At 38.6% G+C, this 51,613-nt stretch overlaps 1 long non-coding RNA gene across 3 annotated transcripts; it reads right to left on the bottom strand.

Annotated features, from left to right (window-relative positions):
• Positions 1-10,295: 10,295 nt before the first annotated feature.
• LOC135303275 (uncharacterized) lies at positions 10,296-48,994 on the bottom strand. 3 transcript variants are annotated; one of them, XR_010364724.1, is made up of 4 exons: positions 48,830-48,994; positions 25,396-25,512; positions 24,604-24,764; positions 10,296-10,640 (listed from the first exon to the last, which is right to left on the bottom strand). It is a non-coding gene; the product is annotated as an uncharacterized LOC135303275 (long non-coding RNA). The 3 variants fall into 3 exon arrangements; XR_010364725.1 differs by lacking the exon at positions 10,296-10,640 and adding an exon at positions 14,909-15,215; XR_010364723.1 differs by lacking the exon at positions 10,296-10,640 and adding an exon at positions 21,711-23,122.
• Between the last annotated feature and the right edge of the window lie 2,619 nt (positions 48,995-51,613).

Below are 51,613 nucleotides of genomic sequence, written 5' to 3'. Positions count from 1 at the left end.
TACATTTTACATACAGCTGTTGCACATTGTTTAGTTGTGTGGTACCCTTGTCCTTAGGCTCAAGCCTGGGAACAGCGATGATGGAAATGCCAGTACTGCCTCAATATGTCACTTCACATTGGTCTCCTGAGACGAGAAGGCCACTTATTTCCAGAAAGGCACAATAATTTGTGTCAGCTCGTTAAGCCGGCACACTGCTGATTCAGGCACTGAACTCTAACAAAGCACTTTGTCCCAGCTCTGTAATGGCCTGTCCCTTGCATTGCCTTGGGGATAACTGGGATAAGTTCCTGGAGGGAAAGGTCAAAGAACTCAGGAAAGATTGTTATTGTCAATCTGAATTAAAACTGATGCTGGAAATATAATATTTGAGTAGTGTGTTGAATAACGGGAAGGGAAAAATATCTTGGAGAGTATGTGTAAGTGTTAAACTCCAGACAGAATAGAGCTGCTGCCTGTGTATAAAGTCTCTGGAAAGGAAGGAAGGATTTAATAGATTAGGAGTGGGACTTGGTCATGGCTTTATTAGTTCATTTCCAAGACTGAAGGAGGAAATCTTTATCAAAAATACCATAAGGAGAAAATCCTAAGTGACCAATGCAAGACAGGCCAAATAATTGTGCAAGAGGCAGGAGGTAGAACGAGATTATTCAAGGAGGTCAAACAGGACAAGGTTTTGAAGGATTTTTCTTTGGTTTTGGGCAACGGTTGATATTAAGCTGTTCCTGACAGAACTATTTAGATGTTTGGGAGGGTGGATCCTGGAGTGCACTTCTTTATGGAACAAAGACTGGGTGCAGTGTTTTGTTTGTACTTTGTATCTGCTTGAGTTGATTTAATCTGGATATTTTTGGAATCCAGCTAGGGGAGTGTCAGAAGTGAGAGAGCGTGCTCATTCCTTCTGAGCTGAAACAGCAGTTCAAGAAATGTGGACAAGGCTGCTCAATTTTGCAGAGGTGTCATTTTGCTGGGGGGACAGGGCAAGGAGGGCAGGGGGACATCTGCTTTACAGTGAAATTCCTTTTGGTCTCTTGATATTAAGTGAGCTAATTTTTTTCAGAGGAATTCTGCAGCACCAGTTTATGTGCTTAATTGGATGAAGGACTTTAATATAGCTCTAATTTTTATAACCTCTGTCCCATGCATGCTTCACCTGCCTCTTCACTCACCTTTCCTTTGTGCTTTAAATAGTTACAAATATTGCTAGATAACCTGAAAATGCTCTCACCATTCAGTCTTCCTATTAACTGGCAAATGAGAAAACTCTTTCATTTTCTATGTGCTGTATTTTGCTGACTGCTTGCTTTGATTTGGTAGTTTAAAAACAGCTACGTAAAACCCTATTTTCATTTGCCTAGGATATAACTATTGAGTCACATTTCTATTTTCCTATATCAAACAAAAAGCTGAGGGAGTAAAAAAGCATTTCATTTTGGGGAAGTTGTTCAAAAAATAGGCTCTTTGGAGGATACTAAATTTTTTTTGCAGAATCTTGCAAAAAATTAGTTGAAACTGAATAACCATTCAGGCAAAGAGGTAGACCTATTGCTCAAATTTTCAAAACAAATCAGGATTTATTTTATTTTTGAGGTATGTGGTCCCCTACTTCTGCTTTCTGTGACAACAACCATCACTGTGATTTCACATACACCTGAAAAATGCCAAGCCTGATTTTTCTGGGACCAGAAAATACAAAACATCACCAGAAAACGTGAGTTTGATAAAATTTTCCAACTTCTTGACAGAGATACACATGAAGGTTGGGAAATCTGAACCAATACATCCTCAAAATCACGCATTTGAGATTTTATAGTTAATTGTTCTAAAAACACACATGAAAGCTAGTGGCAGTTATCTCCCTCTGTCTCAAAATATTGATAAATTTTATGTTTACCATATGAAAGTTTGGATATATTCCTAAACTGGATTTTTATCTTGGTCTCCACAACCAGAAAGAATTGTTTTCAGTAGACCTTGATTGCCACAGCAGCTTCATTAAATCTTCTTCAGATTATTTCTGACAGCAATATTGGATACTGGAAGAGCTTCCAAGTGCTGTAAATTTTCTTCGAGTGAATGCAACTGGAATCCCTGAGGAAATACAGTGCTGTTTAAATCTCTTTTTGATTCTTACTCCAGTCTCTTTCTCTCCCTACTTCTCAACATAAGAATCAACTCAGATGTTTCCCACACATTTTACATTTAAAAACTATTAGTGACATTTCTTATAGAGTGTTTAATTTAGATGCTGTTTTATACAGCAACTTCTGGCTTGGCAAGGGGGAGATGACATTGTGAACTTGCAGAAAGTATCAAGTCAGTGAAGGGGTGTCTGCTAATATAATTTCTAGGCATTTGCATAACTTAGCTGCATTAAATAGGTTCATTTAATACATGTGTTCAACACTTTGTTTCTGAACTAACCAAATTCATATCTCTTTGCTCTTCATTTTACTCTGTTCTTTATTTTTAGTAGTGTACATCTATATGAGCCTTCAAGTAGCCTTCAATTGTTGCAACAGTTTAGGGAGAGCTTCTAATAAGTTTGTACTAGCTTTTAATCTCTGAATTCAGGCATGAAGTGGACTTAAGAGCAAATACTGAAAATGGATGTATGCCTGGTGAATACTGCCCTTAGCAAAGTGATAAGGAGGCCTTCCTGGTTCCAGCACCAGCTCCCACTAAAACAAGCCTCTTTTCACCCACGTGTCTTGCGGAAGGGAACACTCCACAAAAGCTGTAGGAGGTGATGCTAATGCATGCCTAATGCCATAATCCAAAAAAAATGCCAACAAGACAGTGTTGTGTGCACTGTATATATTAAGTATATATTAACCATGGTTTTCTGCCCAGTAATTGCAGTGACTGAAGAAACCAGCAAAGACAAAGAGGGTTTTATGATAGGTTCTCTGGTTCGCGAACTGTTCTGGCATATATTCACTTAAATATATGTATGTAGTTACAGTTATAGATTTTTTTTCTTTTCTTTCTCCCTCCCATTTTCATTTGAGGCGACTGATTTATAAACTTTTCTTATAGACAGAGAATAGTATCCTTTAAACTCTGGTGTATTTGTTTATATATGCTGTGAGATAATTGTCAGGTGATCTCACGTAGCACATTTTGATCTGTCTGTAAATCAGTGTACATTAGCATGTTCTTAAGGTTGAGCAGGACTTTGCTTGGCGCATCTGCTCCTTACTCCACAGAACTGTAATCACAGTTTCAAGTAACAGTCTAATAGATGTAATGCTGCAGAAGACTACAAAGACTTTTCACTAGGGCCATTCTCTAAATGTCTCTCTAGCTGGGGTTGAGTTATTTAGTAATGAGATTAAAACCATCATAAAGCCTTGGAGTGGGAAACACTTTATGTTCAGATACTGGATATAACATAACTTTCTTCATGTTGGAATAGGCAGAATAATGGAGATAAGCAGTGTTACTCTGTTGAAAGGTAGCAAGTATCTGACAAAATTTCTCTTCTGTCTCATTTTGAAAAATCTTGTGTTTAAGGAAGCCTGCCAGTGACAGACAATATGTGCAGCTCAGTTCTGTCACTTATGGGTTTGTTAAAGTGGTTAAGGTATCAACAGTCTGTTTTTGGCTACAAAATTAGACTACAAATCCAGATCACAGGCCAAACCAATGTATCTGGGCAGAGTCCTCTAAAACTGTGTTTGAATACGGCTGAATATTCTAGAAAGGGCTGGAATTATTATTAGCAGGAACATATGCCACTAATGCTGGTAGCATGTAAAATCTACTTTCTAAATCATGTGTGGCTATGTAAAATAAAATATGCTCATGTCCCTCTGCTACATTCTTCATTTTTCCAGAGTGAAATCAGACAGATGAATACATTTAATTAAGGCATCAGAGAAAGGACTAGTTGGCTTTGCTAGTACAAATTAGTTTGAAAGCAAAGAACTTCTATTATTCTCTTAGCTTGTTAAGATAGACAGATTGATTTTATGATTTCCTTGAGACATAGAACTAACATAGTTTTTAAGAGGGAACTGGAATACAGAGTGTGTAATAGTTGCATATCCAAGAGGTAACAAAAATATTCTGTTAGAGTAAGGAGAAAAGATCTTCTTAAAGTGGGTGTATTTGTGGAGGCTGAGGAAAAATATGCACCATATCTGAGCAGAATTGCAGAGTTTCTTTCTCCATGGGCTAAATAAGATCCAGTTATTTAGAGTTCCTCAGGGTTGCTCATATATTTGTGAAGCTAGAAGTATTTTGTATGAAACTCTTTTTTGTGTGAAACATTGCTCTTCACATGCCCTCAGCTTTGTCAGATTTGAGATGGGGAAGACACAGTGTAATTGAAATTCAGATAAATTGGATGTGTGCCTCTGACTTTAGGCCTCATTCTCAACACATTGCTCAGAAGTGGAGGAATTAAAGTGAGATTTTTTTCTCCCTGATTTTTTTCTAGAGATTAGTATTGTTCAAATATTGGTGGAATTACACAGTCCCCAGAGATTTTAAAAGAATCAAACAAAGCTTTGTGCTTATCCTCCATCTACATTCTAAGATTAAACTGGATTTTAAACATACTGAGACATCCAGAATCTCCTGGGTTCTCAGCTGATGCTTGTAGCAAGGCAGCCTTCATGACAGGAGGCGGGGAGGTACAGCATGGGAGCCCAGAAAAAGTGCTCCGTAGTCTGAGATGGAACAAATAAGTATTTGCTGCAGAGGGGCTGTGCTGCCTTACTGAGGATTTTGTGCATTAAAAAACTCTTCTTTAAGACAAATATACTCCATCAGATTTCAGGTCCTGTTTTTCTTCAGGTCAAATAAGAACTACAAAACTAACTTTTTTCCATATCCTTTTGCTGCCAAGCTCGCCTAGCACTCTCGAGTAACAAAAGCATCCAAACTTGAGCCAGATGAAATAGCTACAAATCAAGATTGTGCTCTGCAATATGGAAAACAACATCAAGATTTTGATTGTTTTATTTATTTATGTATTTATGCAAATTATGAGAAACATTTGGGTTGCACAGCTTTATCATTAGAATAATGCTACTTAGTCATGCAGGCATGTCGTTTTACTGTGACTGTGGGAGCTCCTTTTTTAATGTAAGCCTATTAAGAGCTCAAGGAACTTTTCAGGGTATCATAGGAAGGCAGAATACTCATTGGATTCAAGAACTAGAAAATTCCCCAGGAACCTTTCTAATCATGCTTTCTTGAACCACTCTTTCCAGGCCCAGGCATGTAACCTCAAGGTTCAGGGAAATATCCCACCAACTTTATAGCCCTTTCATCAAATAAAAAAGTGTGATGAACACCAGTGCCACACTTAGACTTAATTTTTGTCTCTCACTGAAAATATGTGAAATTTTTTTCTCTCCTTGATTTGATACAAAGTTAGATGCATTACCCAAGAGACAGTACCCTGCCCCAAAATATCTTATAGTTGCTGGCTGAGTCTGTCTCTAGTTTGATTTGACAAGATGCAACAAGTCAAGGATACTTCATTCTATTACAGCTGATCCAAGACTTGTTTTGAAGATCCTGTTGCTTATCGGTCCCTATTTCAGTATTTTATGGCAAGTGAAAGAACGTCTACAGAGGGTGTTGAGATCCCAACTGAATACCCAGAAAGTTAGTACTTAGAGTACACTGGTAAGCCAGCCTCACATATTTAATTGAGGCTGGGCAGGCTTGTACTTATGCCTCCTGTGTGGAGAAGGAAAATGTTCTATTTCAGTACAAACGCTAAGGTGGGGCGCTTTATTTCTCTGCTGCCTGTGAGGGGAAGTTGTGCGCTAAGAATGTCAAAACTTGCAGAGAAGTGTGACACATTGCACACTCCTACCAGGACTTAGCAGCAAGATGAGATCAATTTGTGACATGCTATGTGGCCACTATCAAAAAGAAAGAAAATGAGGGACGTGGGGACATGCAGGGCCAGTGAAAAAGAAAACTGTAGTGGTACCTAACATAAAAGCTTTGCCATTTGCAACCATAGTCCTGTGTACCTTTCCTCCATTCTCTTCTTTCTAAGCATATCTAAAAGGGGAATTTTGTGTTGGTTTCTAAATTATAAGACCCTCTCTGTACTGTAAACTCTTGCTAGCATGGTGTTCTGCTATCTAAAACTGGCCATATGGTATGTAAAGCAGAGCTGTGTTAGCAACAAAACCCTAATACTTTGCTTTTTATTTGGAAAAAAAAGAGTAGACACAAGTTCCCATTGCATCTCCATCACTTGAAGTATGGTAGGAGTTCTGGAGCTATAAAAAAGGCTGGTTTTGCAATAAACTTGGTTATGAAGGCTGCACTTTAATTTGAGATTTTTGTGGTTGTAACAAAGGGACAGATACTTCAATATTACACTTAGGCTGAGTTATTTTATTGAATAAAAAGAAGCTTATTCCTAAATGGTTGTTTATATGATTGTCCAGAATGTACTAAATGAAAAGTCTGGAAATGCAGCTTGGCTCTCTCCTGAGTTTTCCCCATAATGAAATTACCTCAATTGCTCTGCATTAAAGTGCTCAGCAAAATCTGATGTCCTGTTTCTGGACAGCTCCAAGACAAATACTGTAATAAATAAGATTAATTGTAAAGATGGAGAATTAATGAAAGCTGGACTTTTTACAAGTGACAGAACAAGGAGAAATGGCCATCAACTAAAAGGAGGTGGCTTTAGATCAGATATTAGAAAGAATTTCTTCACTAAGAAATGGTGAGACACTGGAACAGGTTGCCTAAATACCTTGTGGATGCCCCAGCCTTGGACCTCTTGAAGGTTGAATGGTTAGAGAAAGATGTCTCTGCACTTGACAGTGGGTTTGGAACTGGGTGATCTTTAAGGTCTGATCCAACTGAAGCCATTCAATGATTCTACGAAAATAAAAGAGCAAAACAAGATATCTGGGCTCCTGACTCCCTGACTCCTAATCAGAATTTCATACTCCTTTCCCAGTTACATCAATGTTTCAGGTGTGATGGTGTTTCTGCGCATTTTGGCAAGATATCCATCTTTTAAGTCAAAAGTAAATTAATTAAAAAAAAAAAAAAGAGGAAAGTCCATGGTCACTGTAAACTTTCATTTTGGTTTCCCAGATAATTTCTCTGCAAGTATTCTTAATGAGAGCTGCTGTGGCATGGAGCACAATTACTATTACGACAAAAGTGTGTATTCTGCTATAGGAGCAGGAATACAGTTGTGTGTATGCAACCTGATTTGAGATTTCATCTAGTTATGATTCAGTTGTGGCACTTAATTACTGCATCCTTGGGTCTTCTGTAATAGATGTGTTTTTTTAACCTCCAACCTCCAAGTCTCCCAGCTGCTAGACCAAGAATTCTTTTATAATTGAAAAGCTATTTGGGAATACTCCAATCTTTTTTTGAAGTGAAAACCACAGCACAGCATACTAAGAAAGCAATTTATTCGAAGTCAGAGGGGCAGGTCGCTCTGTTTCAGATTGTCAGTGTGTTTTCAGTAGGTTTGGGTCTTTTTGATTAGGACTGGGGCAGGAGGGGAGTTGATTGGACTTTGTTGAATAGACTCCAGGTTGCGAGCTATTTCCTCTGAAATACTCTTCACACAGCAGTTGATTTGCAGCATGTAAGGTACATGATAACTTCTCATACAGAATCCATATAACCTAAACATCAAGATAAATCAAAAAGTGATGTGCATTGTGATCCACTCTATTTTGTCTCTTCTAAAAGTCAAGAAAACACTGAAAAACAGTTTAGATGCCCTTGGGATATGAATTCACTACTCTTGTCTAGAAGTATTATCAAACCTGTAGCTTTGGGAAAGACACTCTAGAATACAAACAGGTTTTATCTTCCTTTCACCTCTTAGACTTCTGTACAAGAATCCATAAAATTAAATACTCTTATTCAAGTTAAAATTGAATAGCTTTCCTTTTTTAAACAATAAAATCCATATAAGTACAATTTAACCCGTACAAATGGTTCCAAAACTAATTAGAAAGAAACCCATTCCTTACCGGGGGAAATTCCAAATTTAATTTATAAAATAAATTGTGTCAAATGCATTAGAGCTACAATATGCCTGATAGACACTTTAAATAGAATATAGTGATGTGCATATTTAATGAGAATAAGGAAAAACAGAAATCTTGCTAAGCTTGCTTAGTGGTTTACGTGCTAACAGGTAATGGTTGGGTCTATTTTACTGGAGTTGTCTGGATATTGTCACCTGATGCACTGCCTATTGCAAGTGGCTAGGAATCATAGACTTCCGTGATGGAGGCACTAGATAAAAGGAAAACAACCCCCCCAGAACATGTTTTCTGGGGAGTCAAAGGCAAATGGAGTAGTTGAACCACAAATGTCTAAATGGGTCATTTTTTTTCAAGCCAGGAAGAGAAATGTGTCAGGTGGAGGATGCCCAGGAACTATACACCAAGCAGCTTAATCACCACCAGGACTCACTGTGCCTGTCTAGTGGAAAACACACAGTGGCACACAATTTAGTTATCTCCAGAGTGACAGCTGGACAGGGGTGGTGAAGATCTCAGCTGTGGGTTTATGTCTTTAAAGTGATACTTAAATACTTGGGTCCCTCTGTGAACCTAGCTGATAGCACATTATAGACTTTGGAAATGTTCACATTGCAGCCTTGATAGTTCAGCATTTGACATAATTTTTCTTTCTAACTGAGCTAGTTTTATACGCCAGGGAAGCAGAGAAATAGATAATGTGTGGTGACCGCTTTTTTCCCCCTTAAATTAACTCCTCTGTTATCCCCTTATTTATAAAAAATTGAACAAAAGCCTGGTGTAATCTGTTTTTATAAGCTATGATAGTCATTATGTGATTTTTACGTTTAGTTTGCCTAGTTTTCTATTTATACAGTGAAAAGAGAGATTAAGTAGTGTCACTAGAACTTCCAACTGGGCTCTGGAATTACAGCTGTCCAGCTGGCTCTGACTCATTTCAACAAATAAAAGTGCTAAAATCTGAAGTCTAATAAGATATGCTCCTGCTGCATGTAAGACAGAGGGGGTTGCCCATCTTGCATTTTTTTAATATACTTTTAACCTGCAGCTTCTCTTCAGAGAAACAAATTTTCCTAGCTAGCAGAAATATAGTTTATCTGAACAGATAAAAGACTGCAGCCTTGTAAAATGGTGAGACATTCAAGAGTAATAATGGGTCTTTATGTTCTGCAGTTCCAGGAATTCTAAATTCAGCTAGAAAATAATTAGATTATTCAACACCTGGAAGGATATTAGAAGTGTAGATTAAAAAATATATATACCTGTAGGTACTCAATTATGGGATATTTCTGATGAATTGTTACAATAATGATGATTTATGGGGTTCACACACTTTAAAGGAGGTAAAATACAGGTATTTTTTCCTTATTATTTTACATTTCAAAACAGAGAAAAAATCAGTTTGCTATTTTTGGCTCTAGAACAAAAGCTAAAATTTGTCCTCCTGCCTGTCTATCTATATTTCCTTTCCTTTCACTAAGGGAATGAGAGCCAAAGTCTGCCTTGAACCAAACTGATTTCCAGGTAAATTTTTTAATGGAAATGGCATGAAAGAAAAATGGACCCTTTGTTAAACATTTCCTCAGGACTGTTCTGAAGTTGTTCATAGGTATAGTATCCAAATGTAGTCTGAATGTTTTTGATGTTGGAGAAAGTTTGAGCTCAGTGTTAGAGCTGCATTTGAAATGCATTTTAGCTCACTGATGCATGGACCTCACTTGTGGAGATTTTGGTCTGAGGTAGTTTCCAGCTTACAAATTGATTTTCTAAGACTGTTTGTGGCTTACTCTAGCAATACCAAAGTTGGCTCACAAACTTGCACCAAAAACATAAAACCTTATGGCTTATTGTGAGGACCTATTCTGAAATGCAAGCCATATTGCTTTCAGCTGAGTTTTGCTTTCAGATTTGGATTTGTTAGTAACAAAGACTAGAATGTGAAATACAGGCAGAGTACATTGAGGGAACTGCTCCTAGTGTGAGGATAGCAGTTCAAAAACAAAGCAAGACCAGCACAAGGGACAGGGTGGGGAAATGCCTTCTAAGTATGAAGATTAGTCTGTAAAAAAAGAACAATAAACTGCAAATAAGTAATATGCAAAACATGATTCAATTTGTATTTGACAAATTATATTAGACCTACATAAATATAGACATTCAATTGTATTATTAAAATTTTCTATCCTCTACAGATTTTTGCCACCAAGAAGAAAGCCCCAAAATCTAGAAAAATAACATAATTAAGCAAGTAAATGCAATTTTAATGTATTTCCAACTGCAAATCAGTTTGAGGAATATGAAACAAAGTAGAGTGGCTCATTTTTCTGTGGAAGAATCAGCCCATGAGATAATACCACACTAATCAGACAAAGCGACAGTGTCTTCTGTGCTGACAAGGGACAGACAGAGCCAGACGAATTTGCAGCTGCCAGAATGAAGCTATATCATTGCATCTGAGGCTTGTAACATCGATCCTCATGCGGTGTTCTGTGCTGACTCCATTTCACATATGAAATCATCATGGCTGCTTCAGAAGACTAATTACCTTTTGGGTTTCTTTCCTATCTTTTTCCATGGCTCTGGTTTTGGTTTTGAGTTTTTTCCCCAAGGTATCTGCTCTGACTTGAGCAGCTCCTTATGTGGAAAGAAAAGGAGGGAGTTTATTATGAACTATGGATATTGATACAGTCATAGAAAACTCTATTATAGGAACACATTAGTCCTAGTAATAACTTCTCCTGATTTAGTCACTATGCTGTTGCAATTATGATAATCAAGTCAGCAATTTAAACGCTGTGGATTACTAATAAGTAACAGTAAAGGTTATAATTAATCAACTTATTTTCTTCCGGTTGTCAAGGTCCAATCAGTCATCAGCTCCTAAGAATATTTTTGAAACAGTGGATCTTGGGCCAGATTTAGACCAATTCTCATGAGCTTTTAAATTTTTATATTTGACAAAACTGCAAAATGCAGGAAGAGCAGATTCTCTGAAGGCAGGGTGCATACAATGGTCACTGTCTAGAACATATCAGAAGAAATTGCATATCATCCCAGAATTTAGTTTTACTATAATTCTCCCCAAATTCTTGTATTTTCATCCCAAGTATCAGCTCATATTACTGTATTCTTTGGGAGATGTTTATAATCCAGCCAGGCAGTTAGGCACAGCTGGATCACTCCTAATTGCCCTGGCCTAAAAGTTAATTTGTAAATCTGGGTAATTCACTCAGAAGGTCATGTGTAGGGCTGGGAGAATTTGTCCATTCTGATAGCTGCAGAATTTTTAACCAGATTAGCAAATGTTCGCCAGTGAATCTATGGGCAGTGTGGTTCTCTAGTAAAAAAAGAAAAGGCTGATGATAATGCTAAAGGTGAGACAATAGACAAATTAACTTCAGTGAGATTGGACAGAAACCACAGTGTATAATACTGAATAAATGGCAGGTCAGAAGCACAGTGAGGGCAGTTCTGCAACAGTGTCACATCCACAGTCATCAGCTCTAGGCAAAGTATTTCTGACTTGTAGGATGAGGACTGGAGACATCTCCTCTTCCCCCACAGTCACCCTTGCTTGGCTTTTTGTTTCTAGTTTTGTTTGTTTTGTTTTGGGTTGTTTTGGTTGTTTTTGTTTTTCCTAGTGACTAAGCATTTAAATTGAATCAGCTGAGGGAGAGGATTGAAGGTAAAGCAGTGCTTTTTATTATTCAGGGTGTCGTTAATTGCTGTTTTCAGTTCACAACATTTAAATGAAATATTCACGCAATTGGGCCAGTTGTAATTCAATCAGAAACCCATCCAACTACCCTGAGGAATCCCATCAGGGCTCCTTACACAGCAAGAAAGAATTTTAATTAGAAATTTGAAATAAGCTTTCCTCCAGTTTTGCCAGAAACAAAATGGGCTGGTGCTTAGTGCTTCCATTTGGGGAATTAAAGCCTTTGCAATAAAAATCAGCATTTAAAGAAACATGTAGAATTTGAGAGTGTGATAAATGGGTCTCTATTTGCACTTTCTGGTAAGTTCCAGTGAAGAATACAAATGTCTTGCAAACACATTTTTAGGGTGCAAAGTACACCACCACACCCCCCGTATCTGTATTCTTAAAAGGACTATCTTATACAAAAAAATTATAAATTATTTAGTTGCACAAAGCTATCTTTGAAAATGCAGCTACTAAAAAATAGGAGGTAGAGAGCATTTTGAATGGCAAATTACTATAAAGGCATTTTCAATAGGTCATGTGGTATTAGCCACAAGAGGTGTTTTGAATTTCTAGAAGAATTGCACTAAGATTCTTGCTCCAACCACAGGGTAACAGGTGTAGCAACAGGACCAATCCCTATAATTCATAAATCATGATTCTTAAACCAGTCAGTAATTTTGAGATGTATCTCTCAACTCTAAAAACTTAGGGAGGGTAGCAGGGGGAAGTTACTTGACTCTGCCTGAGCAAGACAATTTAGCAATCTATTCTTTAGTAATTTTTACAGCTGCAGACCTGTTCTGGTAGCTGTGCAGCATTTGGCCTCTATTGTAAATGTGAGAACAGCAGCAGGTTTGACTCCATTACAGCAGGATTTAGCACCCACTCTTAACACAGAGTAATACAGTCCCTGGGTGGCAGATGAGCAGTAAGGTGGGGGATCTGGGGTTATGGACATTTGGTCTCTGGTTCTTTTCTGTGGTTTTGGCTGGGATTTTTGCATGTCATTGCATGTTAAGGTTGTGTGGTTTGGATTTCGGGGTTTTTTCTGGACGGTTTGTTTCTTTTCTTTTTGCTTGTTTGGTGGCGTTTAGCTGGCATTTGGGTTTTGTTTGTTTGGGAGGTAGAAATTTTGGGTTGGTTTGGTGGGTTTTTTGCTCTCGCTTAACTTTTTTAATGGAGTTTAAAATAGCCACATCACCTTAAGCAACTTTTCCTTTTGCTTTCTAACCCCGTGTCCATGCCTTGTTTCTCTTCTGCTAGTCTCTTATCTAAAACCTCCTCTCAAAAAATACAGGGCTGAATACAGAAGTCTTTTCCTCAGCATGAAATGTAGAAGCCTAAAACTGCCACGGGCAGACATGGCCCAGCTCATTTTGACGTGTTTTTTTCCTAGTTTTTCTACCCTGAAAACATAGTGGTTTTGTATCTATCATTTGCATTTATTTAGAGGCACAAGCACAGGGAGACTATTTTGGAGACCTCCCAAGACTGTTTGCTCAAGGCTGTTCAGTTTTTCAGTGGGATCCAGGACTTGCTCCTCCCCATTCTGCACCTGCACCAAAGCCATCAGTTGCTTCAGACTCTTGGAAGGGCAGGTGGGAGAGAAGAATGCAGGACTGTAGGCAGCATCCTTTACTTAGCTAAATTGGCAGCAGCTGCATTGACTGGACTTACACTGCCAGCTGATGATCCATGATATTTAGATGCTGTTTCCTAAGAAATACCCTGCTGTCCCAGCCTTACCCCTTAAACAAGTGTCTTTCTCTGTGCTCCAAAACTGTTAAGTGTACAAAAGCAAGCTTCCACTCTCAGTGTTTTTTATTCTGCTGCTTAAAATCCCTAGAGCTCAGCTAGGGGTAAGATGAGCCTGAATATATGCAGGGTGAGTCTGAACATACAGCTAAAATAGAAAAGGTCGTACCATTATTTAGTTCAGTATAAGTAAGGGCTTGGTCATAAATATTTCTGCTGCATTTTTTGGCATTTTCCCCCCCTTCTCCATGCTTTCTGAGAATTGGGATATGTATCTTAATGAAAGTCAGGAGCAAGGCTTTGTATTAAATCATGAGTTACTCTTGCTTTCATATTTAGAAAGAGGGCTGTCTAGTAAAAGTGGATAATAAATTTGGCTATAGGTGACATAATTTTTTTTCCTGGCTGAAAGTATTCTCATTTCACAAGGATTATGCAATTTGGTCTTGCATGGAAACAATATTAGCTAGAAAACAGTTAATCTCTTGACATAGGAAACTAATGTATTTTTATGGCAAAAACATTTATTAAGAGAATAAATTTTCCTTCAGGGCCATCTCACTGATTTTACAACCAGTTTCACATTTAATTCCAGTTCTTTGGAGCATGATATCTCAGATATTTCATGCAAATGACTTCAAAATGTTTAGTAAGTTGTGCTTGCAAATAAGCCTGTTTAGTTCACCTAATTTCAAAAAGACTTATGATCATGTTTAAACTGTAGTTAAAGGATAACATTCTTTATAGCCCTCTGAACTAGATCAGGTGCCTCAGTTCAGTGTGTGGAGCAGAAGATCAGGTTATAATCACTATTATATTCCAAAGGTTAGTTTTAATTTACAAGAGCAAAGTGGTTTTTAATGAAAAGGGGAAAGTCTATTTAAACAAAAGCTCTTACTTTTAAAAGGGTTCAGACTTTATAATCACAAGAGACTTCTACTTAAAAGTTCTTGAGGAAATAATGAAGAGAGGAACAAAAGGTTGAGGGTTCAAGGAAATCTGCTGAAACTGAGCAGTCAGTCGAAGAAAAGAAGTTTTAGTCATGGAAATGCAAGTTCTCTACCTGTTCTCCCTTGGCTGAGGACCTCTTTGGCTGTTTTGTCTAAAGTGTCTTTGTGTTCCCTGCAGGGGCTCTCTAGATTGTCTTAATGGAAATTCAATGAGCACAATCTGCCATCATAATAGTCAGTCCCCGTCAATTATATTGGTGATTTAAGGAAAAAAATAATCCTTACAAATGATTTATGACTGAGGGAATTCAACACTCATCTAAAAAAAAAAAAAAAAAAAAAAAAAAACAGACCACAAAAACAAAACAAAACAAAAAAAAATAACCACAAACAAAAAAAAACCCCAAAACCCCAAACAAAAACCCAACCAAAAAAAACCACCAAAACCCTCACATCAATCTGAAACTAGCATTTTTTTTCCTTAACCTTTCTAGCTACAGTATGAAATGGTAGCACACAATACTACAGTTAAAAACACTGTAGCTTCTATGGGTATCTCATCAATATGCTCTCCATCCTCAGACATCAGTGATTTTTCTTTCATACAAGAGGGATAAATTCAAAGTTTAGCTGATATTTTAAGCTACATGATTTAACTACAAAAAAGGTAAACATTATTGCCTCTCTTGGATCACTGCTTATCTTCAGACAATATGATGGGACAAGTACTTTCTTTATATTCAGAGACAATGCCATTTGAAGTCTTTATCCACATACTAATTCTGGGCTGGACATAAGCTGCAGTAGCAAAAACATCTTTTAGGCTGAATATGAAATCTTTTCTCTTGTCTGCTTAGGCAGGGAGTAGGTTGTCAGTTCGTACTTTCCTCAATATGTGCAAAGTAATAAGAGTCATATGCCTAGAGATTATCATACAGAGTTTTCTCTGACAGCTGGGAGCAGCTGCACTATAAACAGAGGAGATGCAGAAACAAGGCAGTCTAGCCAGACCAGTGCACATTGTGTGTTCCCTGGAGAAACTAATCTCTTCTGCTACTTCCATTGCTCAGCTTACCCAGCATGTCTCAAGCCATGTCTAATTACCATTCCTACCTTTCACTCAGTCCAAAGAGGCATTATTATATCAGACAAAATATGCATCCTATTTCTGTGTTAGTTATGTATTACTTCTCCCTTTCCCCTTCCACCCGAGCTTTTACCAAATCTGTTCTTTCAGCTGTACCTGACTCACAAGTTACATGTGAATACACATTTCCAACTCACTGAAGTAGCCTTTAGTGTTTGCTGATGCTTTTTTACCACTTCTAGAATACATTTACTATTTAAGTTTCTGTTAATTCTTCCTACTTTATCTATTTATATCATCTAAGCTTTTTTTTTTCTCTCCTAGTTTTCTGTCACTGATTTACAGACACTGTAGGTGCAAAAACTTGATCTTTTCCATTTTTCTTGGAGCTATGCTGTTTATGTGTGCCCTGCATAGGTGTACACAAACAACAGCTCTTAGAAAACATGATGAGTAGGTCACCAAGTCAATCTAAATAATGCAAAGTATTCTTTTCTGGTTATACTCTAGTTACTAAACTCACTCATCTTTGTAAAACAGTATACTTGCTTTTTCCAAGATATTTGTTTGAGAACTCGCTGATATGGAGCACAGCACAAGGCTGGGATAACTGGGTTTTGAGCTCTTGAGCCACCAAAGCTAATCTAGTTACTGCTTCTATATAAACCTGCAGTTATTTCCTGTGAATGAAATATATACACAGGAGGGAGCACCTCTTGGCATGTCAGCTGCTTTGAATCATTCTGGCACTTGGCCTGAGCCACCTTTCATCACCGTGAATTATAAGTTGGCAAATCTGAAACCTTAAAGACTGGAATAAAAAGTTCTGTCATTGTCATTGAAAAGGATTGGTCATTTTTTTTTTGCCTTTAGAATTCCAGAGGTACCTTCAATATTCAGTTTTAGTTGTAGTTGGGAGAGAAGTCAGTAAGGAGTATCAAGAAGAAAGTGAAATGAAAATAATTACATGATTTCAAAGAGCCACTGGCTCTGTAAAGATTTGGCTCTGAGTTACTACCAGGAGGCAAATCCATAATGTATAATTGAAGTACCAGATTTCCCATATTGGAATATCTCCTATCTTCTCCATATCCAATGCTTTCTGAAAAAATGAAAAGGGAACATGCTTATAATGAAATTTTTAGGATGTGAGCCTCCTTTTCCTGAAGCCAATCAGGCACCCTGCAAAATATGGATGAAACCTTTTGACCTTTTCAAGGAAGTAAGTGCTTCACTTAGTTCAGCACTATAACATTTAACTGTAAGATATCTCTGGATTGTCCTCAATAAAATCAAAAATGCTAGATCTTGTTGTTGGTTTCTAGCAAATTTTTGCTACAGTCTGATTAGGGCTCAGTGGTCCTTGAGCATTAGAAAGTTTTAATCCAAGGAAAATAAAGATCACGCATGCCAGTTTCATACATACATGTATATATTACAGCTTTGGCTCAACAGCTGTTCAAAGTTTTTATTTTGCATATTAGCGTATTGATAAATCCTGTGGATGGCAATTCTGTTTTTTAGTCCTATTTGGCTATGGTCTTTCCTAAAAATATTGTCTCAGAGATAGGGACTCTATCTTGCCAGTCATGGAGGAGTTTGAATGTTTACTGACTTGGGAAATTTTACAAAATTCTCTAAACATGTATTTTTCATTTATCTTAATGTTCAAAGAGTGCCTTGAATTGATCTAGTTGATGAGAATGAAATTGATGCTGGATACCTGATTTCCAAAGACGGCTGTTCTTTAAGCTACAGTTGATTTCAAAAAGGATGGTAAGAACTGAAATCTCGAATAATCCCGTGAAAGGAAGGGAAATCAAGAAAAACAGGTCAAGGTAAGGAGACTTTTTTCTAGATGGATGCTTATCCCCATTGAGACCAAATGTAGTTAAAACAGCACGTGACACAAAAGATACTGAAGACTAGACAACAGAGGCTATGCTTGTACTGGCAATCCCTAGAGGGATCCAAATTATAAAATTTTAGAAGGGAATGTACATATGAAGTTTGTATGTTATCTAAACTTTAAAAAGAATTGCTTCTTTCCTCATTTCAAATGACTGACCCTCCAGTTATTGTAAGATTATTTTTAAAAACAAAGTAGAGAGAATTAAGGCAAATTATGAAGTTCTGCCTTTAGTGGTGCCATAGCACTACACAGTATTTGCAGGCTTGTGCTTTCCCCTACACACATGCATTCTCTGTGCCATTCCCCTTCATAGCACCATGGGTTCCCTCTGGCTGGGGAGGACCAAGTTCTAGAAAACTTTTCACTGGGGTAAGGAGGATGTTGTTTTACATATAAGATTTGAGTTTGAATGGCTTTATTCATTTCAGTTATGCAGACTACTCAGTCCCTACTGCTAGCTATGCATAATAACAGAAGTTATTTTGTTCTTCAATTCAATTTTGAATAGATTAGATAGATGTATTAATTTTGTGGTTCAAACACCCAGGTAAAGGTGTGGGGTTGGCCCTCTACTCCCTTATGTCCTAAACATATTAATAACAAGCAAAAAAAGGCACAGCCAGCAGAAAAAAATTATTACAAGGGAGTACAATGTCTACAGCAAATATCCTGTATTACAGCTTGTTTCCCTAAGCCAGGAATAAAGGGGACATGAAAAATTACAACTATTTTTTTCATGTTATTGTACTCCCTTCTGGGTTCTGTAAAGCTGTAGATGGGTCTGTTAAGTCTGTTAAATTTGACAAGATGAACTGTTTTTATCTTTTAAGTTTGTGGCCACTAGGTGTGTAAAAGAAGTAGGTAATTCCTCAGAATCCAATTGCTCTAAATGACAACAACATTATCTTACTAGCAGCTACTTTTATTCTTTTAAATATTACTTCCTACTGGAGCAGCCTGGAACCGAAGCCCAGCTGGTTTTGTGTGTTTCCAGTTACTGACAGTTGGTGTTGTTGATTAACCAGTAAGATTAGGACATTAATGAGTAAATTCACAAATCACTCCTGGATCACTCAATAAACACAGGGAAAGCTGAAATGGAAATCTCCTCAAGGAAATAAAATGGAGATGTATTGTGACATAGAAAAGAGGCAGAAATGTGCATGACACAGAAACCTCACTTTGGATGAGAATAGTAAGACTTTCAGGGTATATTCCTCTCCTTTCCTGTCTCTATTGATTAGCTGTCCCTTGATGCAAAGTAAACTTAGGATGGGTTTCCATTAATATGTGTTGCTGAAATGAGCAATTGTTGGAGCAAACATCTGTCTTTTGGACATACTGGAAAGTAGCATTTTAAGTCCTTCCTTAATTTCATATATTGAAAACATGATGCCCACAACAATATTTAGGTAAACTACTTTCTTTTTCATCTGAGACTTGTTCAAACTGCCTGTGTTTTTTAGGTTTTTTTTTTTCCCAAAAAACCTTTATTTTAAAGTAAAATTGATACAGGCATTTGACAGCACCGTTTGGATCTTCCTCTGCACTAAAATGCATTTGCTGCCACAGTTTCCTGCTCTAGAAAGAAGAGTCAATTACAGAAGGAAATTAGAAGCTGACATAAAGGTCAGAGAGTGGGTGAACAGGGGAAGGGAAGTTCTGCAATTACACAGCTATTGCAATTAAGGTCTGATAGTCCTTCTTCTATGGGTCATGGGATCTGTGGCAGTTTTGATAAATGTTTTAACTTTTACAACAGATTTATCAAGGATAGCAGTGGAAGAGGAAAATGTTCTTTTTACAAAATCACTTACAAGAAATGAGTAAAAAAATTCCTCCAGCTTCCTTAACCTTATTGAATCTGGGTAATTCTACTGCCACCTTCACCCTCAAAAGTTCTTGTTCTAGCAGTACAAACATTTGCCAAAGTACCAGCTAAATCTATATATATATTTACTGTCAAATTTGACAGAAGATTTAAAGTTTCAGATTCCAGTATAAGTAACCTTTGATTTAGGATGCAAAATCATGAAAGAATATATCACACTAGATTTCACCTAGGACTGATTTAATGAAGATTGAACCCTATTGAAATTCTAAGCATACTTCATGTTCAAAATTACTGTATTTTAAGAGTTTGCTCTGTAGAATATTCTCTGAGTTCAAAACAATGCACTGGTTTTTCTTTATATGGGAGCAGGTAAAGTCACATCAAAAGAGGAAATTGCTGTGGTGGTAAACAAAGCAGTGAGACCAAAAGCCTGAACAATAAAAAGGAGTTTACAATAACAGCAATCTTACACTATTAGGATAGTTATAATAACCCTTTGTATTAACCCCCTAATTTTGCATTCATATTACTACTGAAAGGAACAAGTTGCTGGATCATATAAGAAATTATGTTTTTGCATTATTACAAAGCTCCCAGCTAGAACTCAGCTCTGGAGTTCTTTCTGAATGAGAAAAAGAAGCAAGGGGTGGGGAAAAGGGGATTACAGTTAAAAAAGTCCTCCATTTTCCTTTCAGTTGCACAGAATAATCTGAGCATTTTTATAGTAGGTGTACTCAGTGTTGCAGGATTGGTGAGTGGAAGATCACTTCCTTACAGCACTAGAGAAAACCACAGCACAGCAAATTCTAGGTCTGGATGTGCGCAAATCAGTTAACCAATAAAAAGTTAAAAAGTAAACCGTGTCAAGTCCAGATAAAGCATGGACTGTATTTTAACAACAGCTATGGAAAAGATCCTGAAGACAGGGACAGAGAGGGCACAGAGTGGTTGCAGTACTATATTTTTTTTTTCTTAGGCATCAGAATGCAAAGTGGAAAAGTCATAAAATGAAATCAGAAAGTCTTTAGAAAACACCAAGCATGATAGGCAACGGCTACTTTGAATAAGTAGATATTCCTGAACATAAAAACAAAGTACAACCACTAAGCTTCCCCCCAAGAAAAACCTTACAGAACAGGAGAAATTGGATCCATAATAGCATAAACTTGGAGAAGGAACCCAACTGAAATGCTTTGCTGTCTCCAAGAAAAAATGTTTTAGTAAAATAAGAATTTAAGACAGGTGCAGAGTCAATTGCCTGACTATAGTGGTCAAGCCCATTTCTCATACATCTCCTGTGGCTGGCATCAGATCTGAATTCAAGAAAGAGCACTTAATAAATAATGTATAATTTTAGGAATATTACCGCTATTCTTAACCTACATTTTTCATACAGTTCTCCACTATGTACTGTAAGAAGAAATAATGAAGAATTAATCCCTATTATAATAGCCTTATAAGACTATCATTCCAGGTGAGTATGTGTAAAAGTAATCAGGCATAATTTTTTTTCAGAAAAAAAATAAGTATTTGGGTTGGACATTATTTCCTTCCACTTTTTAGTATGTCTTTACATGCTATGGCACAAGAAGAACATTTAATTTATCCTCATCTGTATGATCTATCTGTACTTTTTCTTGCATTTGTCTTATACTCAGATGTGTACAGTGGTAGAGAAGAAAAATGTTTCCTACGTAAGAAATATGTTAGAAATATAAGAAAAGTCTTTCCTTTGACCTACAAGCAATTAATACATAAAAGAATAATCTCTCTTGACATTTAGTTATTACATTCAATTATTATTTAGTCATTATAACTAATTTTAAGTAAAAGCACACTACAGGTTTTACTTTCAAGGAAACAAACAAGCAACAATGACAACAAAAATGCCCACACCCAAAAACCCAAAAAACATCTATCTGAACAAGATACATCAATAATTCTCAAATAAGAGTGGTTCATAGGATATAATCACTGCTTGTAAATTTGTGGTTATATTCTGTGATTAAATAGGACTGGAATAAGGTCACTGTCTTACCAATTGGATACTGTATGCACCTTCCCTCTTCCTTATGGTCTGATAAGCTCTACTCTGACATTGTCTTTTCGCTGGGCCCCTCTCTTTGCCCATGCTGAGGCTTTCACAAGGGACCACTATGCAGTATTTTACACAGAAATAATGGACCATCCACCAGAACAATCCAGATGCATCGACTTTGCCAAGAAGTCTTGAGACTCATCATGTAAATTCTGGAATCTCTTTCAAAATGGTATGATATCCCATGGAAGAGTGAATGAGATTTTTTTTTTTTTTTGTATGTTTACCTATACAGAGCACTATCCTCTGAAGCCGAGTCTCCAAGCTGATTAAACCCAAGTGCCCCAATTCCTTGTAGCAAAGCCTGAAAAGTGCATTTTCCCCACACCTTCTGCAGAAGTCAGCAGAAAGCAGAGAGAGTGCTCATCTTCATGAGCAGTTGCCACTTTAAATTCGGATACACAAAAGAGCTGAAAAGCACTTTACAGCTCATTCAGAAGTTCAGCTGTCAAGTCTGTGGAGACTCTTCCTGCTTACTATAACTTCTTGGTGTTTTTCTTCTTTGACAGGTAGCACACAGTGTTTAAAAGCCTCCTCTCTCTCTCTCTCTCTCTCGCCATCACTCTAGCATGTCTGTCCCTAGAGTCCTGTCCCCTCAGGAAGATGGCAACAGCTTGCTAAAGCCCTCAGACCACATCAGAGCAGGGGAGATTAAATACACCCAGTGCGTGATAAAGCCAGGGGCAGGAGGAGGGCACCTTCTGTCAGTGGAGCCCAGAGTGTTCCAATAAGAGTTCAAACTGGGCAGTAACACAAGAAACAAACACTTCACTGAGACTCACAAAGATAGGAACAGCTGCAAACAGCTCAGACAAGGAGGCACAGCAGAGGTGGTATTTGCTGTAAAAATTAAATTGAGCTCTAGGGGACAGATGAGAGTTGAACCAAAATGCATTTGTGAACCAAAATCTTGGATAAAGCAAAAAATCAGGGCTGAATAATTCTTCACAGGACTGCCCCCTCTTCCCAGGACACACATGCAAAGACATCTGAGTTATGTAATGAAGAATTAGAGGGGAGTTTCAGAACCAGACTAGCAAGATCATATACTACACTGCTGCTGTAGACAGATATACTCACTGTAACAGGAATGTGGAGGCATGAGAGAAAGTGCTACAAAGGCACAGCTGAAATCTCATCTAGAGAACAGGTCAGATTTCCCGTGGGGATCAGTCAGATATTTTTCCTTCTGTGTTGGAACAGAACAATTTCTGCACAAAGCCCTAATCCTAAATTTTACTATTTATTCATGAACATAATACCTCAGCCCTCAAACTTGTCAAAAAGATATTAAACATAGAATCATTTTTACACCAGAATATCACAGATTAACTAGGTAGCATGTACTTTCTATAGTTCCCTAGCACCTACTTCAACAATCTACAACCTGAGATAAATACATAGCACCTCATATTAGACGTATCCTTTTTCCAAGAGTTAACTCTGAAAAGTTCTTAATTACTATGTAGTCAGAAGAAATAAGCAGTTAAATAAAAAGCACTTTGCCTATTAATGGATTTGTATTCAGAGACACACATGGGGTATCACAGTCCTAGTCAGTGAACATTTCCTCTCCATCACTCTCTCTCAAACTCCCACAGCCCCTTACTTGTATTTAACTTTAACTTTGAAGTATGGCAATTTTATTTCAAACTTTAAAGCACTGATCCTGTGAAATTAGAAGCAGTTAAACGGCATTGATTACTTTGCTGGCCCAGGACCAGAGAGTGACTTCTCATTCCAGCTGAGTACAAAGTAGCACAGTTCTTCAGCTCTGTAATTTCAATTAAGATTTATAGATATTAATGACAATAGGAATAGGATATGGGGACAAAAGTACTCAAACTACTTTGGGAGCCTCTTAACCAAGCTCTAAATACACCCAGGATCACATAAAAGCATTTAATTTTCTGATTAAATTAATTTTCATATAGGGTGCTAATTTATGATTCAAAAAAAGCTTCCAGAGAGGAAGCACTGGAAATGCTTTATGCCCTGTGCATTCTGGAGAAGTGGGAAACCTTCTGAGGTCTGTATAAAGGACTTAGCCTTACCAGAAATAAAGTTGTTTTCTATGGTGGTATTGGCTGTCCTCCAGTTTTAGATGGGAGTAGGATACACTTGCCTCAAAAGTTTGAAATTTTAATCAATAGAAAACATGGTCTTAATCATGACTATGCTGCAGTAGCAATAAAATTTTCCATGAGTTATACAAGAGTATACTTCTATATTGAATGAACAAACTCAGAAGAGAAGAAGAAATGTGAAGCAAAAATATTTTGCTCTTTGGTTAGAAGTAGTGTCATTGTGCATCCAGGTGTTCACAATGGGGAGCACAGCAGAATAGATAGGTGCAGTTGAGACAACTGTAATATTTGATTAATACTGCAATTCCAAATGAACAAAACAATTAGAGAATTACTAAATTAGTTTCAGTAGATCAGGAGCTAGCAAAAATAAAGTACAAACACAGTTTTTTGAATGCTGGCAGGAATCCATAACTTGTATATTTCTAGCCATTCATGGATGTGATAGCACAAATCTGTGATGAAGCCTGCCCCAAATAAATGTTATGAAGCTCATTATGCACCAAAAAAAAAAGAATAAACAGATCTCTCTGAAAAGAAGGAGCATAAGGAGACTGATGCACGTTCCTGGGAATTATGTCTAGTATGCCATGAAAATAAGAGAGCAGACAAGACACTGTGGTCAATGAGTAAGTGCTGCACAAGGGAAAGGAGGAGGGTGAAAACGCGAGCACTGCAGCAACCATGCTCTGTCATGGCAGGGGAATAAATGAGGAATGATGTTACATGTCTGACTGCACCTTGGACCCAGTCAGTCTGTCCTGAGCACACCCACCAGGTGTGCCACAGTCAGATCCTCTGTGCCTCCCTTGCCTGACAGCAGGGTCCTGCTTCATTTGTCAGATGTTAAGATCTGGCAAGCAAGATGATACATACACCATATTTAAACCTCTTTCTGTGGAAACCTGAGCAATATTAATTACCTGAGCAAAACTCAGCTTCCATTTAAAGACAGAGCTCATTCAATGATCAAAAGGATCCTTACATTCTGGATGTTAGCTTAACACAAAGGATCTTTATATAAAATTACATACATACTGCAGAAAGTCAGTCTAATGATAATTTGGATAAAATCTCCTGACTTCCATCTTTGGGTTGGGTCAGACACACACTTCCTGATGTTGTATTTCTTTATTAGCTTTAATTGGCTCATAACCTATTCTCTTACCTTCTTGCTTCATTCACTACTTTAGTCACTAGAATCCCTCCAATCTGGAGTTTCATGTAGAAATTATGCAAAGTCAGGAAAGGCTGTTCCAAATCAATACTCCTGTTGTTTTCTAGAGCCTTGCTATCCAGTTCCTTGTGATTTTCTACCATAATTCCTGTCTGCCAAATGGATCAGAATGAGACAAAAAACATGGTTCTTGTTCAGTGTATATAACTTAATTTCCCCATAGAGGTCAAAAAGTATGGACAGTAACACATCAAACCTGCAGGCAGCAGAGCAGAGTGTAGGTTTCTGCATACTCTGAAGAAAACAAGAATTTAAATTTGCAACTGTTAAGCATATCAAAATTCTCTTCCCTACAATGTTGTTAGAACCCATCCACCTTAGTTACATTTGCTTGGGGAGAGAGATGTTACTTTGTCAAGCTTAACAAAACTCTGCGCTTTCTCAGCTGGGGCTCTTAAAAGGAAGCATTAAATGGATTTTGGCATGTAGGGTTTTATGAAGAGTGGCTCTCTTTGCAATCCCATTTAGCACACATCAGTTGTTCTGAATGCCACTGGGATTATACTGACTTCCAGAAGTGTTTCAATAAGAACTGTATGATTTTCTGTAGTGGAGTAACTGAAGGAAAAATTCTATTTTTTGGGTGTGCAGGAACCACACAAAACAAAAACTAAACAACAACAACTGAAGTTATTCGCAACAAAAAAAAAAATCAGCAAAGAAATATAAAAATATAGAAAAAGTTCCAAATAAATCCAAATAAATAAATGCCAGAGGAAATACCATTTACTGTGACATTTGCTGATGTCCAAATCTTGCAACTTATATAGGCAAAGCCAAAGTCACTCCTTTTCCATTCTCAAATTGTGGTCAGCTCTTACCCCTCTGGAGATACTGTATCTGTAAACAAATGAAGTATTCCTTATTCAAAGAAAGAGAAACAAATCTGTACAAACTTTGCATTTCTTGGTGAAGAAAGTTACCTTTTAAGACAACTAGCTACAGGCAACTACATTAGAACAGGAGTGACCAAGACTACAAAAAGTATTTTTAAGAAATAAAGGAACAGCACAAATACTTCAGTAATAAAATCTGAAATGGTATAACCCAGAGAAAAGGCTGGTCTTTAAACAGGATAGGAACAGTGCCACTGGAGTATCTGCTAGCATCTACTATCTATATCATGCTAGAAAGAGAATTATTAATCAGTGACAATCTGTACAAACTGGAAATAGACTTTGTATCAGTACCATTTAGGAGAAGCATTTAAACAGAAACTTAAGGCTGAATTGAAGAGAAATACTTTTTAAAAAAGTAAACAATTGAGAACAAGATGAAGTCCCTTCTCTGTTTAGAAGCTTCAAAGAGCATAAAATGAATGCTCTTATATAGACAGCAATATGAAGAAGGGAGCAGTACTACTCAAGGAAAAACCTTTATTGATTACCTGCTATTTTTTGTACATAATTCAAGCTTTTGGTTTGCCTAGCTCTGTATTCTATTGCTGACAAACAACAACACCAAACACTGAAGAAAGGAGATTAAAAAAAAATTAAAACTAGTACATAGTAAATGTAAAAATAGTAATAATAAAAAAATTATTGTCCATCCCTGATGCTAGTCTCAGCCTACTCCCTCACTATTAAGAACAGGTTTAGACTGCTACCAGCTGCAGTGTCTCACTGGTTGACAATTAGCAATGAAAGCAGCAGAAACATAAGCATAAATCTTGCTCTACTTTTCCCAAATCCTCTATTTTCTTTTTAATTACAGCATATTATGGAATACAGCAATAAAATGCCCAGCTCGATAGGCTATACAGGTTTCTTTCTTTCCTTGAACTGGTATTTTTATTTTAGGCTACTGTAAGAAATCCTAATAATAGGTCACAGAACAGAGAGTCATCAAGCAAACACAAAGCTCTGAAGAAAATTACAGCACATTTATTATTACAGTTGTGTCAGTTCTGGTTCTGCAAAAATCTGAAAATATCATCAGCATTTTCCCCATGAATCATGTAAGGGCCATGCCTGCAAATATTTACCCATTTTAACCACAATCTACTTACAACAAATCATGGTTTCTCTCTTCTTAACCATAAAAATGCAACAAGTAGCATCATAGCTTAGACATCGTTCTGATTACATGATTAACTCTGCCAGGCTGTTTATAATGGAATATTTGTATACAGTTTGCGGCACATGAAGATAGGCAGCAGAACAGTTAAGATTATTTATGGCATCTACTCCATATTTTGTCAGTCTCTAATTCTCTACAGTTGTCTATCCAGTCTCATTTAATTCAAAGTTAACTGAAATTAGACCAAAACACCAAACCACCTTTTGTAAAACTATTTTTAGATTTTGAGTCAACAGCAAAAATTTTCACAGTGGAAGGGGACAAGGGGGGTAAGGGGTGTGTGTTGGGTTTTTGCTTATTTGTTAGTTTTGGGGTTTTTTAGGAATACAGTGGCTGTGAAAACATAAGAAAAATACTTATGTATAATTTAGACTTTAATTTTGATTATTAAAAATAATAATTTTTATTATATTATCTTCTATTATCTTCTACTATTACTATCTTCTACACTGAGATGTGCTTTGTGCTTACTGTCTGTCCTTTCTTGTTGCTCCCTATCAAAATGACAGAGGCCTAACTTTTGTACATAGGTAGAAGTGATGGATACTGTGAACTGTAGGGAAATTTGCTGTAATACAAAATTTGAAGTTTTCTTGCTTTCCATGATAGCTCAAGAGAGAAACTGCAATTTACTGAAGAGCTGATATTATATTAGAAATTGTATTAGTTCATCAGCAGAATTCTATCTGATGTTGCAAAATTGCAAAACATTTTTCAAATCCTTTCAAAGTGGGGAAAGAAGATAAAATAGTCTGAGGACAGAGGCAATAATAACCAAAAAGAAAGTAATTAAAATAGGTCTGAGCCTGCTTGAAGTACAAATACATTCAACAGAACAGGTCTGCTGGGGCAGATTCATTCTAATAAGGGTTAATAAATGGGGCAGAGAGGAGGGAGGGAGCCTGGAAGGAAAGTTCAGCACTGACATGAAAAATCTGCTGTTAGAGAGAAGGTAATTGAAGGGTTAGGTGTACAGTGAAGCTCTGATTTATGAGCACAAACAGTTGTGGAGAAACTCCAGCATCTCCTCTTACTGTAATCAGTCCCAAGGAGGCACAGAATGTCCTAGAACGATTTAGTAAATCATGCTCACTTGACTTATAACAAAGAGAAAGAAAAAAATTATTTAAAAAACATTTGCCATCCACCTCTCAGTTGTTTTATGTGATAGCCTCCTCTATAGAGGGGGCAGCCAGGGTCTGTCCTACCACAGAGCATCCACCATCTCTGAATGTTCCTGTAGTTTTGTACATAGCACCAGTTCACTCTGGTGGTCCATGCCAGGCTTTCCAAGTGTGTCATTTTGATGTTTAAGATTCTTGCCTCAAAAGGGAGGGAGAGTTAAAATGAAATGAAAGAATGAATAAATATAAATAAAGTTCATGAGAGATTAAAGGTTTCACAGGATTTCTGAAAAACAGCTCTGCTGAAAAATTTCATTTTCTTGTCTACATATTGCCTGTATGCTGCTCTCAAGACAGATTTTATTGGCAGTACATAGAAATGCACATACTGATGCATATGCCAGGGCATTTCCTATTTCAGGCCTTAGATGCTAGAGATGCTATAGCAAGGTAAAAATAAAAATTCCAGAAGATTTGATTCAAGTACTACCTGTGCCACAGATAATGCACTACAACAGATGTGTCTTCCACTGTTTATGCCTCAGTTTGTCCATCAACTAATTAAAACCAAAACCAAATAACCTCTTACCAACCTTGCAAAATAGGAGAAATATCCACTAATATTTCCAAGCTGAACATGATTCTCTGAGGACACAGGCTTAGCTTTCAGATGTATTTTCTTTGTGTAGTGACTATTAGGCTTATTGATTTTAGTGCACTGATTTTAGTGATTTTTAGGCTTATTAATTTAACGCTACCACTGGCTTCTATTGTGATACCAATTCAAAGCCAATACAGCTAAGGGAGGTAAATTAAAGTGAATTCTTTTTCACCTTAAATCAATATGGCCATTTGCTTTCAGGCAATGGAGTGACACTGGTGCACCACTGCTGTTGCTTTTACTAGCAAAAAACCTGTCTTTTCAGAGCATGAGAGTTTTTAAGTTTCTTCTAAATTTCTAATGCACAGAGATATATGAAAATATATTTTTTCCACAGAAGAACTATTGAAAATTAACACTGAACAACCTGTTGATTTCACTCAGCTAGCTAAATGCACCTGAGCTGATAACAACTTTGTCTACTTTGAGCTTTTAACATAAACAAAAATTAGATGAAACTAGAAGAAAACCTCATAGCTGTTCAACCAATGTACACATATCTTTAGAGGGTCTAAATCTAGGGCAGTATGCCTTTGTAACAGGTGGAAGCCAGAGAAAATGTTCAGCTTGAACATTCAAAGAAACAGCAGGACAATGAACCTTCTTTTACTTCTAAACTGAGCACATTTTTTGAGGAATAAGAGACATGGAAACTTTAAAGCCCTTCTAACTTCTTTTCAGAGCACAGCCAAACTTTGAAGTTTCCTCCAGAGAAACTATATGAAGAAAATATGATGTGGCCTGGGGTGGCAAGTCACCCTGCCTTGACACTGTGGGATTATTCTGTGACTGTCACAGCAGGTCTCTTGCTGACACAGCTCTGCTTTTCTGAGGCATATTTAAGGCAGCCCCACAGCAGTGCTAGAGACTGTTGCTGCCCCATTTGTAGCCCCATCCTGAGCACCAGCAGAAGAAAGCCTGATTGATTCACCAAGACACTCTTTGGAACTTCAACATACAATCCCTCTTTGCAGGGAAGCAAAAGTGTGAAGAAAAGGAGAACCCCCACAAAAGGACAAACCTCACAGACTTTCCAGCTTGCTCCTCCTCATCAAATTCCATACTAGCTACTATTAAAATTTTGACTTACCAATGAAATCATTGAACAGTTGGGGTTGGAAGATCCTTAAAGATCATCTCCTTCCAATCCCTCTGCCATGGGTTCTGCTAATTCCTAGATGCTCTAATCTCATAACTCTGTCTCCTAAGAAAAACTCCAGTGGTCTTCCAGTTCCTTCCCTGTGCCCAAATCCTGCATCCACCTTGAGCACTTCTGAGTCCTCCTTGCCTCTCCTCCAGCCAGCCTCAGCACCCCACTCCCCAGCTGCCATTGGGATGGCAAACCTGGGTGTTGCTGACCCTACTGAAAAACCTTGTGCCAACTCTGGCTTCATCCTCTCTATATTTCTTCTTCTCTATGTATTTCTTTAACTAACTCTCTTTAGATTGAAGGACAGCTGCAGAAGGCAATGCATTTTTTGTGAAGGGTAGAAAATTGACAAACAATGTGAAAATACAGCTACAACAAATATTTTACTTTTTGCCTCACAGAAGCACTAATATAGCTGGTTTTACATCTATGTGATCATTGATACACCAAGTAGAAAGAATTATTTATCAGAGAAAACAATATTGAAAATTTGACAAATTATTGTAGTTTTACAAATCTTTCTCTCCACACTATTTGTATGAAAGGAAGAGAAGACAAAGATACAGAGAAATCTGCATTTTATGGAAGAGCAAATGGACTATGGAAGAGCATAAGAAGTCCCTAGACTGTAGTTGCCCTCGAGCCAGCTCTTTACATTTTTGCAAATATATCATCCTGGACTTCAGTAGAGACCACATGTACTTGCATCAGCTGCAGGTCTGGTCCCTGACTTCTGTGCTAAGCCAGATTTCCTTCACAATTGTACCAGAATAACTGTTAACTTTATTGGAAATGGATTTTTGTAGCCGAGCATACTAGTGGTCCTACTGAATTTATTTTCCCACTGTGAGAAAAATATTTTTATTTATTCTCTCAAGTCTTTTTCCAAAGCTATTTTGTTTTTGCTGTTCTTTTTTTCCCCAGTTATCTAGCTAGAACATGAGGTTCCAAATGTAACTTGGCTCCACTTCATAGGTGCATGGTGAGTCTGTGGCTGTTTCCAAGGGTTTTGGAACGGAACTAAAGTGCTTTGTCCAGCTGTCACCTTTACCTGTCAGCAGTCACCTGCTTACCTTTGACAGCATTGAAACAACCATGATGAAATATAAAATTGTGTCTTACTTTAAACACAGAAAGAAACAGTACGTGAGGCAAACACAAGTTACCAGGCTGCTGCTGCCTGTCCTCCTGGGCCAAGCAGAGTGCACTTCCATTTGATAGATACACAGATGCAGCTAATGGGGAGATGGTGTTTGAACCTAAAAGCTGATCACAATTAGATCTGCCACACAATACAGCTCCACAGTTATCCTCCTGCTGCATGGAAGCTCAGCCTCGTTACAAGACAGTGCAGGACTTGGATGGAGACACATAGGGACCATTGATACTAATTTATTGCCTTCTTTATGGACTAAATAAGCCTTGGTAATTCACTTGTGTAGAAGACAGATTTGTTATTCATTATAAATAAATATTTAAGAGAGCAAAACATTCCCTTTTAGCTTATCCCACCTCCTGGCTGTGGGGCCCATGCCCTGAGAGGTTTTCCCTGCAGAATGCATGCCCGGCAGAGGGTGGTTCTGTTCTCCCTGATTAACTGGATTTGCAAGAGAGGAGGAGTTAAGAAGAGCGGCTGCTTCCCTGCCACCGTCACTCAATCATCTGGAAATCTAATTTGTATCTTATTTGGCAGGCAAGCAGCCATCTGCTCCAAGGATATGCTCCAAGGGCAGTTGCCAAATACAGAACAGGCTTTCTGCCATGGGGAAAACTAATTGCCTTTATTGGACTAATACAGGTTGAAAGCTAATGATATAGGATGCTTCACCACAAAAGAAATAAAAGCAGGGGTTTTTAAAATATACTTTAACTTCCATAAAAGCTGAGTCTTCTGAATGAGAAACATCCATTCACATGGGTTTGTGACTCAGAGTTATATGGGCTAGAGCAGCAAATGAGAAAGTTGTCAGTCCCACAGGACTATTTCTGCCCTATAAAAGGTAACATGTGTGTGCAGATGGACTCTGCTTAATCTGCAGCCATGATGCCAATGGAAATGGATTAGCTGCACACAGAACAAGCAGCTTGAAAATATCACATCCCATGAGAGCATTATGTCGTCCACGTCACATATCACATTCTTGCAGGATTTCCAGCTTCAACCAGATCAGAGAGGAAAATTTTCTTGGCATTGCAAGTCCATTTTTGGAGAATTTTTAAAGTGGACAATACTAGACCTTTAAAAAGGAGAGGAAAAGTGGTGGGTGATGGGAGAAACTTCTCTAAATTAGTCAACACATATTATCATATGCACTGAGCATGCAAAACTCAAGCAATTATTCTAGTCAATTCTCTCAAATCCTCCTTTACAATTCATCCTAGTTTTGAAAATGTTCTTGGTAAGTTTGATCAGGTCTGATACATTTCCAGAAATTTCTAGTTGTGATGAATGGAATATTTTTACAAGGAAACTGCAGGGAGAAGCAGGAGAAGGAAATGGATACAGGGGAAATAGCCAGTTTTAATCACAACACAAACAATCCTCTCTGTTTATGTTCAGGGAAGATACCCATGAGGCCACTTGCCACTGCTTTTTCTGCAAATGCTGCTTCATTGCTTACATGTCATCAGCCTTCCCCTCACTTTTTCCAAACACAGCAACCACTGCCCTCATGACTCAGGAGCTGTTGAGAGATAATCAATCTAACAATCAGGATAACTGAAAAAATTTTCTCTGCATTTGCTCAGCTGTGACAGATGCAGCTTGGAATAAGTAGGGACCAGATTACAGACTAAACTGTTTATAAAACACCCTTCTCTCTGACAATTCCTTCCAAATTAATACTGTCTAAAGATCTGGGTAGGCAGTTCTAGGATCTGCCTTCTTTTACTCATCCATGGAAAGAAATATAACAGTTATTTGTGGAATACTTGCAAAGTATACAGGCAACTTGTAATAGGAACAGATAGAAAGATAAAAAGAATACCATTCATTTCACATGCCCATTGACATTTAGTCCAACTTTTAAAAGAGGCCAGGTATGTCACTCATGACAAATCTAATCCCAGCAATTTCTGTCCAGAAAGACCAAGACAGGGTGTGATCTTTTTCCTGTACAAGCCCTAAAACCAGCAGGTTTTCTGTATTGGTGACCTGGAGTAAGTTTAAAGCTTACAAATAAAGGACTCTTCCTATATATCTTTTCCCTAATTCCTTCAAAGATTCAGATGCACCGCATGATAGAAGGGCTACTAAACCTCAAACTTCTAACTACACGTTTTAGAAATATAAGCACATGTTCTCTTGATATGATTCCATCCTAGCACTGTCTATGCTCATCAGTCACTTCTAGTTCTCCACTGACAAAGCAGGATAACTAAATGTAATCTTTCAACATAATGTATCTCCACACAATATTTTCATTTACTGAAATAATTAAAGGTGTGGGAAGGAAGGGGAAAGGGTAATAGGGGAACAAGGAGAAAATCCTGAGGTTGTTAAAATCCCCACAAAATTATTTTCCAGGAGTAGGTTTGTGTAAATGGACAGAAGGAAACAAAGATTGGTGAGAGTTAAGCCAACATGCTGTGCAATTCCAAGCATGAAAACAAAAACCACTATCATGAAAAGGATTCCTATTCTCCATTTTAAGTTGCCTTTACCACATTGACAGCAATAGCTGAGTGTGTATCCTGCTCAAGCCCATATGAAGCATACAAAGATGTATGGAAGGATTCGCTTTGCTGTTACAATGACATCGAGTTGTCATCATTGTCACTTGGCAGTGATTTGAATATCAGCCTTTTGCAGAAAGAGAATTTCTGCTCAGAGGATATTGAGATAGCATAGGAAGGTCACACATAGTCTAGCAGCAGCACAAAGCAGCTGATATTAATGGGAAACATGAAACCAGAGAAGATGAAAAGGCTATAAAGGTCTAAGAAATCTTAAGGATGTCAGCTGGCTGTTTATACAAATAAGTCTTGGAAATGTGCACTGAGGTTGATGGGCTCTTCTGTGCTGAAAGTTTTTCTCAATGGCAATGATACTAGAACCTCATGGAGGATGATTTTATTTTAACAAGTCACTGACAGGTAAGGACATGCACTCTAGAAAACACAGAAAAAGCTAGGAGAAGAACTGACCACAAATTGTGGACGGAGGAATAAAACAATAGTTCCAAAGATGATAAGAAAGCAGGGAACAGCATGCTTCAGGTAACTGTCTTTTCTGTAGGCACACTTGGCAGGAAACTTATATCCACATCCATTAAAATTTTTTTCAACTGTTTTCTTCCATTACAATGATCTTTTTCTTGTACATATTTATTATTTTTGGGTTCATTTCATCTCAAGGTCCTTTAGTAGAGGAGAACATTGCAATTACAACATGAAGCAATTCCTTCTTTAAATAACTTCCCAATGTTGCAAGTCACATGGCAAAAAATCATGAGCAAGAATCCCTTAAATGATCACTACATTTAATTTAGGGTTCTGATTTGTAGCCCTCATTTTTCTTCTTCAGGATGCCATATTGTCAACTGTTATGTCAAATAGTTTACATTAAATTTAAAAAAATAACCAAACATATGCTATTATCATACACTTCCATGACTCAATTAAAATGTCAAGATCACTGCCAAAATAGTGTGAAAAAGCAACACTAAAATTTATGTGAATTTCTATTGTTCATGATACATAGATAAAATTTCAAACCTAAAACTTTGGATTCTCATTCCTCTATTTTATTCTTGGAAATCTGCTCTCTATTGTTTATTTTCACAAGGCTCTTCATCCCACTCTTTCTAGACTTTAGCCTACAAATGAATTCATTTATATTATGTATGTGTTCTGTTTAAACAAAGGAGTAAAAATATGCCAAGGTAAGAATAAGCATTTCATACACACTTACTGCTGTTTTTCTTATCTGCTCAGGTCCTTTGGTGGGGGCTAAAATGTGGGATGTATTTCCTATTCTTGTTTTCCCTTGTTGTACTACATGTATTAAACCCTAAAACCTCAGGGTACTTTACTCTCTTTGCCATGGCTCTGCAAGACTCAATGGATGGTTCTTGAAAAACTCAGTGTAGGATCAGGGATCAAATTATAAACCCCTTTCAGTAACTATCTGGAAGTGTCTGTGAAATGCCATATGTCTTCTGTAACACTCGCGATAAAAATAAAACCACTGCTCAGAGGAGGAAAGGCAACTATCAGCTATCTCTCTGAAGCAGCTGATATCTCAGTCTCAAAAAAGGTTAAGTCAGGATACAGGTTAAAAAAAAAAACACAACAACAGTAAATGTCACAGTGGTATTTCCTGGAAGAGTCATGTAAATGTTATTTATTGTGCCAGATACATTTCCAAAGCAGATGTCTTCCACAATCTATTTCACTCAGCTTCATCAAATCAAAATAGTTGCAGTTTCAGCCTTCCAGGCAGTATTACCATTCACAGGTCTCTGTAAGGCCAGTTCATCTCTGCATGAGAAGAGCAATTCAGCTCATTCCTCTGTGCTGCCTTTCAGCCTTCACTGGGCTGTACTACCTAGACCACAGTCTGGGACAGTGTGGCTGATGGGACATCCTGACCTGCACCTGACCTAGGCACAGACTTCTCTAAAGTGTTTGGCAACCTAGACTCTTCAATCAGAGGTACACGGGCTTGCTCTGCCTTTTCCTTCAGCATTTCCATCTCTGCTTTACTTGTAGGCAAGCTTTGAAGAGTTTGGGGTTTAGCCCAAAAGCTTTGGCATTGTATTTGGGCTTCTGTGGCAAGGTTTTGGAAACAAGGGCTACAGAAGTGGCTTTTGTCAGAAGCTGCCAGAAGCTTCCCCTATGTCAAACAGAGCCAACACCAGGTGGCTCCAAGGGGCACCTGCTTCTCTCCAGCACCAAGCCCATCAGTGACAGCAGTAGCACCTCTGGGATAAAATATTTAAGGGAAAAAACATTGTGCAGAACCAAATTTCAGCCAGAGAGGAGAGAAGTGAGAATGCATGAGATGAACAGCCCTGCAGACACCAAGGTCCATGGAGAAGGCAGAAGGAGCAGAGATTCCCCTGAAGCCCATGGTGCAGGCCATGGTGAAGCAGCTCTGCCCCTGCAGCCCATGGGGGTCCCCAGTGGAGCAGAGATCCACCTGCAGCCTATGGAAGAGCCCACACTGAAGCTGGTGGATGCCCAAAGGAGCCCATGGGAGGCATGATCTGGAGCAGGCTCCTGGCAGGACTCTGAAACCCCAGGGAAAGGAGCCCATGATGGGGCTGGCAGGACTGGTGACCCCATGGGGGACTCACACTGGAGCAGTTAAGGAAGAATTACATCCCTTGGGAGAGACCCCTGAGAAGGAAGGAGTGGCAGAGACAATGTATGATGAACTGACCATAATCTCCATTCCTCTCCTCCTGTACCACTGGTGGGGCAAAGGTAACAAATTGGAAATAAGATTAAGAATGGGATGAAAGGAGGGGTGGGGGAAAGGCATGTTTACGATTGGGATTTGCTTCTTCTGGTCCTATTCTGATTTGACTGGTAATAAATTCAATTAAATTGCCCTAGTTGAGTCAGTTTTGCCAGTGATGGTAACTGCTGAGTGATCTCTCCCTGCCCTTGTCTCAACCCACAAGCCTTTTCTTATATTTTCTCTTCTGTGCCCAGCTGGGCATGGGGGTGATAGAATGGCTTTGGTGGGCACCTGACATCCAGCCACAGTCAACCACCCACCACAGACATCAAATGTAGAAATTTGTAAAAACAACATGAAGTTTCAAATAGAAGTGTTTTGTTTAACTGACAAAGATGTGACAGACAACTGCCAGATTAATTTCTTTGCTTTGTGGCTCCTTTTAGCCACTTATCTAATTATATATTTAGACTTTGTCTATCTTAGAAATTGACCACTTTTACAGGGCCCTGAGATTGCTAGATTTGAGTGACAGAGCAGGCTGAAGAATTTTTCAGTAAAAAAATACTTCTTCAGGGAAATTTTCTGCAGGAACATTTTGAAAGGTACACAGATCTACAACTTTCCTCCAGTAAAGCCTAAACAAAAAAATTGAGCCAACCTGATACAAAGCATAAAGACTTTGATTTTTTTTCAAATAAGATCAGCTCTTCCGTTTTGGATAAGTTCAACATTAATTTACATTTGTTTGAACATGCTCTCTCAGTGACAGATGACCTTAGCCATCTTAGGGTCCTGTTTCTTCTCTGCCCAAAAATCTTGCACAACATCTCCTATTCCACTTCCCTCCTGAGCAGGCACAAGATAAAAGAGAGATGCCGCAGTTACAGGGCACCCTTTTGGAGGTGCTTCCTAGCTACTGAGACCAAACTTTACAGCTGAGAGAGCTCAATCAGCTGAATACCAAATGCTTGATATTTTACATTTACATTTCAAGTTGGTCCAAGAGTTAAAAAGTACAAACAAACCTCTAAAACTAGTCTCTCACCAAGAGTGCAATTTAATTTACAAATAGTCCTGTTATAGTAATGATGAAGCCACAGGATCTCACCTGGCAGAACACATTACTGCCCTGTGTGCCATTAATACATTAATACATTACAGCCTCTCAGCTTCTGATGTTTGCCTTTTTGTCTGAAATCCAGTTGGTACATACATCTAAAACCCATTAAGCTTTGAAATTGAATTCAGACAGCACCACCAATAATAAGAAGTTTGTTTGTCCAGAGCTAAGAAGCTTCAGGATTTGTTGCATTTGCAAGAACCTGAGCTAAACTGTGCACCACACAATAATCTCTTAGCCTGAGTAAAGGTCCTCATGGCCAGTGTCAGCAGACAGCCAGGGGCTGTTAGAGCACCAGAGAGCACCACTGCACAGGGATCTGTGGGGGTTTCACCACTTTAACAGAGCTGCTTTGATCTACAAAGTTGAGAAAGAGCTGAGTAGTTCTGGTGTCCTCCCGGGGGCAGCCTCTATGTCACATTGCCAAAGATTAGATCCTTGTTGCCTTGCCTCATTCCTCCCCTATTTTTTAAATACAATAACAACCCACACACAGTGCAATGAAGTCCCAGTACAGCAAGGCACACAGCTATATCTTTTTAATTGTATGCAGCACTGGATACAAAGTCTCCTTCAATCTGATTAGACTGTTTTTCAGTCTTTGCCCTGCAAATGCCTCCTCTCTATTTTTATATTTTTCTCTTGAGCTTTGCTCGAGCCTGTTAGTTTACACTATGATTTCCAAAACAGAAAATATATCATGAATTTAGCTCTAGGGAAAGATTAATGGCTTCAGAGACTCAACTCCTCTGTTTAGAGTCTGAGCTACACAACTACATAACACCCACGCACAAGGCTTCTCACATGCCCATTGGTGCTCCTGTTGGAGAGGGAAAAAGGAGAGGAGAAGAGAACAAAAGTTCTTTCTACAGGCAGTTCAGTCCTTTAGCACAGCGTTTTGGATTTGAGCTGTCTGGGTTTTAAGGAGGTTTTTGTAACATAGGCACCACTGCAGCCCTAGCTGGGCTCAAGTTATCCAATCAATTCACAGACACCACAGAGCTGCCATCACAAGGCAATACAGATTATGCTAAAGAGTGCAGGTATGCATCACACTAATAGAGCACATTCATTGATTTAAAATGTTGTCAGTCAGGAACAGCTAATTTCAGTTCAGTCAGAAGGGCACTACCACACCACATCATTGTGTCATATAGAAATATAAAAGAAAATTTCCCACCCCCTCCCAAAACCTGGTTAATTCCCTCTAGTTCTCTCTTTCATTTTATTAATGAAATTAATTAATCTTTCTTAAATGGTAATAGGTCTTATTTAATTTCACAGTCCTGCACATAACATGCACGGTTAGAAACTGAATATATGATTTTTAGATGAGTGAGAAGTGGCAAAAGAACCCCTCTGAACATATTTTCTTGCTTGACCTCCAAGTTAGCTGCACATTTCACATCAAGAGCTATGCTAGTACAAGGAAAGATGTATCTCCAGATGTCTCAAGGCTTATTCCTCACAATCATTGATCTGACATGCAGTTAGGGAGGACTTAGAGATGTCCTTGCATGTCACTTAGGTGGTTTGTCACCACAAGCAGGCTAACTTAAAAGAAATCTTAAGCATTCTGGAATTTGCATCTCCATGCTGTGCCTAGCCTGTGCAAGCAAAGTGAACACAGTCAAAGGTTTAAATCGGTGATCTGTACTGAGAATCATATTCCTCCTTCATGCAAAAGAAACTTTTCAAACGTGTTTCAAGAAATGCTTGTTTTCCAGGAACACCGAGGTAATTTAATCATCAACTAAGAGAGAGAAAAATATCAAGAATAGTGTAATTTTCAGTCTGTAACTGCGACAAAGAGAGAGCTTTGAGAAAGGCAGAATATGTCCTTGTCTTTAGATTCTCTTTACAAGGTAAAAGTGTTTAAATGATCTTATAAAGCAGTGAAATTCTATAGATCTGCTTCTGACTAGTTTCACAAAACTCAGATTTGAATAAATTTGCCCGGACTGAAGAAATTACCCTCATTATATCATATGCTAAAGTCAAGATCCACAGTACTGAAATGAGAAGTTGAGTAGATATGGATCTACAACCCTGTTCAACTCCATCTTTCATAAGAAGTTCCACAGAAGAAAGATTAAACTCCACTGAAGAAAAATTTTCTCTTGCACAGGATCTCTCTTATCACTAATAGAATGGGCTAAAAGAATATCAGAACAATTTAGTTCACACCAACTCTCAGAAAGCAGATTACCTGAAAGCATTATATGCTTTTGTCAAATCAATGCAGACAACGTTGAGATGTTTATGCTCCTCACTACAGCATTTCCTCAATTGGTCCATGAATACTGCACAGCTAAGCTATTGTCCCCAAGAGTTTTCAGGCAGAACCATGGCTAGGGCATGCAGGCAACTGCGTATGATCTGAGTTAGCGGTTTCCCAGGAAGAGGTAAGAGAGAAATGTCTGTCACAAAATAAAATCCTCCTTTGTCAACAAAACGTGTGCTCACAGTCCCCTTAAAACATGAGGGACTCCCGTTGCTCCAAGGATTTGAGAGAATACAAAAGAATAATAGGTGACAGCAATTCACTTACAAAAGTAAGAGTTTTAGCATAGCTTCCCTCTCTGTTGGATTACACTGAAGCTATTTTAGAAGTTCACTGTCTTAATTAGTTAATAAAGGATTACTTAGAGCCATGATAAATGGCTTCAGCTCAGTCACATCAATGACAGCAACTACACGTGGATAAAAGATAATTAAATGAAGAAGGAAAATGTTCCATTTACCTAGCAAGACTCAAGCTACATTCTGTAAGAAGTGTTCTACCCAAGATTTGCAAAATTCCCTAGAAGTGTACACAGATCTGATCACCCAGAGAAGTGCTTGGGAGAGTTTCATGTGTAGGGATCAACTCAGCCTTCCACTTGAATTGCATCTGGTTCTATGATGTTCATGTTTCTGTATGTCAGAAGCATCACTGCGAAGTCTAACATATTTATCAGAGGAAATGTTAATCTTTATATTATTTGTATCCAGTCTGTCTTAACATCTAGATCTGAGAAAGGTAATTGCTGCTCTGAATGAGGCAGTAAGACACCTTTAAGACTATGTCCTTCATTTTCCCTTGCCACCATTTTCAAAGCTCAGACCTTATTCCTCTTGACATTGATGATGACAATTAATGCAGCAGTTTCTCTAGCAGCTTAGAGCAATCTCGTTAATGAGCCTGACAGTGCCAAGGCTTGACAGTGCCTGACCAACACAACAAACTATCCAGAACCCTGAACTAATGCGCTGTTTTACTTGATGGGGTTTAATACAAATTGGACACCAGAATTTGTGGATAACATTTTACATAAGTCCATTTCTTATGCCAGCTTTGAGTAAATAATCACTTGGAAGCAGACACCAAGAATTAAACAGCAAAAGGTTTTAACCACAGAATAAAGTATTACAAGGATTCTTGCAAATTCTTGATGAGGGCCTAAGAACTACAGTGCACCCCTGCACAGCCTGTCAACACAAACCCAAAAACCTGTTGGAAAGAGCTGACAGTAGTCATTGCTTTTTATTTCACATATTCATTCGAATTACTGAGCCTCTCAGCCAGGGGTTGACTAGGAGTCAAATGCTTTTCAGAATATGGAAAGCAGATAATGGATGTAATATTTGATGTGTTTATACCAACCATCCAATACTAAAGATTTATTTTCTAGTAAAGAATACTACTTATACATGAAAGAGGCACACATCGTAAGTTCCCTATGTTGCAAGCAGCTGTAACATGCTAAATTATATCTTCATCAGCATTCAATCCACTGTGAGGAGAATTTTGATTTAGCCAGCTTACATTGGAATTCTCAAAAGAATAAAACCAGAACACATTTACACCCTATAGTGCAAGACATGAGGATGACAATTTCCTAGACAAACTATTTTTCTTTGAATATTGAATCTGTTCCCATTAAAGTCACTGACTGATGACGTTCATGCCATTGTATTTACTTTCTGACCACTCATTCAAAAAAGATATTTAAGGTTTCCCTGGGGTGACAAGGAAAATCTGCCTGAAGGTCTGCACAGACACCTATTATAGATGAATTTATTACAGGTAATGTTGAGGTAAACTTATTGCAAGATTACCTGAGCCCTCCTTTTGCTTACATTCAACAGAATCCAACTACTTGTCTTGAAGCATTTTTTTTCCCTTAACCTGAATTATTTTGGAAGTTTTTAGTCACACTGTTCCATTCATTTCTGAGAACATCACTAGTGGAACAGCTGTTTTGTTCCTATTAAAATCCAAGATGAGATAGGAATGCAAATTTCTGCTTTTCTGTATCACTGTAAAGAGCCTGCAAGACACACAAAGTTATTTTTCTATTGCACTTAGCATTGATAAGACCTCATTAGGAATATTTCATTTGGTGGAAGACATTTCTAAAGTAATAAAATACAGTTAAAGAGCAGGTAGGTGAGAGAAATTAAAATGATAGCTAAAACACATAACCTATAAGAAGCAGATTAGAGAGATAAGAACCATACAGCCTTAAAAGGCTGAGGGAAGGCAAAAGTCTCCAAACATGTAAAAGGCTGCTACTAAAAGATAAACCAAACCTCACCAAAACCCCTACAATAGTATGACCTCAATATCCTCTTAAACCTGTTTTTCTTGTCCTATTCATTACTGCAAGATGAATATTCAAGATAAAACACTTGGAATTTTATTTTTTTTAATAAACACTGCAGTAGCATGCTGAAGCTGCTTGCTTGGAGGATTTGTCACCCCAGGTTTTAAGAAAAAGACAAATATCTCTAAGACTCATAAACGTATGGTTGAGTCCACCATGTGATGCAAGCCAGCTCTTTCATTTTCTTGCCCTTTATCTGTCTATAGATTCCAACTACATCTCTATATAGTCACTGCTTCTGCAAGTCAACTTATAGGTGAAAAACACTAAAATATTAATCACCTCTGATGAAGCATAACTGAAAGGAAAGGCTTTGTAAAACACAAATACAGTAGTTGAATGGTGTTGTACAGGACAGTGTTTAAACCATGGAATCAATTATTTGGGTTGGAAGGGACACAAAGGTCTTTTATCTCTTAGTTTCTTTTAGTTTTAAACATTTGCCCCTTGTTCTACTGCAACAGACCCTGCTCAACTTTTGTCGCTATTTGTTTTTGTAGGCTCCCTTTAGTTACTGAAAGGTGTCCCTGCAGTCTTCACTTCTCCAGGCTGAACAACCTCAAACCTCCCAGCCTGTCTTCACAGGAGAGGTGTTCCAGCCTTCAGTTCACCTTCCTGGTCCTTCTCCAGACTCACTCCAACAGGTCCACATCCTTCTTGTGCTGGAGAGCCCACAGCTGGTTGCAGTATTCCAGGTGGAGTCTCAAGGGCAGAGGAGAGGAGGAGAATCTGCTCCCTTGACCTGCTGACCACCCTCTGGCTTCTTTAGGCACAGCCCAGGATACAGCTGGCTTTCTGGGCTGTCAGTGCACATTGCCAGCTCATGTCCAGCTTTTCACCCACCAGTACCACCAAAGTCCTCTTGGCAGGGCTGCTCTCCATCCCTTCAACCCTCAGCTAGTATTGATACCAGGGCTTTCCCTGACCCAGGTTCAGCTTCATGCACTTGGCCTTGTTGAACCTCATGAGGTTCCTGTGGTCCCACTTCTTGATTTCTCAAGTTTGCCCAGGTCCCTCTGGATGGAATCTCCTCTCTCAGGTATGCCAACTCCCCCAGTCAGCTTGGTGTCATCTGCAGGTCTGCCGAGGGTGCACTCAACCCCACTATCTGTGTCCTTGCTCAAGGTATTGAGCAGTGCTGGTGCTGAGACACCCTTTTCTCTGTACACTTTGTTTGCCTGCAGTAGCAGTGCTCCTTTCCTGCTTCCACCTCATCCCTTTGCTGGATAGCTGCTGAGCAGGGCCTGATGCAATACCATACTGGGGAACCACAAATGAGAAATGCATTGAGGGATTACACTGTGAAGGATACATGCTTACAGAAGAATAAAGGCTGCATGGCCATGCTTCATGCTGGAAATACTTGAGACAGGCTTGGCCATGCATCCTTAACCATAATAATTAATATTAGTATTATTAACATTAAGCCACATGTTTGAGCTACTTAACATTAATTAACTAGCTGCATGTTCCTGCTACTGTTATCATGCAGCCCATTTACTGTTCCTGCCCTTCTCTGGCTGATTGGAAAATTTCTAATTCTGGTGGAAGAGAGAAATTCATCTGCTTCCCAGCTCCAGGATTATTTGCTTGAAGGGTAACCTGGCCTCTCCTGTGGCCTCTTCTTTACCAAGGAGCAGAGATGATACCCAGAGAATTGTCTTGGCAATACTCACTGGTTTATAGGATTTTGCTAGATTTTACACAGTGATTTCCTGTCTTCCTTCCCAGTAAAGTTATTGATTTCTTTTCCTTCTCCTCCACAGAAGGATTTGAGAGACTAATTTCTGAAAGGGCTATGGCTAAAATTCTTTATGTTTGAGAACACAGTTTATTTAAGACAGAGAGATGAAACATTTGCCTCTGAAAACAGATGCAAATGAAAACAACAGTTTTTAAACCTCTGACACACCAAAAAGAAGAGCTGGGACTGCAGATTTTTTTGATAAGGAAGGGATCTAACTCTGCATTCATTTATGGAAGAATCTTTGCCAAGCCCAGCAAGCAAAAGGTACAAGTGAAAATGGGGCAGGGGTGGGGGAGAGAGAGACAGAATGAGAGAAGGATCAAGGAGAGAGAAGTGTAGGACAGGAGGACATCTCCTAATGAGGGAGTTAGCTACCAGCAGAGCTGGCTAGAGCTGAAAATAGGCTGAGGGTTAAACAGTGAAGCCAGTTGTCAGCGGTACTGTGACAGAAGCAAAGACAGCCACAGCAGTAACAAGCTCAAGACGTGCTGGTGCTCCAGAGGCAGCAGTACAGAGGCACCCCAACACCATTGTCATTGCCACAAATGGGCTACATTACAAATGTCCATAGTTTTGTCTTAAATGGGCACCCTACAGAAGTTTAAAAATAAGCAATGATACATTTAGTTGTCTATTGGACTTCTCTCTCCAGACAAAGCAAGACTGAAATGCAAGTGCTGAAGCCCCTATCACTGTAGGATTTGGGGTGAGATGGGGGTTACAGGTAAAAACAACAAAACCAGACGGGAGTACAATTATTTCTTTAACCAATAATTTGAGTTGCTATTTGCAATTAATTAAGAGCAAGGATCAATATCTTCTAGAGGCTGGAGCAGCCACTGTGCCTGTCTCCCATTTCATGGTTTGCAGACCTTGTCAGAACAGCGATTCCCTCTGGTTCTAACAAAACAGAGAGGAGATGCTGCTAGGTAGGGAGGCAGCACACAGTTTCAGAAGCAGCTATGAATATGAAATACACAGCTCAGGGATGACCATCAGCACCTAAGGGTATTCATACAGGAATTCTTTTTCCAAGTACCTCACAGGCTCCAAACACCAGAACAATCTAAAATTTTCCAACACAGGGTACAGCTGTTAAGTTTGTACTAAAGAGCAAACAACAAACCTCCAGCCAGCAGAGAGAAGCCATGCACATGGCAGTCATGCATATTTTGTGCTTTCTAGATCAAAATGAACACTAACTTTAATTGAAATTGAAACTTCACCCATTAAGGAAGAACAAAACAAAGCACACCATTTTCAAATCCTGCTCTGGTGACACACAGGCTTGTGTTTCCTTTATTCCAGTAGAGGGCAAGAGCTACACAAGGAAGCATATTTGAGAAGGCAATTAGGTCTAAGTAAAAGGAAAGGTAAAAGAAAAGATTTTCCAGACTCTTGTCACCTAAATGTCATTTTTAATAGCATTATATAGAATTTTTTGCGGGTTTCTTTCAGCTGTTACAATAACACGTAATACAACAACTAAAGTTTCTCTTCATGACTTTAAAAAATCTAATAACATCACAGTGGTTCACTCATCACTTTGATGATACATAATTCCCATCCCTTCAGACTGCATGTACTCATTTGTTCCACCAAGCTTACAGTGAACTGTTGGGAAAGATGATCTGAACTGACAACAATTCCATTGCACAAATTGACAGTGCTGTACTTCAATGTGTAACACACACACCCCTGAAAAGCTCATACAGAAGAAAGATGCACAGGTTCCTTCAGTTTAACTCTTGATAAATTGCAATATAAATGTAAAGTGGCAATCTGGTTCTGTTTACTGGACAAATACACAGAAATACTAAGACTGCACAATTATCAGGGCATGTGGTCCTGTTTGGCCATGAAGGAGGTAGTGAAGTGCTGATTGAGCTCTTGAGCATTGCTAGATAATCTATATGTCACTTTTGTAGAAATACCCGTGTGGCCAAAGCAATAGCAATAATAATCATACTACTCTTTGGCACAGCTCTTTTCAATACACAGTGTTACACTGAAATAATTTGTCACTATGCTTTTGTCTGAAAGAGTCGGCATTTAGATCCAATTCAGTTTATATTTGATGGCTTATGTTAGAATTTTTTAAAAATTTGAAATAATTTTTTAAAAAATTAGATTAAAAAAACAATAAAAAAGGATCAGAAACTACATACAGAGTGCATCAGTTAAGTTTTAAATTTACACAGTATTTAATTATGAGACTAATTCAAAATTATACTTTTATATCAATGTGAGTGAAGTTAAGAAAAATAGAATGCAATATGAACATCAGAAGAAAGCATTGCAAGAGGAGGAAGAGAAAGAGATGGTGAAATCTTCCCTCAATAATTCCTTTAAAATTGAGCTGTACAAGCCCTGGGAAGTCATTGAGTGAAGGGCAGAGGAATCCTGTAATAAACTGTAGAAATGGGCTGACATAATCTGCCCAGACCAATCCTTTTTGTCTTTGATTGAGGGAATTCTGTGGATGTAAGCATTGTTGGTCTGGTAATTAATATATGAATATTTGGCTCTGACATTTCTTATCAGCTAAGTATAAATTTCTGCCAGGTTGCTTCCTGCAACATTTGGCAAATGAACCCATTTTGATTAGAAGGTAATTTATTGCATACTGGAGTTCAGTGGGTGTGGTCATTGAAAATGACAGATTAACAATTGACAGTTTGGGGAAATTGTAGGAACAGCAACATATTTACACACAGAGGTGAAGATGATATCTCTAATGTAAACACTTGCAAGCAGTTTTTCATAACTACACAAATCACAGTGACTGATAAACCCAGGGGCCAACACTCAGCAGCAGGACTGCAGAGATAGGCAGACTCCTAATCCCACAGGCAGCTTGCTACTCCAGTGAACAGAGTTCCCCAAATACCATTCTTCTGCTGAGAAAGGTTTAGGCTGCCTATAATACAACCCAAAGCAGAGTTAAAGTAGCTCATTTGGGCAGTGATAGCTATGCAGTTATAAAAGGAAGAACAGCAAAAACAACATAGACTGGATAAAGGGAAATGGTCCAGGATGGCTGCAGCTGATTTGACACCAAGCATAAACATTTGTATAAGCCTAGCTTTTGAAATGCATTTACAAGCTGAGAACCTCAGTCTAGGCTGATTTTCAAAGCACCACATCAACTTCAGGAAGCTGCCAATGGGCAAGAGATACCTCATAACTTAAAAAAAAATACGTCAACAGATGAAAATTCTGCTTATGCCAGCAATTTGTTATGCTTCCTTTGAGTAATTTTGGGTTTTTCTATACTTGGGGTTCTTCTGTATAAAACCTATTCCTACCTCTTACAGAATTGCTTTTAGAAGTTAACTTTGCCCAGTGAGCAGTCTGCAAGTGAAAAGCATTTTGCTGCTGTTTAAGCACAACTTTTGAAATTTGCTGGGAGGAAAAAATAAACTTGCACAAACACTGCTAGGGACCTTTACGGTTCACAAATGCACACAAACTTTGAAGAAAGAATCAATTATAAAACCACCCAGAAGACAGCAGACTGTCCAAGCAATGGCTGTCAGATAATGCAACTAACTGATGCTGCAGACTCATCATAAATTTAGCAGGAGACAAATGCACTTCCTATTGACCCTTGCTAAATCTTTAAACAAATGTCTTTACAATCTCTTCCAACCCCCTTCAGAGAATCTCATTCCTTTCACTGTTGCACTAAGATGAGTATGACCAAAGGCAAAATGTGTTCAACAAGACCAAAGAAATAACAGTGCACAAGATAGACAAGCCTGGAATATGGCCCAGAAGCTGTTAGCTAGCCTACAGGTTAGGCATGAGCAATTTCAGTTTATATTAACAACCTAGAATTTAATAAAAAGCAAGTAACACCATTGTAATTTATATTTTTGCTTTCTAGATATTTTAAAAAAATCCAAAGAATACTTAAAATTTCTCCCCATTTTCCCCTATTAAGCTAAGAAATAAACCCAAAAAGTAAAACAATTGAGATGCATTGACACACTCAGATATGAAATCACCAAAAATGTCTTTAGACATTGGAGAATCCTGCAAAGAGGATTCCCATGGCTGTATTTTAGTTGATGAGAGCCTAAATTAAGACATAGGTGTCTAACAAGCTGTAACCAGATCCAACAGGCATTCAAGTCAGAAGAGTCAGACTTTTCTTTAATTCCAGAAAAACTAGTCTTGACTGTCACTGGAGAAAAGCTTATAAGCAGAGCTGAGTTGAGAATTCTTAGCAATGTAAACACCACTAAAGGAGAAAATATGGCCAGGTTATTATTGCTACCAGGTGGGAAGAAAAGCAGAGTTAAACATTTCAAAGGAGAAATTTTTCTTCCATTGATTTTTCATTACCTTTTTCCCCTCAGCCAAACGTTGCTATCAGCCTCCATATCCCAGCACCTCTCCTGGCAGCAGGAAGTGGCTGCCAGGTCTAACACTGGCATAGAGCCAACTAAGCAGCCACACTCCATTTTGCCTATGCCTAAAATTAGGGGTAGGACTAAGCAGAAGAAAAATACATATATAATTGCATTATTAAGGAAATAAATGGAAAAAGGTGGGAGGAGAAAAGCAAAGAAAAGCAAAGAAAAGCAAAGAAAAGAAAAAAGAAAAGAAACCCTAAGCTTTGCCTTTTGGAGTAATTGAGCAGTGAATCAGGTTCACTCTCAGGTCTTGTTGAAGCCAGTATTTAATTTCCAGCTGAGCCTAAATGGAGCCAGGATTTCTGGTTCTCTTATGATTTCTTATATGGATATTTTTCATACAAAATATAAACTTCTCCTTGACCAAGGTAGAAACAGTTGTCTTCAAAGACCAAACCTTTGAATTCCAGGTCAGACGAATCCAACATGACACTGGAAATGCTGTTTGCCAGGACTGACATATCAGGTCTGCCCAAAGAGAAATTCAATGGCTTAGTGCCTCCTGTAATGCAATGCAGACACAAGATAGTCACTTAAAACAGGATTATGCATCACAGCACCTGTTCAAAACAGCCACACCACATTAGCAAATTCTTATCATCTAGAGGAGAGAAAAGAATCTAGAATTCAGAATTCATTCCTACTTTAGCAACATCACTATACAAGTACCTGTCCCAGGAGACAGAGCACCTCGAGGCACTCACAGGATCAAGAGAAAAGAAACTCTGATTAAAAGAATATGCTGACAGACTCAGTACCTATCTGCAAATCATATAAACAGTAAACAAATACCGTACTTCAAACACTGCCCAGCACTGCCGTACATTACAGCTGCTGCATGATCAGGTCAGGTGTTTAACTTCATCCTGCCAAGAGAGCTCAGGATCACCCCTGTCTGGAACTGAAGGAGGCAGAGAAATGCACGAGGTGCATGAGAAGCAGGTGTAGACAATGTGAAGTCCCCATCAGAGGCTGGAGAAGGCAGGTTCCCATTTTCACTTGGTTTATGGGTAATTGGTCACCTGCTGGGAGAAGGGACTTTATCCTTTGCACCTGAAAGTTGACTAAAACCCTTCTCACCCCCTGCTCCAGGTGCATTGTGTACCTTGGATCTGTCTTCTCCCTGTCTCCACAAGAGATGTGTCATGTATTTTCTCATATTGATCTGAGAGTATTTGTGTTTCCAGAGTCCTTAGGGGAGAGTTTCTTGCAATTTATATATATATTGCTTTTGCTTTTAATGACTTTTGTGGGATACATATTTTCATCTGCAGCCTCTTCCTATGTTATACTGTTCTGCTTTCCAACCAATATTTCTAAACAGAGCATGTGGTGGTTTTTACTTGCCTTATGCAAATTGCATATTCAAACTTGAGCTGAACAGGAAAGCAGTGCCATGAGGTCAGTGCTCTCACAGAGTGCTGTAAAGATGACAGATAAAAAATATTCGAAGAAAAATCAAGGAACTGATGGTTATTCCCAGCAAGAAAACTTTAATAGGTGACCAAGCATAGCAGAATAAAACAGGGAACACATACTCAGGATTAGTTTTAGGCCCTCAAGTACCAAAAATAATTTTATAAAAGTTTCTGAGGCCTTATTAAGTATTGGCTGCTTAAATAAAAGTGGAAATTGAGATAAAGCATGGCTTTTTAGGGACCAACTCTCCACGATTTTTCATGGCTTTCGAAGGGAAAGTCCCCACACTTGTAAGCAGTTTCATCTTACGAGAATGTAGCCAATGTCAGTGGGTTTAAAGAAGGGTACAGCACCTCTGCATGGTGACTGACCTGCTCCTTTTCCTGAGATTGTGGCATGCATTCAGATTCCCAACTCTGGATAAACCTTTCCATTTCAGCAGAGAAACCATCAAAATCCCCTGGAGAAGGGTAACAGTTTTACACAAACTGCATAGAGGCTGATCATCTGCAGCACCTGGGAACAGGGAATCAGACCTGTGCACCTCAGCCTGGCATTTGTTACTGCCCTGTGGGTAGCAACCCTGTGATCCAGGGCTTTTTTGAACTGCACAGGGCATGAGCATCTCCCAAGTTCCTCACCTGGAGGAGTTTGTAAGACAGCACTGCAAGGCAGGAGCACAACCATGAAGGGAGAATAGCATAAAGTATCCCCTCCTTGGCTTTGAAAGTGTCCTAGTCCCTTTGCAGACAGAAAATGTCCATTTACAAAGCCTGCAGGAGCTCAGCAGGACCTGCACTGTTCTGGAGAGCACAGTGAGGCACACTGACTCCCCAGCAGAGAAACAGAGAAATCACTGAGCCTCTGGGGTGGCTCCTGCTGCTGGTTCAAGCTGCATGATTGTTGAAGCCTCCCCCACTGTGTGTCAGGCTCCGTGAGACCCCACCGAGTCCTGAACTCACCATCAGATGGAAGTCCTTCCCTCTTACCACACTTTGATTCTGTGAGCAGCAGCTGCTCTTATTCCCCAACTTTTGCTGAGTCCAGACTGACTAAGTTACTCATTTCTCGTCTGTTTGAGGTCTCCTCATCACTGCCGACCTCTGCAGCCTGCAGCTCTACAGGTGAGGTTCTGCTGACCTGGGAACCATTTTGCATATTTTCAGTGCAACTCTCAGTTTTCCATAAAGTGCAGCCCGTTGCTTATCCTTCCTCCTGTGCATCTAAAAGCACAACTCACTGGTGTATCTCTCAGCTAAGATTTATGAATAAAACAGTGTTATGAACCTACAACTTGGTTACACCTATGACTCATTTCAAAAGCCTCTCAAGTGGAGTGGCCCAATTAGCAGGTACCTGTGCAGTTTCCTGTGGTTCACATCTGTTAGACACTTTAGAAAAGTAGAGTCTTGCTGCAATATCATCAGAGCAGCCTCTTACTGTAAGGCTGAAACACAGGGGTTTTTCTTTGGAGTCTGATTTTCTGTCCTTGAAACACCGTATGTTCTGCTTCCTCTATGCAGTGTCACACGTCTCCCTAACATGGATTTTGTCCTACTGCTGAGTCAAGCAGATGTGAGAGCCTCATGCAACTTCACAAAAAATCAAGAACAGCCACTTGTGTTAAAATACCTGGAGTTTTTTATGTGTTCTCAAGCAGTGTCCCCTCAGAGTCAGCAGGAAAAGCAGACAGGCTAATGCTGGGGCACCATTTACAACATTCATGTCACATTACTGTTGTCCCCAGAGCAGAAGATTCTCAAGGATACTGTGGGTGTACACAATACCCATGACATGACACAAAGCAAAAAATCATTTCACAGGTCATTAAAACTCTCAGCATTAAGGCATTTTTTTTTCTTTATATGTAGTAAATTTAGAAATTTCAAGAGATTTCACATATTTAAGTCTTTCTTAAGTCTTATTTAAGGATTTGATTATTCTCTTCCTGCAAAGAAAGCTGAGAAATCAACTTTGAGCAGGTCCAGCACTGGAGGAGAAAATTTTGGTTCCAAAACAGCAAGTAGGCTTGCATGCCTCCAAGCTCTTGATCTTCCCCTTTGACACGAGCTGCACTGGAGATGCCATTCACTATTCAGGTGAACTAACTGCTAAAACACAACCAAAGAACAGTTTCCAAAAAGACTCCTCTCTCAGGAACT

This window comes from Passer domesticus, chromosome 6 (assembly GCF_036417665.1).
Source record: "Passer domesticus isolate bPasDom1 chromosome 6, bPasDom1.hap1, whole genome shotgun sequence".
Taxonomy (NCBI): domain Eukaryota; kingdom Metazoa; phylum Chordata; class Aves; order Passeriformes; family Passeridae; genus Passer; species Passer domesticus.
The sequence above is the reverse complement of the archived record's forward strand: the minus strand, read 5'-3'. Positions and strand labels throughout refer to the sequence as shown.